This window comes from Tamandua tetradactyla, chromosome Y (assembly GCF_023851605.1).
Source record: "Tamandua tetradactyla isolate mTamTet1 chromosome Y, mTamTet1.pri, whole genome shotgun sequence".
NCBI lineage: Eukaryota > Metazoa > Chordata > Mammalia > Pilosa > Myrmecophagidae > Tamandua > Tamandua tetradactyla.
In genome coordinates, this window is record NC_135354.1 from 11,518,647 (window position 1) to 11,579,594 (window position 60,948).

At 36.9% G+C, this 60,948-nt stretch overlaps 1 pseudogene; it reads right to left on the reverse strand.

The window, feature by feature from the left end:
• Window positions 1-32,960: 32,960 nt before the first annotated feature.
• On the reverse strand, window positions 32,961-60,648 carry LOC143672517 (lysine-specific demethylase 5C-like; annotated as a pseudogene).
• Window positions 60,649-60,948: the final 300 nt, after the last annotated feature.

A 60,948-nucleotide genomic window follows, 5' to 3' on the forward strand; every position in this document is an offset into this window, starting at 1 on the left:
TTTTTTCATAGTCTTGCCTTAATTTGAACATTTTCCTGGCCTTAGAACTGTAAGCATGCAATTTAATAAATTCCCTTTTATAGAAGCCATTTTGTTTCTGGTATATTGCATTCCAGCAGCTTTCAAGCTAGAACACCATAATTTCATGGACCTTGAATAGGGAGTAAGATCTTATTGGTTTGTACAAGTTAATGTGATGCCCCAATACATCCCAGATTAATCTGAGCAGAAGATTAAGAGGTATTTTCAATGTCCACTTGATGGGCTGGGGAAGGGTGGAAATATTAAACTTCACCACCTGGAGAATACCTGGGACAGTCAATTTCATAGACCAGGCTTTCAATCTTGGGCCTACCCTTGTGAAATTTATTCCTGCAAAGGAGAAGCTAAGCCTATTTATGATTATGTCTAAGAGTCACCTCCAGAGAACATCTTTTTTGGTCAAATGTGGCTTCTTCCTCCAAGCCTGCTCTGCAGGTGAACACACTGCCTTCTTCCTACTTGGAAACATGATTCCAAGGGATGTAAATCTCCCTGGCAACATGGGACATGATCCCAGGGATGAGCCCAGCCCTGGTGTGATGGGATTGAGAAAGATTTCTTGACCAATAGAGGTAAGAGTAATGAAACAAAAGGAAGTTTTAGTGGCTGAGAGATTTCAAATAGAGCCAAACAGCCATTCTAGAGATTATTTTTATGTAGTATGTAACCCTTTCAGTTTTGTGTATATTGAAATAATTGGAGAAAAATACCTGAAAATTTTGAACTGATTCCAATATCCTTGATTCTTGAAGATGATTGAATAACTATAAAGCTTTTAATGTGTGACCACGAGACTGTTAAAAACCTTTGACTGACACTCCCTTTACCCAGTGTATGAACAAATGAGTAAGAGAAAACAAATAAATAATAGGAGGCAGGGAGAATTAGGGTTTTGGGTATTCTTTTTACTTTTATTCATATTTTCATTTTTGCTTTTTTGAGTAATGAAAATATTTAAAAAACAATTGTGATGAACTCACAACTATATGATGATACTGTGAACTACTGATTATACAATTTGAATGACTCTATGTATGTGAATATATAATATACTTCAATAAAATTGCATTAGAAATAAAAATAAAATAAAATAAAAAATAATAATACTGATGCAAGAAAAATCTCATTACACCTAGAAAGCTGCAAAACTGGTATACTGCATAATTGTGGAAAATGAAAGAATGCATATTCATTGGTTTCTGTGTACTGATCTTGTCTCAACTATATCATAACAGATAAATCACAAATTTCTCCAAGGATTCTGCTTGTCTTGTATATTTTAAAATTACACAATGGAAAGATATGCATAGTAGAAGGAATTCTATGCACCTATCTTGAATTGTTAATACTATTGAAGCACTAGTCACCCATACAAAGCTGTGAACCTGATATTTGGTGTAGTTTCAAATTGTGCAACAAGCATGGATGGATAACTGATCTGTATTCACTTATCTTGTCTCAATAATACCATTAAAGCACTGGAGTTCCTAGAAATCTGCAAAACTGGTTTATGTCTTCTTTCAGAAATTGAGTGTTATTCATGATTCTCTGACTTTTATGCACTTATCAACATCAGAAATACATTTAAAACAGCTTTCACATAAAAGCTTCTAGCTTTCCTTCTGGTGATGTACTTGACCCATTCAATCAAATTCACTTATGTGTCATATACCTGATTCATATTGGCCTCTATACACTTATCTTGACTCACTAATACTTTAAAACACAATATTCACACAGAAACCTATGAAGATAACATATTTCTTAGGAAGTTGAGCAATATACAGTAATCACCAACTACTGTTTATCTTGACTCTGTGTTACACTCCAGAATAGTTACACATATCCAGAATAGTTATACATAGAATCTGTGAAACTGGTATATTCCATAGTTTAGGATATCACAGAAACACATGGTCCACTGATTTTGGTGCACTTATTTTAAGTCAGTAGTACAGTTAAAACACCAAATGTTTATTTTCATCTTCTGTCTTTTTGCTTTGTTACTCTAGCTGAGGGTTCACTGTTTTCATTGGTTTTCTCAAAGAAACAACTTTTCTAGCAAACTGTAAACTTGGTATATTACATTGTTTCAGAACCTGAATGATAAACATGATTCACTGACAGCTATGCACTTATGATGACTCAGTAATATGATTAAAATGCAAGATTCATCCAGAAATTTGTGAATATATCATATTGCCTAGTTTTAGGAACTGAGTGATAAAATAGTATGCACTTATATTGACTCAGTAATACACTCAAAACACAATAATGCCTAGAAATATGTGAAACTGGTATATTATATAGTATCAGAAATTGAGTGATACACATAGTTCCCTGATATTTTGCTCCTATCAATATTCTGTATTACACTTAAAACAGAAGATTCTCTTGGAAAATTAGCAAGCTAATACATTGCATGTTTTAAAATGTTATTTAAAATACTTCCATGCACTTATCCTGACTCAATAATACCATGAAAACACTAATTTAATTGAGAAAGTGTGATGCTTATATATTGCATCATTTAGGAAACTAAGTGAGATATAGGATTCTCTGTCTTATAAACACTGCTCTTTTTTGCATAGAATTGTTAATACACTTAGTTAAATATGGAATACACATAATAAAGACTAAGTGATTGAGCAGAACATCCTGAAAATGGTGCAAGAAAATGAATCAATTACAATTAAGGGAAACAACATAAGACTGAGTTTGGACTACTCAGTGAGTATTATCTAGGTGCCTATTATATATTTAAGACACTGGAAGAGAAAGATTTTCAGCCAAGAGCTTTGTAGCCAGCCAAATTGCCCTTCAGAAGTATGAGAGAGATTAAAATTTTCACTAACAAATTCTGAGATAATCTCAACAAAAGACCAAAGAAAAGTAATACTAAAAGTTCTGTCAGCTGAAAAGAAAATCTGGAGAAGGGCACATAATTGAAGTGTACCAGTAAGGGTAACTTGCAGGATGAAAAGGGAAAGTGAGAAAAGAATGTACAGATCTGACACATAAAATCCAAATGATAAAATGATGGATTCAAGAAATGCATTTACTGTGGTAACTTTGCATATTAACAGACTAAATTCATGAATTAAAAGATACAGATTGGAGAAGTGGATTAAGAAATATGAAATTTCTATGTGCTACTTACAAGCAATTCATATTAGACTCTGGATACAAATAGATTGAAAGTGAAAGGATGGAAAAGGATTTTTTTATGCAAGCTGTAACCAAAATGAGGTAGGAGTAGCTACACTATTATCAGACAAAATAGACTTTAAATGTAAAACATCATAAGAAACAAAGAAGAACACTACCTATTAATAAAAGGGATAATTCACCAAAAAGAAATAACAACTGTAAATATTTATACTCCCCACCAAGAAGCTCCAAATATATGAGGCAAACATATTTAAAACTGACAGAAGTTATGACATTTCAACAATACTAGGGGAGGACTTCAATACACCACCCTTCTCTAGACAGAACAACAAAACAGTGATCAAAAAATGAAATAGAGAACTTAAAGCAATGTGATAAATGAATAAGACCTAAAAAACATATATAGATCATTACACCCCAAACACCAGGATATACATTTTTCTCTAGTTCTCAAGAGTAGATCATATGATGGGGAAATAAAAGGCCTTTATAAATTTAAAAACATTGAAATTATTCAATGCACTTTCTCTGATTACAGTGAAATGAGGCTGGAAATCAATAACCACCAAAGAATGGGTGGTCACAGATATATGCATTCCTTAAAAATCAGTTGGTCATAGAAGAAATTGCAAGAGAAATCAGTAACTATCTGGAGATGAATGAGAATATAACATATCAGAACTTTTGGGATGTGGCAAAGGCACTGATGAGATGGGAGTTTATTGCCCTAAATACCTGTATTTAAAAGAAAAAACAAAAATCAAGGACTTAACTGCTTACCTGGAGGAATAAGAGAAAGAACAACAAACCAACCCCCCAAAAAATAGAAGAGAAACAGCCAAAATTAAAGATGATTTGAATGAATTGTAGAACAAAAGAACAATAAAAAGAAATAAAAATTATTTCTTTGAGAAAATCAATAAAATCAGTGGACCCCTAGCTAGACTATCAAAGAAAGAAGAGAGAAGATGGAAATAAATAAAATCAGAAATGAGAGGGTGTCATTACCATGGACACTAAATAAATTTTAAAAATCATAACAGGATATTATGAACAAATATGTGCCCACAAACTAGATAACTTTGATGAATGGACAATTTCTGAAAAATGGTTGAATAATCTACACTGACTCAAGAATAAATAGACAATTTCAATACCAATCAAAGTACAGAGATTTAATTAGACATCAAAAGAAAAAGGATACACTGACTGAGAAGTAGAATATCAAAATTTGGTGTATACATAAAATCAAATATTGTGCTGCTACAGAAAGGAATAAAGTCATGAGGCATACAATGATGTGAATGAACATGTGAGATATTATGTGATGCAAAATAAGCCAGGAACAAAAGAGAAAATAATGGGTGGTTTCTTTAGAAAATACTTACAATAAAATTGGAGCCTAGATTATTAACTCTTACAGCAAACATATTTAGATTGCAACTGTAGTTGTTACTGAATTTTCAGAGGCTGTGCTATTTCTCTTGAGCTTTCGGTACCTGTAAACCACCTAAGATTCAGAGATGGAGTTCTGCAGATTTTAAAGTCAACATTGCTGGATACCTCAACTGTTAAAGAAATTGAAATTGAAAAAGATGATAAGCCTTCAGGTAGAGAAGACAAAAGTAAATCAGATTTAAGGGGTGTTCTAATTTGCAAGCTGCTGGAATGTGATATACCAGAAACAGAATGCATTTCAAAAAGAGGAATTTATCATGGTATGTGTTTATGGTTCTGAGACCATGAAAATGTCCAATTGAATTAAGTCTATAAAAGTGTCAATCTAAGGCATCCAGGGAAAGACACCTAGGTTCAAGAAGATGGATAATATTCAGAGTTTCTTTCTCAGAGAAGATTTCCACTGTTCCAAGAGGAAAGGCACATGATAAACAATGCAACATCTGCTAGCTTTCTCTTCAGGCTTCTTGTTTCATGAAGCTCTCCCAAGGGCATTTTCCTTCTTCATCTCCAAACATCGCTGGATGCATAGGCTGTAAAGCTTTTTCTGAAGTGGTCCCTTCTTAAAGGGCTCCAGTAAGCAACCCCTCCTTGAATGGGTAGAAACATATCTCCATGAAAACCATCTAATCCAAAGTTACCACCCACAATTGAGTGGGTTATATCTCTATTGAAACAATTAGAATTGTCCCAACCAGTAGTATTGAATAAGGATAAAGCACATGACTTTTCTGGGGGTACACAAAACTCAAACCAGCACAAAGGTTAAGAAAGATATTGTAGTTTAGAACTTCACCTACTCTATGAGAGCTGAAGAGGAGAGGTTTATTTTTTCCAAAACCTAATTTTTTGTTATGTAACCTAACACAACCTGTCTGGATAGGGCATTTAAACAACCCTATACCAAGAAGCCGGAATGCTTGTAATTCTATATACCATGCCCAGATATAGACAAGAATTTGGTGAGCAAATGATTTTAAAGTATTGGCAATGTTCCTTGAGGGGTGGGAGGAAAAAATATGGAACTATTAAACTTTACCACTAGAAAACCCCTAATGCTGTTTCAAACATTAGAAACTCCCAAATAAATAGGCCAAACATTGATCTCAGGGCTTCCTCTTGAAGAGCTTGTTTATGTGGCAAAAAGCTACAGCTACCTATGGTTATATCTAAGAGATGCTTCATGAAAACTGCTTTTGTTGCTTGGAGGTGGCCTCTCTCTCTCTAAGTCCAAATCATTACCCTCCCCACTACATGACTTATGCCATCAGGGTGAAAGTCTCCCTGTCAACATGGGATATGGATATGATCTCAGGGAGGAGCTGGCTCTGAGACTGGCAAATCCAGAGCCTACTCAAAAGGCAGAAAACAATTTTAATAAGGTATCAGTGTCTGAGAGTTCAAATGGAGTTCAAGTTTCAGTCTCAAGTATTCTTGGAGCAGATCAAAGGAATAACCTAAATTTGTAGAACTTAACCCAAGCCAAACTCTGAAATCTGTCCTATAACTAATTGTTGCAGAGTGTTTTAAATTTACTGGTTTTCTGTGTATATGTTATTATTCACAATTTTTAAAAATCATACACAAGTTTCATCAAGATATTGCTATTTATCATGGTTTGTCAACCCCCAGCCAAAATATTCTTGCCAACCCTAAAGAATACCTAGGGCTTTATCTTAGATGCCAGAAATGTTCCATTTACTATAATTACTTTCCAGAAGCCAACACCCTAGATGGGCCAGCCCCTCCAGAACATCAATTATCCCATCTTACATTATTGAGAAGATTTTCCAAAATAAAAAAGTTCAAATGGGTGCAGCACAAATGGCCCTAAAAGTTGGGAGGAAGATCAAAGAAGAAGGTCTTGTTATAACAGAGGAGACAGGTTTTAACAAGCAAGTTTGACTGCTAAATTATTATATTGATATTTCTTTCAGTCTCCAGTATCTTGGAGCAGATTGAAGGAATAACCTAAAATTGTAGAACTGTAACCCAAGACAAACTCTTAAACATGCTCTATAACTAATTGTTGCAGTGTGTTTTGAAATTTACTGGTTTTCTGTATGTTATCACTCACAATTTTTAAAAATCAGCAAACTATGAGTGTTGGAGAGGATGTGGAGGAAAAAGAATATTTATTCATAGCTGGTTGGAAATGTAGAATGGTATAGCCATGGTGGAAGACATTTTTTTTGGTTCCTCAGGAAGATAAGTATAAAATTCTCATATGATCTTGCAATCCCACTACTAGTTATATATTAAAAAAGAACTGAAAGTGGGAACATAAACAGGCATTTGCAAAACAATGTTCATTGTAGCATTATTCACAATTTACAAAACATGGAAACAACCCAAGTGTTCATCACAGATGAGTAGATAAATGAACTGTGGTATTTACATCTGATGGAGTATGGTTCTGTTATAAGAAGAAATGCAGTCCTCAGAAACAGAAAAATGCAGCTTCCAAATTTTATCAAAATGCATTTTAGGTTTAATAGTAATAACCCAAATAGTGAAATCCAAAACAAATTGGAATTTGTTTCTGCAACTATCAGAATTCTGGTACGCCTCTGCATCTTCATAATTTTTATTTTAAAAATCACTTAATTTTTTTTGATCCAGCTTTCTTATTCTGTAAAATAAGAATGTTTCCTACTTCCCAGCTTAAGGAAACATGGTTTGCTTGAAGTTAGATTTTATAGTTTTATGTATTTTTCAAAGTTTTAGAGTTAATTTTTTTTGTTGTTCAGCTTCATAAATACTGATTTTGCAAATAAAATAATACAAAATTTAAGAAGTAGCTAAGTCCTGATGTGTCAACATATGCACTGAGGACAATATATTGAACTAAATATGTTCAACATAAAGGGTGAATTGAACATGAACTAATTTTAATAAGCAAGTTCATGGAGCTCATATCTGCAATATCAATTACCAAGAGATGGCATGCATGTAGAGAATGGGGAATGATGCTTCATTTGAAGAGGAACCAGGAACTATTACAAAGTGTTAATAAGAAGGTGGTGTATGGGAGTGTGGGAATACACCTAATGCAAACTATAGACTATGGTTTTTAATCTTTATATAATCTTTAATATCTCATCAATTATAACAAATTTATACACCAATGTTAAGTTTAGTCAATAATAGAAAGGTATAAAAATTATGGGCTTTTTTAAGAACAATGAAAATACTCTAAAATTGATTGTGCTGATGAATGTACAACTCTGTGATTATACTGACCACCACAAATTGTAAACTTTAGGTGGAATGAAAGGCATATTAATAAAACTACTTTTAAAAAAGTCACACTGAGAGAAGACAACAAAAACATGGCAGGATTTCCAAAAATTAAAACACAATTCAAAACCATCATTATATATATTCTGTATTCTTTTGCCAAATGGCAATTCCAATATCTCAGGTAGCCTCTTCACTCATTTATGAGATTGGAATCAATGAATAGAGATCTTCTATTCGGGGTGGGGCTTATTAAGTTTGTCAATCATTTTAACATAAGAAAATTTGACTTGAACCAGGCAACATGTAAACTGGTATTCAAATTCTGAATTCATCTCTGCCTGTGTGCATAAGGCCAAACATGAAATATGGCTAGCAAGTGAAATTCTTCAAAAAAGGAAATAAAATCCTCATCTCTCTGCATAAAGGTCTTCATCCAAAAATACAGCATGATTCTTTTTAAATCAATTTTGATTATCTCACTCACTTCCTAACATCAATTTGTGGTAAAAGGAAGCAACATTTCTACCATGTTTCCTATTGCTGATTTCAAAAAGATGCAAAAGAAATTGGAGTTATTTTGTTCTTCATATTCTATAGATTTCTAATTAACCTAGTCTTATATAAAACACTATTTTTCTCAATAGTAATAAAAAGATGAATACACATTGTTTTTAAATGAGCATAATTCATTCTCAAGGATAGATATGTTAGGTCACAAAATGTCTCAATAAATTTAAAACAAATTGAAATTATACAACGTATATTCTCTGACCATGAAATTTCATTCACAATAGCAATTAAAAATCAAATATATTAAGAATAAATATAATCAAGAAAGTAAATAACTTGAACTCAGAAAACTACAAAACATTACTAAAAGAAATCAAAGAAAGACTGAATAAGTGAAAGCACAGTCCACACTAATGAACTGGAAGACTAAATACTACTAGTATATCAATCCTACACAAAGCAATTTATAGATTCAAGGCAATCCCAATAAAATTCCAACACATTTTCAAAGAAATGGAAAATTCAACTGTCAAACTTATAAAGATGGTTAAGGGACCCAAAATAACGGAAACCATTTTGAAAAAGATGGAAGATGGAAGACTTATGCTTCCTTAATAGCTATTTCAAAGCCTCAGTAATCACAAAAGTATGTTAAAGGCACAAAGGCATACATCTAGATAATACATCTCAATTAGATGAATCAAATTGCCTCATCAGAAACAACCCTCACATTTATGGAGAACTGATTTTTAACAAGGCAGCAAAGACTATTTAATTAGGAGAGAATAGTTTTTTCAACAAATAGTGCTGGAAAAATGGATCTCCATTTTAAAAAGATAAAAGAAGCTCACCCCCACCCCCATTAGACAAGGGGTTGGTAAAGGACTCCACATGAGATGGTGAGTTAAAGATTAATAATTTATTGAGAAAGAGAGAAACTAATCAGAGCAGACAGGTGGGAGCCAGCAAAACTTGCTAGAAAAAGGAAAAGAAAAATGGCTCCAACTCTCTTTCTGACAGCTTGTGGTTTTAAACAGAAAATGACACCAAGAGGGGCAGGGGTGGCACGTGGCCACAGGCATCACCAGGAGATATCAGGTTGGTAAAGATCATGACTTCACACTCATAGTTATCTGGTCTGGCATCTGGCAGGTGGGGTGTTGGCACACTTGAGCTCACTGTCTTACTGTCACAGCAGGTCCTGTCAGAAGAGCTGTTGGGGGAGAGAAACTGAAGGGGCCCCCATGGCACCATTTTGTGTGTTGTTTTATTTTCTGATTCCTGACATTCCTGCCTTTTTATTTTCATAAAATTGACTGGACTTGGGATTAGATTGGGGGAGATGCCTTAATTTAACTCAAAGCAATTTTTGGAGGGAGCAGGGACATTATATTCTTTTTGGCCATTTCCTGCTGGGCTTGTATGAAGTTGGAGAAGGAAAAATTGCTTTGAGCAAGGCAGAAGCATCATTAATTGGACTTTGACAGTAGCAGGTTTCAAATTTTTGATGTAGCAGGAGTATGTCTTCAGAATTTGTTTGTTCATGGCTACTATTGATCTGTGAACAAACTAGATAGACATCATAAGAGGCAGGGGCTTAGGAGAAATATTAATCAGAGGATAATTAAAAAGGAGTGAGCTCTTAATAAGATTTGAGGGGCAAAGGGATGAATTGATGAAATTAGTTGTTAATTTTGGCGCCTTCAGCATCTTTCGTTTCAAATCTTCTTTGGCATTGGGACAAATTGGAAGTCTTAAGCTTCTGAAAATCAAACTTATTAAGTTTGATAGATACTTTTCAGTATTTCTAGGAATATTGTTGGTTGGGGTTTGCCATAATGTGGCAATTTGCAATATCTGGCTGAAGTAATCTCCAGAATAACTTCTTGACTTGATTTGGAATTTCTTAGCATTTGAAACTTTATTTCTTTTCCCCCTTTTGGTCAGTTCCTCCATGTCAGGACCAGATTTATCTTTGAAGCTTATGACTCACAATCCCAGGGTCAGCCATGTTCTGTGATGATAAAGTTAGTTGTACTTCACACTTTAGTTGCCAGGTTTTTATGCCTGGAGAAATCCCACATTAGGGAGAATTTCAGAGTTTGGCTTAGAGAGGGACCACATTTGAGCAACAGTAGATATCTTCTGGAGATGACTCTTAGGTACTAATTCTAAGTAAGCTTAGTTTAGTATTATAGAAACAAGCTTCATAAAGGCAAGCCTTAAAATTGAGGGTTTAGCTTCCTGGAGAATTCCTAATAGTTTTATTTTTTTTCAGTTCCTTAAGGGACTTTGTAGATTTGTGTTTTGCTTTTTGCCCCAAACATTCTGAAATGTAGAATATAAAACAGTAACTTGCACAAAACATCAAGATTTGTTTCTTATTTCAGGTTTTATATTGATTATATTTGAATTAGTTTGTTTAATTTACTAGATATTACATTAGATAGTGAAAATTTTGGATGAAATAAACATTTTTAAAAATCTTACACAAAAGTTAAAACTTTAAAATACAGATATTATTTTTTACCTTCTCTACTGATTTATCTTGGTTTTAACTATATCAGTGTTATTACATTTTTAATTGGAGTTTGAGGGTTATAAAGAATAAGTGAGGGCGGGCCGCGGTGGCTCAGCGGGCAAAGTGCTTGCCTGCCATGCCGGAGGACCTCGGTTCGATTCCCGGCCCCAGCCCATGTAAAAAACAAACAAACAAACAAAATACAATAAAACAAGAAAATGTTTAAAGATGTTTCCCTTTCTTCCTCCCTTCCTTCCTTCCATCCTTCCTTCCTTCTCTCTGTCTTTCCTTCCCTTCCTCCCTCTCTCTTAAAAAAAAAAAAAAAAGAATAAGTGACTTAGAATGTAATTATAATAATTAAATGTTTACAATTTGAGTTTTAATCTTTATAAGTATTTTAAATGAAGCTCTTTAAGAAATAAAAACATTAGTAGTTTTATATAAAGAAATAATTGCAGAAATGTTTTATTATATTTTCATAATACCAGAGGTATGTTATTTAACAGATAAAATATAATATATATATTTGCTTAATTTTTCTTTAAAGTTGAGCACATATATTTTTAGAGAAGTATTAGAGTAAGGTAGTGCAACTCACAATTGGCTGTTTCCATGATTTTTAACCTTTTAAAAAAATTATTAAAACTGTGATTAGTAGCATGACTTTACCATTCATAATATTATATAGATTAGTATTAGGATGTAACATTGACAATATTACTAAATTTTAGGAATTTAGGCAATGTTTAAATATATGAATATTTTATTTAAATTTAATTAGTAACAAAATAGAAAATTTTTAAACCATTGTAATATATTTTAAACACTTTTCATGTAATAGGTTAAGTTACTTTAGTACCTTAGCACCTAATTTATACAAGGTGAAAAAGCAAATTATTTGTAACAAGCATTTTTCCTAAGAGTGAGAGATTTGTTTTCTGAAATAAAGGATAATGCCAGTATAAATATTAATAAGGATATTATTTTGATGTAAAATATTTTAGACACAAAATTTCAATGATTAAGAAAAATTGTTTTTCAAAATGCTTTATATTATGAGCAAACAGTAATGATTCATGTTAATAGAACACAGAGAAAACTTTAGCTTTGTATGAATATTCATCATAACACAAAAACTTTCCTTTTTTGAAATATATGATAAACAATAAATTTGGGTTAGTATTGATTATAACAAATAGAATTTACTTTAATAAATTTCTTTATAACTTTTTAAAATCATTTCATGACAGAATTCATTTTTATAAACTTTTTAATAGCTATTTACATTTAGAACTTATAATTAAAAATGAGTATAACACAATTCATTCTTTTAACTTAATCTTTTGTTTTCATTTCACCTATAGTTCCTATTTAATTAAACTGCACATAATTAGAAATAAATTTGATAATACATTTATAAAGCTCTTGAATTTATATACTTCCTCTTAATATTAATATTAAAGAAAAAGTGCCAGAGGTAATAAAATGATGAAGGAAGGGAAGAAATTCATGTTTGGGGTTTAGAATATGGCCAGGCATTTATATACTTTATACTCAGAATATATAAGTGATTATTTCATAACATATTTAAAATTTTCTAGTCTAAGTTAGCAAAAGCTTAAATTTGTTAGCAATGTTTTTAACTGCTAATTAATGCCAGGAATGTGTTAATTTACAGAATTAAGTTACAATTTTTTTAAAAAACCAGTTTATAGTTCTATTTGTTTAAATGCTATTTTTTTATTTAAAATTTTTATACATGCTATTCTTATGACAGATTTTAAGGTCATTTTTTATTTTTTGCTTTTTAAATTCTTTTAAGCATTTTTATTCCATTGTTGTCACTGTTTGATATAAAGCCTTAATAATGCATAGTTTAACTGGAATATAAAACCTTAGAAGCTAAGATATATGTCTTTTATTAATGACAAACTGGTATTAATAATGTTATTATAACTAATTTTTAATACATATTGAGGTAACAAATGACTAAGAAAGAAAATTTAGATTTTTAAAACCAGTTAAAGTTATAAAATATCCGTTTATATTTTTATTAAACTTAATTGATTTATTGAATAAAATATATTTAAAGTATTAGCATATTTTTAATTTATTATATTTTATATGTGTCATTATTATTAGGTACTTTGCTCAGTTTATGCAACCTGTTAGGCTACTTTAACAGAAATTTTAAGAATGTATTTATAACATTAGTTTATTTATTAGTAAATTTATTTAAATTTAAGGAGAACTTAAGCAGAATAAAATCTCATTTGTTTAATTGAAAGATTTATTATGCAATTTCTTCTATTGTTTTTATAATATTTTAAAATTATGAAGAACTTTAAAAGTACTTTGACTGTTAAGTTTTGGGAAATATACTGAACTCATTGAACTTATCCCAAGTTTAAATTTAGGAAAACTTTTTAATTGGTTGTACAGATAGAAAGATACTATGCTTAAAGTTTGTTAAGAATTTTCTTATTAATTTTCTGTGACTATCCAGAGGTATGAGATTATACTTTAAAATGCATTCAGACATAAATAGGAAAATTATTATATGAAAAGAAAAACAAAAAAATGCAGAAATATTTTTGAGAAGGATAAATAAAGGATTGAATGTGCCATCTCATCCCATGTTCATTTTTTGTAAAAATGGTATGGAATAGCACATTAATTTCTTACTTGTAGTAGTATTTTCATTTTAAATTATAGTGAGGTCAGATTGTGTTATAAAATAAAACCTTTTTATAAACTTATAATCAAAATGCTTTTAATTTTTAATACAGCCTAAATGTTCTCTTTTTAAAAGAATATATATTATTAGTTACCAGTTATGAACATTTGACTAATATAAATGTAGGACCCTATCAACTAAAAGACTGAACACATCAGCTACAAAAAGGCATTAAATATTTAACATACCAAAAATATTACTTAATAATTAAAAAGACATGAAACACATGCAATAGAATAGCACAGAGAAATAAGGTTGTTAAGCTTGGGAGGAGGAAATTTCAGACCATTTGTTAATTGAGAGTACCACATTATGGGGCAACATTTTTGTTGTTTAAAGAGCATGTGGCCAAGCTGAATTGCAGAGAAAAATAAGGTTTTTGTTTTGTTTTGTTTTGCTTTTTAGTTGGAGTTTACTACCAAGATTATGAAGTAAATATCCAAGAGGGGTAGAATCAAGAGTTGTTAGGGTATTACTCATGATTATTTGTTAACTTTTAATTTGGGGGAGGAGGTTTGCTATATGCTAGGGATTTTGCTTGTGGAGGTTTATGGAGGTTTACTCATAGAGACTTATGTCTAACTGCTCCTTTTGAGGCTGACCTTTACCAGCTCCATTGAAAGCTTGCAGTCTCTCTAGGGACTTGCATCTGGGATGTGCTGACTGTTGCTGGGACCCTGCAGACAGGAGGTTCATAGAAGTTATCAGCTCCACTGGCAGCTTATGGGCCAGTGTAGCATTAAGTGAGGCTAACTTACCAGATTTAAGATCCAGTCACAATAACTAAGCAGCTATCCCTGGTTTGTTGTTGTGGATTAGGAAACTATGAGTTCTTTCACTTAGGGTGTCCAATAAGTTGTTTTTTTGTTTTTTGACCATTACAGAGGAAAATGTTCATAGAGCTGGAGAGTTTAGACTAAGCTTGGGCTTTAGGCCAGGTGCACTGAAGTGGGCCAAGATGTCACCAGGACACCAAACAAAATTCTCATGAAGAGATCTGGGCAGGAAGGCATCACTCACCTACGGCCAAATTGGTTGTAGTCAGTTGAATGCTGTGGATGTGAATTGACATCATGTTAGGACGATCTGAGCTGGAAACTCAAGCTGTCAATCACATGGACCTTACCAGTAGATGCAGTGACCTAAAGGCTGCAGTCCCAAAGGGCCAGAAGCTTAAGCCTCAGTCCCATCACCAAAAGGGGTTTACTGGAAGGCATTTCTATAGCTCCAAGGGGAGCTATAGAAAGCTGATCCTTTAGTCAGATCTCTATCCTAGGTTTTTAGTAAAATTTATTGTAGGAATGGGGTCGCTAAAGGATTCCACATGAGACAGCAAGTTAAAGCTTAATAGTTTATTGAGAAAGAGAGAAACAGATTGAGAGCAAAGGGAGAACAGGAAGGTGGGAACAGCAAAACCTGCTAGCAAAAGGAAAGGAAAAATGGCTCAAACTCTCTGACAGCTTGTGGTTCTAAAGGAAAAACACACCAAGAGGGGTGGTGGTGATGTGTGGCCACAGACATCACTGGGAGATATCAGGCTCATACAGATCACAACTTCACCCTCATAGTTATCTGGTCTGGCCTCTGGTGGGTGGGGTGTTGGCACATTTGTGTTCATTATCTTATTGTCACATCAGGTTCTGTCAGAAGAGATGCTGAGGGAGGGAAAATAAGGGGCCCCTAAGCCAAAGAATCCATTTTGTATTTTAAGATTTATTTACTGAGAACTGACACCCCCTACTTCACATGTTATGCAAAACTCAAAAGTGGATCAAACACCTGAATAGAGGAGCTAGAAATATCCAACTTCTAGATGAAAATATAGGGAAACATCTTCAAGACTTTTGTTAGGAAAAATCTTACATCCAAAGTGCAAGCAATGGTAGAAAAAATAGATAAATGGGGTCTCAGCAAAATCAAATCTTTTGTGCCTTCAAGGACTTTATCATGAAAGAAAAACAATAACCTACATAAGGGGATAAAATAATTGAAAACCACATTTCTGATAAATGTTTATATTCCAGAACACTAAAAGAAATCCTTCAACTTAACAAAGGACTAATAATCTAATTAAAAATGTGTAGAAAGCTTGATAGACCTCTTTCCAAATAAGAAATAGAAATAACCACAAAGGACTTTACAAGATGCTCAACATCATTAGCCATCATTGAAATGCAAATGAATACAATAATTTCATACCCTTTGGAATACCTGCTTTTTTTTTAATGGAAAATAAGTATTTGAGAGGATACAGAGAATAGGAACACTCATTCACTGCTGATCACAATGTAATATGGTGCAGCTACTATGGAAGACAATTTGGCAGTTCCTCAGAAAGCTCAGTATGGAATGTCTGCTTGACCCAGCAATCCCACTTCCAGGTAAATACCCAAAAGAATTGAAAGTAGGGATTTGAATAGGTATTTGCCAACTAATATTCATAGTGCCATTATTCACAATTGCTGAAAGATGGAAGCAAAACATACCCATCCACTGATAGATGCATAAATCAAATTTAGTATATACATACAGTGGAAAATTATTTAGTCACAGAAAATGAAAGATGGCAGACCAAAGTGGAGCGAGTTCACTCCTGCTCACTGAAACAAGATAGAAACAGGGAGAAAATGCCCAGAAACACAGGTACCAGTGGGTCTGGGAAAAGCTGGCTGCAGTTGTGGTCTCTTTCAGGCCCACAGGCACTGCAGATCGCCTGATCCTTCAGTACTGGTCAGCTCCCCAGTCACTCTGGAAAGACCCACTGGTCAGCTCTCCCTCACAGAGCAGTCCCCCTGCTGAGCAGTCCCCTGGGCAGAGCAGCCCCCTGCTGAGCAGTCCCTCCAACACAGCAACCCCCCTGCTGAACAGCCCCCCTGCCAGAGCAGCACCCCTGCTGAGCAGCCAACCTAGAGTTACCCCAGCCAGGAGAGCAAGGGCTGAGGGAGGAGGAGATTCCACCACCATCTATTGGCCAGATGAGTTAAATGCATGTTGGCTGCACCAGACAGGGAGGGGAGGGCTTGAGGGAGGAGGACCCTCACAGTTGCCACCTGCTGGGAAAAAGGGTTTAGCACAGAAAGCTAACTCTCTATCTCCCTAGGTCTTTATTTTTTTTCTTCCCAATATACTTTTTTTATTCTGCCCCTTTAAAACATATTATTTCTAAACATTTTTATAGCAATAAAATATATAGCAATATAGATCTTATATTATTATATTTTACTGATTTTCTACATTTTATTTCACATTTTTAATTATTCTATTTAATTTATTTTTAATATTATTATTACTATTTTTCTCTTAAATTTTCTCTACTTCTTGTGGGTGCCAGTCTGACTTCACTCCCAGTACTGGAGTGTCTCCTGTTGATTCTTGCACCTACTACTGTTGAAGTGTATTTTGTTTTAGTTCTTGTCTTTCTGTTTCATATTTTTATTATATTAATATTTTACTGTATTATTATCATCTATTTTTTTGTTTTCTCATTTATTGTTTTGTTTTCTTCTGCTTTGTGCATAGGTTAGGAGTTAACAAATCGAATCAGCTGTGGATGCAGCTGACATGATCATGATTCAATTCTATGAGATTTCCTCATTGCAACAGACAGTCCAGCACTTGCCCAACCAGACAAACAGGTACCACCACTTGGCCAAGTTGACACATGAACCTGACCATGACATATTCAACCCTCCTATCTATGACCCCTTGTCAACTTGGCAGCTATACATATCACCATAAACCATACTTAATTTCTAAATAAAAACAATAAAACACACATTTTTTTCTATCATCTAACAATACTCAACTGTCCTGTATATAAAAGGAAATATACTAAATCTCTCCAGAATAGAGTGCAAGTATTTGAGTAATATTCATTCTCAAACTTGGCATCTTACAACTCAAATGGTATAACATGAAAAACAGCATTACAGTCCTAGTTTCTGTAACTGATAACATGGTCGAAGTTCATATTTATCACTGCCTTCTTCCACTGATTGGATACTCCACAGTGGCTGTAGCCAAGTCAGCCTTGGTGAGTGGAAGTCCATGTTGCTGAGCCCATGCATAACCTCCATCCCTACCACCATGACCACTTTATTATGAGCCCAATGGGCAATGACAGGAGTTGCTGAGGAAAAAGTCTGACTGGTATCCACAGAAAGGGTCTTCTTATTCACTTGATTATTAAAACCTTCCTTTGCTGAAGTCACCCTCTAGTGTGCATTCATATGGGACACAAATATCTTCTTGTTTTTAGCCCACTAGGGTCTATCCACATGCTTCTTTCCCAGAATTTTTGTCATCAATTTTCCAATTATGGCCTTTCCAAGTCCCTGACTATCCAGCCAAACCATTAGCAACTGCCCATGAGTCAGTATACAAATGCACCTCTAGCCAGTTCTCCTTCCAAGCAAAATGAACAACCAGGTACACTACTCAATGTTCTGTCCACTGGGGGGATTTCAAGGACATGCCAGAAAGGGGCTTTTAGTGCTGCAGCTGTCCACTTTCAGGTGGTACCTGCATAGTGTGCTGAACCATCTGTAAACCAGGCCTGAGTTTTCTTTCTCTGTTAGTTCACTGTAAGAAACTCCCCAGAGGCCATAGCTCTGGTCTGGGAAACAGAAGGTAATGTGGCAAGAATGGAGACCATGGGCATTTGGACCACTTCTTCATGTAACTTACTTCTGTCTTCAGGACCTGCTTTGGCTCTATCTGGTATACACCATTTTCGTTTTACAATAGAGTGCTGCTATGTTTTTGTATTTCATGTTAGACTTCTGTTCACTTGACCTAAACTCTTTCATTTATACAGTTCAAATAAGAATTTAGTAGACTGCCCTTCTATTATGTTTCTAGGTACCCTATGATTTACAAGCCAATGCCACAAATTTCTGAGCCATATAATTTTGACTCCTGCTGTGAGTTTGCTGTCTATTATAATAGCCACGTCTATCTGCGTTCAGCGATTAAGTGCTGCCAATTGGCTTTTGCCAGCTCAGGATCCAGTCATCCCCATTGTGTTTAAGGATTCCAGCTAAGTGACAGCAGTTTCCACAGTAATATCTGACCTACAGAGAAGTGTAACTACAGAGCTCTTCAGGGATGATGGTGCTAGTCTCACAAGTGTATTTCTCATTGTTCTGGTAAAAGGTGGATCCTCTGGACATTCCTGGGGTATGAAAGCAGGTTTTTCATGATAAAGCCACTCCATTTATCATTCCAGTCTCTCTAAGCCTCTGGATCCCCTCATCTACATTATACAAGGGCAGTCTGGCACTTCAGCCTAAGGTAATCTTGGCCAATTTTTGATCCATGTTTCAGCCAACCATCCAAACAAACTGTTAATACATTTTCTAATCTCTCAAGCTATAACATTGAATGCAGGATCTCTGCTTAGTGGGCCCATATTAATAAATTCATCCTGATCCAGCCTTATATTTCTCCCACCATTATCCCACACACTTAAAATCCATTGCCACACATATTCCCCTGATTTTTGCTTATATAAATTGGAAAACACACACAGTTCTTTTGCAGTACAGCATACCTCCTCATGTGTGATACCTTGTACCTCACCTTTAGGGGTCTGTTGGAAAGGAAGGGTTGTGGGGTGGGTGATGAAGAGAATTAGAAGTCTCTTCCAAGCCATTTGCTTCAGGGCCTTTGTTTGCAGTTTCATCTGGTGAAACAGGATTAATCACTCTAGGGCTAATCCCTTCAGGAGAAGGTTGGGTGGATGACTCTCAAGGCAGACTGGAGGTGGGGCAGCTATATCCTCAGGGAAAACTATTACAGGGTTATCTAGAGAAGACTCAGCATGGCCTAGGGTTTCAACCTCACCTCCAACATCATTATCAATCTGTATGACACCATCCCATTCTTCAGGGTCCCACTCCTTTCCAATCAATGCCCTCACTTTAATGGTAGACACCATGCAAGATTGAGATTTCAGTTTATGTTGTAAAGTTGCTACTCTAAGATTCTGAGTTTTTCAGAGATTTCAAGTCTATGGGTACAGGAAATAAGAGTTTCCTTCAGGATACTCACAGAAACTTCCACATCTGTCAGACAGTGCTTAAACTTCTCTGAAGGTTTAAGCCCATCCTTTTCACTCCTTAAAGTATCCACTATATCTAACAACAACCAGCCAACATCTCTATACCTCTTAATTCCACAAAACTCCATACAGGTGTCAAAAACATTATCCCCCAGAGCCTGGCTTTGTACAACTGAAGTATTTGGAGAATCAAATGGTGATATTTTGACTATCTCTTTTGTCAACTTACTCCATGGATTGGAGTGTCATTCTGATTACAGGAATCAGAGTTCTTAGTGCCTTTGAGTCCAATTGGAATAGAAAACCATCCATAAAAAAACATTTTTAGGATTCCGTTTCTTAAGAACGACTCCCAGTACCAAGATGTATTAGTTAGGGTTCTCAAGAGAAATAGAATCAACAGGAAATGCTCACAAATATAAAATTTACATAAGTGTCTCACATAACCATGGGGATGCAGAGTCCAAAATCCGCAGGATAGACTGTGAAGCTGACGATTCTGATGGAGGGTCTGGACGAACTCCACAGGAGAGGCTTGCTGGCCGAAGCAGGAAGAGAGCTTGTCTCTTCTGAATCTGCTTAGTGGGCCCATATTAATAAAAGGTTTCCAGTGATTAGATTAAGCAGCCCTCCTTGCAGGAGACACTCCCCTTGGCTGATTACAAATGAAGACAGCTGTGGATGCAGCTGATGTGATCATGATCTAATTCTATGAAATGTGCTCATCACAACAGACAGGCCAGCACTTGTCCAATCAGACAAACAGGTACCACTACTTGGACAATTTGACACATGAACCTGACCATAACATTGGCTGTAAGAGAAATGCAAATTGAAATAGTAATGAGATATCACCTCACATCTATAAGAATGGCTATTATTAAGCAAACACAAACTATAAATATTGGAGAGAATGCGGAGAAATTGGGACACTCATTCACTGGCTGGTGGGAATGTGAAATGTTTCAGCTGCTGTGGAAATCAGTTTGGTAATTCCTCAGAAACAAAATATTGAGTTATGCTTTGATCCAGCAGTGCCAATATTCTATACGTATGCAGAAAAGTTGAGGGCAGTGATATGATCAGACATCTGCACACCAATGTTCATAGAAACACTGCTCACAATTGCCAAGAGATGGAAACAATCAGTTGACCATCAACGGATGAGTAGATAAACAAAATGTGGTAAATGCATATGATGGAATATTATGTAGCATTTAGATGCCCCAAAACAAATGACATCATGGATGAGCCTTGAGGATGTAAAGCTGAGTGAAATGTCAGACAAAAAAGGACAGATACTATATGATCCCATGTTATCACTCTGATACAGACTCCAGTGTTTTGGTACAGCTAGAAGGAAAAATCTGAGTTGAGGGCATGGTATTCCATGACAAACTCTGGAATGGTTCTGTAGCTGCTTGTTGAAGTGTGTTTTGAATAGTGTTATTTTGTTTTTCTTCAGTTTGCTTTTATGTTATGTTTTACAACAAAAAATCAGTTAAGAAAAAGCTATAGGCATTTATAACATTAGATAAACTAAATTCCTGAAATAAAAATTTTGAAAATATTTAGTAACAGCTCACTAACATAGCAAAATAGATATCTGTAATAACTTTTTACTTGATATTTTGAGAACTCACACAACTTTGGTAATTAAATGGCATTCAAGATTCTGTTTATTATTTAGAATTCAAGTAACTCTAATATCTGTATGTATAGATTTTTTCCTTCCTTGCTTTAGTATTTTTAGAATTTTAATATTTTATTGTATATGTTATAACACATAGGCAAAGCAAAAAATTTTTTAAAAAAAAGGAATAGTTTTCAAAGCACTCTTAAATAAGTTGTTACAAGACAGATCCCAGAGTTTGTCATGGACTACCATCCATCCCTTCAGAGTTCTTCTTCTAGCTGGAGGCTAGAAGGCATAAATATTTTTTTTTATCATCACAATCAGCTTTTCTTTTTTGTGAAAAATACATATATACAAAAAAGTAATAAATTTCAAAGCACAGCACCACAATTTTTTGAAGAACATATTTCAGAATTTGACATGTGTTACAGTTCCACAACTTTAGGTTTTTCTTCTAGGTGCTCTAAGACACTGGAGTCTAAAAGAGATATCAATTTTATGATTCAACAATCTCATGATTGCTGAATTTCTTAAACCCTACCTTTTCTGTATAATTCCACCATCACTTTTGATATTTCTATCCTTTTGCTTAGGAATATTTGGGCTATGGGCATTCTAAAATTTTGATATTGGAAGAGTCTGTCACTACTAAGGGGTAGGGAGATGGACCTATCTGATGTTCTGCAGAGGCTGGCCTAGGTTTTAGGACTTATTGGGACCAAGGACCCATCTGAGGTTGTAGGTTTCTGGAAAGTTGCTCTAGTGAATGGAACCCTTATGAAATCTTATATATTGCCCTAAATTTTCTTTAGGATTGGCTGGAAAGGTCCTGGTTGGGGGGTGAGCAGGTTATGATAGATAGCAAGGTCTAACTGAAGCTTGCATAGGAGTAACCACCAGAGTAACCTTTCAATTCTATTGGAATTCTCTGTGCCACTGAAAATTTATTACCCTTCTTTTTTCCCTTTTGGTCAGGATGAAGTTGTTGATCCCATGATGCCAGGTCTGAATTCATACTCGGGTATCATTTCTCACATCACCAGGAAGACTTTCATCCCTGGATGTCTTGTCACACATAGGGAGAAGGGCAATGATTTCACTTGCAGAGTTAGGCTTAGAGAACTTGAAGCCATATCTGAGCAACAAAAGATCCTCCAGAAGTAACTCTTAGGCATGCCTATAGGTAGTTTAAATTTCTCCACTATCTAGATAAACTTCACAGGAGTAAGCCTCAAGATCGAGGGCATGACCTATTGATGTGGGTGTCCCTAAAGTTTGACACAGTATCAGAGATCCCTGATGATAAGATTTAATAGTTCCATATTCTTTCTCCCCTCCATCAGGGGACTTACCAATACTATTTGATTATCTGCTTAATGCAATCTAGGATGTTTCCAGGCAATACAATAATCTATACAGGATTAAAGGACCTCTTTCTTATTCTGTATTCCCTGTATTTCAATTGTTCAAATGAGCTATACAGATAGGTTCAACTAGATCATGCACTTCAGAAAAATTTCAGTTCCAGATCAAATAAATCTTTCTTCCATTGGTCTCAAAGAGTACGCATGGTTCTAAACTATAGACACTGTCTTCCTTATCCCTATGTCCTGAATTACTTTAACCCTAACTGTTTGACTTTGTTCTTATCTCTATGTATCAGGTTATATATATAACAGCCTCTCAAAATCCAGAAATAATAACAATCACTCCAGATTTAATGTGCCTGCTCTAAAAGTTTACCCTTGTTTTCTTGTAAGCATTTTCTAAAGGTGACCATACCATTGTTCTTCTTTTGTCTTATTTTGTCTCACCAAATGCCCCACATGTTCATTCACATTGTTGCATGACTCATGACTTTGTTTCTCTTGGCAGCAGCACAACATTTATTCATAAGTATACACCATTGTTGACCAATCTATTTCTTCATCAGTGCATTCTTCAGCCACCTGCATTCATCAGGCATTATATAGAAGGACCAAAGTCCACAGTCCATCAACATTCTTTATGCTGGTCACAAAATTGTATGATACACTATCTATCCTCTCGTGGCTTGCTAATTTTGCTCAGCATTATGTCCTCAAGGCTCATCCATCTTATTGTTTGCTTTAGGATGTCTTTTTGTCTTACTGCTGCATAATAGTCCCTCTTATGTGTATTAGTTAGGGTTCTCTAGAGAAATGGAGTCAACAGGAAATATTCACAAATATAAAATTTATAAAAAGTCTCATATAACTGTGCGAATATAGAGTCCATAATCCATAGGGCAAGCTGTGAAGCTGATGATTCTTGTAGAGAGCCGCTTTCCGGGTTTGGCCTAGTGGACACGCTGCAGCCTGCTCTAGAGTTCCCCCCGCCCATCGAGTGAGCCAAGATGGCGCTCACATCCTGCTTCCGCAAATGACGCACACGCCCACCAACCCTATCTTCCAATCACCTCTGTATACGTGGCACTAACCTATTGGGTTTGGGCACAGTATATAAGAGGTTACCCGGACGGGGTGGGTGGAGACGACCCACAGGGAGCCGTGCCTGACGGCCGCATAGAGGTTGTTCCCCCGCGGGATATTTCGCCTGCGCGGAACCTGTAACAGAGAATGCAAGCTTAACTCCAGTAAAGGTCTGTGCTTACAACTGCTACATGTCTTGGATCTGTGTTTCTCACCAGCGCGGATTTGTCTGCGTCTCTCTGTCTCTCCTCATTGTCTCACCCACCGGCCGGGGGCTTGACGCTGAGCGAGAAGTCGCGGACAGATTCTGATGGAGCATCTGAATGAAATCCACAGGAGATGCTCACAAACCAGAAGAAGAAGAGAACCTGTTTATTTTGAATCTTCCTTAAAAGACTTCCCATGATTAAGCATTACTCATTGCAGAAGACAATCCCCTTAGCTGATTACAAATGGAATCAGCTGTGGATGCAGCCACTGTGATCATCATTTAATTCTATGAAATGTCCTCATAGCATAGACTGACCAGCACTTGGCCAACCAGACAAACAGGTGCCACCACTTGGCCAAGTTGATACATGAACCTGACCATGACAGTCCACCCCTTGTCAACTTGGCAGCTATACACATCACCTGAAACCATATGTATTTTTTAAATAGAAAGCAATAAAAGATTTTTTCCCTCACCCAACAATATTCAGCTGTCTTGCATATAACCAGAAGCACATTAAATCTCACCAGAATAAGGAGCAAGGCCTCAAGTAATATTCATTCTTAAACTTGATATCTTACAACTTAAATAGTATAACATGAAAAAAACACCATTACAGTCCTTGTTTCTGTAACTGATCACGTGGTCATAGTTCATATTTATCACTACCTTCTTCTATTACCCTTTCCATGTTCCCTTTACCTTCAGTAAGCACTTCAGCTGGCCATGGTTCTTTGGCTACCTTCATTCCTGAAGTTTCAGAGTCATTGTCTGGATTGGATTGTTGCAGTTTTCCATTGATTTATATCACAGGGCATGGTAATACTAAAAGACATCCTAGGGGATCTCCTATATTCCAAGAAAACTCTTCTGGACCTCCACTGTGTAGTTGCAGTGCTATTTCCCCCTGATAGTCAGGGCCAATCATCCCATCAGTGAAGTAATACCCTTTTTGTCTTATTGATCCATAGGCATGAGTATCCCAAAGTGACTAGGTGGCAGTCTTGGCTTCCAGTTCAGTGGAACCATTGGTTTTTCTCCTGGTGAAAGCTCTCCTTCTTTTGGAACTAAAACCTGTAAACCAGCAGAGCTCAAGGCCGCAGGGACAGTAAGCAAACTTTTTCCTAGTGGATCACTAGTGGTGCCACTCCCATTTCCACCCCTTGGTTCCTGGACCCACGGATCCTGGTCATAGGAGAAACAGCACCTTACAGTGGAGGCTGATTCAGAGCATATACAGCTTCCTAGAGAACTTTTTCTCCAGGAAGCTTTTGGTTTTATTGATTCTTTCTATTGCTCTTTTGTTCTCTTATTCATTTAACTCTAATTTAATCTTCGATATTTCTCTTTTCCTATTTGCTTTGGATTACTTTGCTGTTCTTTCTTGAGTTCCTGGAGGTGTACTGTTAAGTCTTCATTTTTGGTTCTCTTGTTTTTTAACATAGGCACTTAGGAAATAAATCTCCCTCTCAGCACAGCCTTTGCCACATCCCATAAGTTCTGATAAGTTGTTTTCTTATTTTCCTTTCTCTCCAGACAGCTACTGATTTCTCCAGCAATTTCTTCTTTGAACCACCTGTTGTTTAAGAGTATGTTATTTAATCTCCATGTATCTGTGAATGTCATCATTCTTTAATGGTTATTGAGATCCAGCTTCATCCCACTGTAATCAGAGAAAACACTTTGAATAATTTCAATGTTTTTAAATATATAAAGACCTGTTTTATACCCCCAGCATATGATCTATCCTGGAGAATGTTCCATGAATACTAGAAAAGAATGTATAAACTTGTGCTTTAGGGTGCAATCACTTATATATATCATTTAGATCTGATCCACTTATCAAGTTATTTAACTTCTCTATGATCTTCTGTCTGGTTGTTCTATCTATAGAGAAGAGTGGTGCACTGAAGTCTCCTACTATTATTGTTGAAAAATCCATCACTCCCTTCAGTTTTCCAAATGTCTGTCTCAATGTACTTTGGAGCTCCTTGATTGGGAACATAAACATTTATCATTGTGATATTTTCTTGGTGAACTGACACTTTAATTAGTATGTAGTGTCCTTCTTTGTCTCTTATGATGTCTTTACATTTAAAGTCTATTTTGTCCGATATTAGTATAGCAACTCCTGCTTTCTTTTCATTACAACTTGCATGGAAAAACTCTTCTCATCCTTCCACTTTCAATCTATTAGTATCCTTGTTTTTAAAATGAGTCCCTTGTAAGCACTATATATCTGGGTTGTGTTCCTTAATTCATTTTGCCAATCTGTATCTTTTACTGGTATTTTTAGTCCATTAACATTAAAAGTTATTACTGAAAATGCATTTCATGATTCCACCATATTATCTTTTTATTTTATTTGTCAGATCTATGCATTCTTTTCCCTCTTTCACTTTGTATTCTTTACATTGCCCTTAGTGGTGCTCTTAAATTCTGTGCCCTCCTCCAGACGTTCCTCTCTTGTCTGTTTTCTTTTTCAGGCCGCAGAACTTTTAGTATTTCTTGTAGGGCTGGTCTCTTACTGGCAAATTCTTTCAGGACTCCTTTGTCTGTGAAAACTTTAATTCCTCCCTCAGTTTTGAAGGACAGTTTGGCTGGGTACAGAATTCTTGGCTGAATGTCTCTTTTTTTCCAGGATCTTGAATATGTCATACCATTGTCTTCTCTCCTCAAGGGTGTTAGATGAGCAGTCTGAACTCAGACTTTTTTTATTTCTGCTATATGTAGTAGATTGTTTTTCTCTTGCTGCTTTCAAGATTTTCTGCTTCCCTTCAACATTTGACAGACTGAGTAGTATGTGTTGTGCAAAAGGCTTATCTGGATTTATTCTCTTTGAAGTTCAATGGGTTTCTTTGACTTTATGAGGGTTGGGAAGTTTTCTTCATTATATCCTCAACTACTATCCCTAGCCATTTACTCCTCTCTTCTCCTTATGGGACATAAATGATTCTTATATTTGTGCACCTTGTTTTGTTTATCATTTTCCTGAGTTCCCATTTAATTTTTTCCATCCCTTCTGCAATTTGCTGTTTTGAGTCTTTGAAGTCAATTATCCTGTCTTCTATATCACTTATTCTTTCTTCTACCTCTTCACATCTGCTATTGTCTGCCTCTAGTATGTTATTTATTTGATCAACAGTGTCTTTAATCTCTGTGATATCTGCTATTTTTCTATTAATTCTCTCAAATTTCTCCTTATGCTCTTCTGTCTTCTTGACCTACTTTATGTCATTTGCTATCCCATTTATTTTATTAAGTAGAGTTGTATGAACATCTTTGGTTAGTTGTTAATGTCTGTGTCTCTTCTGTCTGCATTATGATATGTTTAGTGATCTTCTGCTGTATTTTTCACATGTAAATATCTTGATTTACTTTCAGAGTTGATTTCTTTCAGTACTCTAAGGCATTGTGTTTGCAAGAGGGCATGGAGTGGGGCACTTAGTGTGATAATTTGTTTCAGGGCAGGTATAGGTCCAGGTTGGGGATGTTACACTGATACTTGTGAATGTGGCTGCCCAGCAGCCAAGGAGGAAGTAGCTGGGTGGGTGCGCTGGTCTGAGGCATGGGGCACTTTGTGCTCATGCATATAGCTGTGGCAGCAGGTCAGAGTTATGCTTCATGGATTGGGGCAGATGTGACCCAGTTACACAGGTCAACAAGGCTGGAAGTGTGGCTAAGGACCATGTGCATGCATGGTTCTAGGACTGCTGTAAAGTGCAGTTCCCAGAGCTGAATTACATGAATGGGAGCTGTGTGAATGTTGGGTATGGGGATGTCATAAACAGAAGTGCAAAGATCAAATGGGTTGGAGTGAGGCTGTGGCTAGCTTGTGGGCTATTCTAGGTATGAAGTGCCCACAGCCTTTATGTGCTGGCAACAGCCTGCAGAGAACAGGGAGATGGAGGTAGTGTTTGGGAGGGGTATAAGACAGGTGGTTTGGGTTGTACTTAGGGTTGGGGTAGGGAGCAGGTATGTGTGCTGGGGGCTAGTGGGGTGGGGGCATGTGGAGCAAGGGGAATGGGAACAGGTGATGGGGTTCAGGGCATGAGGTGTGGGTTGAGTCACTGGTCACAGGGCCATAATGGTGGGGGCAGCAAGCCCAAGGAATGTGGCCTAGCTTATTTCCTTGTCCCAGTCTCCCATCCATGCACTCCCATGGGCTCCACATCTCAATATCAGGTTTCAGCTTTCTGCCTCTCAGTTTCTCAGCCTCCACAATCAGGACTGCATGTTGGTGCAGAAGGCTCTCCCAGGTCATTCAGACTTCCGAATCACCCCATCGTTCATCCTCATGTTCCTTCTCTAACTTTTCTGTGGAGCAGGGCTGATCTCAAACTACTGTATTAGGCCTGGCAGTCTCTCCTCCTTGCTTTAATTTTAAATTGGTTTGTGAAACATACTGTACAAAGACACTTTATAATGATTATGTAATTTTTTTAAATTTGCCTATGTATAAGCTAAATAAGATGCCCATTTACATGGTTATGATTTCTGTATGTTAATTGTTGAAATATTTGTGTCTTCATATTTTCCTGAAATCAGGAAAATATTTAGGTCATTACATAGGTCATTGCTATAGCAATGCAGATATTTGTAAGAACCTTCTACTTGATATTTTGAGAACATTCACAGTTTGACAGTTGATTAAATGGTATCTAAGTTAGTGTTTAATACTTAGAATTTAAGAATTTTTCTATCTGAATATGTAGACTTTTCCCTTGTTGCCTCAATTTTAAAATGGTTTTTGAAACTTACTGCATAAATGCAGGCTTTACAATGATTATATGATACTTTATTTAAATATCTCTATGGTTAATGTACAATACCCATTTTTGGTGGCTCTAAGTGTTTTGTTTGTTTTTACAAAAATTAACCAAAAAAACAGAATCAAGTCCCGATACACACAATGGCATGTATGAACCTTATGGACATCATGTCCATTGAAATAAACTAAACAGAAAAGGACAATATTGAATGATTTCACTGATTTGAAAAAAATTAGAATAAGCAAATTCATAGGGTCTGAATATAGAATGTAGCTTACCAGGTGTTCTAGCTTGCATAGTGCTGGAATGCAATATATCAGAAATGGAAACAGTTTTTCAAAGGGCAAATTTAGTAAGTTGCAAGTTTACATACTTTAGGATATGCAAATGTCAAAATTAAGGCAAGCCTAGTAAAATGCCCAAATTAAGGCATGGCTAGAGGTTACCTTCATTCATGAAAGGTCAATGAAGTTCAGGGTTTCTCTCTCAACTGGAAAGTCACATAGTGAACATGGTGATGCCTGTTAGCCTTCTGTGCAGTTTTCTTGTTTCATGAAACTCCCTGGTGGCATTTTCCTTCTTCATCTCTAAAAGTCTCTGGCCGCATGAGCTTTCATGATTCTCATGACTCTGTCACTCTCTCCAAAATATTTCCTCTTTTAAAGGATTCTAGTAAAATAATTAAGACCTATGAGGAATGTGTTGAGTCATGTCTCATTCTAATAAAAGGTTAATATCCACAAGTGGGTGTGTCACATCTCCAGAGAGATAATCTAATCATTTCTAATTTACAATGCTGTAAAGAAATGGCTGACTGCACAAGATGTTTCAGGATTTAAACATGGTTTTTCTAGTGTACATAATCCTTTCAAAGTGGCACACCAGGAGTTGGATGGGTAGAAGGAATGCTAAATTCAGTCTTAAAATGTATAATTCTCCTTTTTGGATTATTTGAAATGCTTTGGTTATTGATGGTGGAAATAGTAACACGACACTGTGAATGTAATTAATAGCACTGAAAACATATCTGAATGTGATTAAGAAGGGAAATGTTAGATTTGTACATATAGTAACAATTTTTTATATAAAATCAATGGAACCACCAAGCAGTGAACTTTACGTTAAATCATGGACTATAACTAATAATAAAATTATAAAAATGTTCTTAATAAACACTACAGAAAATCTTTCCTCTCTAGGGAAAAAAGGTCAATTCTGAATATTTGAGGCTTCTCGTGGAAGATATAGATTGGAGAAAGGCCCTACCAATGCTGAATTGAAGAAAGAGAAAGCATATCACATAGAAAAACTGCCAGTATTTTCCCCCACCCCCTCACTCAGTCTCACACTCAGCACAGAATGGTAGTGAAATAGCAGATGGCATCTCTCCCACAAGGCACACAGAATATATACTCTCTGAAAGAAATAAGACAGACTGCCCCCAACCCAGTTTAAGACCTAGGAAACAGGGGAGGACCTTTCAAAGCCCTAGTTAGTGAGGGTCAAAGAGTCGAGAAAGGGTGGGTCATGGTGACTCAGCAGGCAGAGTGCTTGCCTACCAGCCAGAGGGCCTGGGTTCAATTCCCGGTGCCTGCCCATGTAAAAAAGAGAGAGAGAGAGAGAGAGAGAGAGTCAAGAAAATGTGGACAGAGACCAAATTTCCAGCCCTGAGTCTGAAAGCCATTCTCACACCACTGAGGGAAAAGGTAGCAAGCAGCCCAATCCCTGACTGGAGTTTAGGAAAAGTTCGGATGACTGGGAGAATCCCCTACATGGATAAAGTGGGGGATACAGTCATACACTGTGACAGATTTTGGCCTGCAAAATTGCTTCCTGAGCTATAAAGCAGCTTTTGAAGATAATTAAATTACCTAACACCATCATCTTCTGGGCAGAACAGAAAGTGCAAAGGAATAAAGGACTTTGTAGAGTTTCCAGGACATATCCTGGGCTCACAGAGGCTGGTTTAGACCCCCTTCATGGAACACACAACTATTTTGGCTAAGAAATATGGGCAGCCCAATTGTTACACCTTAAAGTGTGTCTTAAAGAAATCAGGCCTTGTGCATGGCAAAATACATGCACAACTGGGCTACAGCAGATGTGTTTAATATGTTGTAGTTAGGTTCTGATGCCACCTCTGCCAGATGATGGTGCCTAGTTCTACTGCTGTGGAATTATATCACTCAGCATATGAATTTCAGCTATGGCTGATTACATCTGCAGTCAGCCAAAGGCAGTGCCTTATGCCGTGAGTGAAGCTTAAAAGTTGAAGCAGAAGAAAGAGAAATAGCTCAGTGGTACTCAGCACAGCCCAGCACAACTCAGCTCAGAGCTCAAAGCTGACACAAACCCAGACATTTAGAGACATGAAAAGAAATGCCTGCAGGAAAGCCATTTTGAACCCAGAAGCCAAGATAGAAGGCCATCAGAAATGGCCATTTGCCTTTCCACATTGGTAAATTTGTAATTAAATAAATCATCTCTATAAAAGCCAAACCATCTATGGTGTATTCAATTTCTGGCATATTGCATTCTGGCAGCTAGAAAACTCAAACACCTTGAACAAAGACCTTGCTGTGGTGCACAGGGCCAATCTCAATCTCTGAGGCAGTTTACTGTGGGTGCCTTTTTTAGGGTTGTTCTAGTTTGCTAACTGCCAGAATGCAATATGTAGAAATAGAATGGCTTCTAAAAAGAAAAGTTAACAAGTTACTAGTTTACAGTTCTAAGGTCTAGAATGTATCTCAATGAAAAAGCAAGTCCATAAAATGTCCAAATCAAAGCACCCAGGGAAAGATAGCTTGGTTCAAGGACACATGGTGAAGTCCACTAGCTTCCTCTTCTTGTCTCTTGACAAGAAGCTACCCTAGGGGCATTCTCCTTCATTCCAAAAGACACAGGTCAGTGGACTGTGCTTCATGGCTCTTGTAATTTTGCCATCCTTCTCTGCTCTCTCAAAATATCCAAAGATCACTGGCTGGTTGACTCTGTGGTTCTCTTAGGGTCATGGCTTTTCTCAGCTCTGCTGTGGCTTTCTCCTCTTCTAAAAAGGCATCTCCCCCCCTAAAAAAAGTCTTCTCTTTCATAGGATCCCAAACTAATTAAGGCACATGAAGAATGTGAAGACTTGTCTCCATCTAATCAAGGTTAATACTCACAATTGAATGAGTCACATCTCCATGATAATAACCTAATCAAATTTCCAACATAGTGCTGAGGGGGATTAGAAGAAACCATTTCTCCCACAAGATTGATTAGGATAAAACATGGCTTTTCTAGGGTACATAAATTCTTTCAAGCCAGCACAGTGGGGAATGGGGGAGCAATACCAATATGAAAAATGGCTAGCAAAAGAGATGAACACATGAGTAACAGAGCCAACCAATAGGAAAACCATAGACAGAAGAGAGAAAAGGACCTCCAGAATAAACTAATAAAATAAAACCAGATACCTCACACCAGAAAAAAAAAACATGACTCACATCAGGAAGAGTGAAGATATGACAGAATCAAAGAAACAAATGACACATCAACTGTGATACAGGTATCAAAATTTTTAAGTTTCACATTTCAGATTGGGAACAAAGTCTAGGACTGTCATAAGTACTGTTCCAGAGGCATGGAAACTCTAAAATAATTTTTTGCTACTCTCACAATTCTTGATATGCCTGGAAGAAGTGTAGCAAAGAGGTTAAAGAAGGAAAAGAGACTGTGGGCTCCGTATTCTTCCATTGTAATCTGCTTTGGTTCCTTTTCATGATGGAGCTATGATCTGTACAGGATGTGAAGAATATTTTTGTCTGGCCTCCTTCCTCTTGGCCTTCCTCAGGTTTAATGCCTGAGCTACAGATTCTTTTTAACTCCAGCTCTTCTCAGATTTGAGTCTCACCCTTCCTATCCAGAATCATTTTTCATCACCACTGACACCACTCTAGAGCCCGGCTCTTTGTCCAATTCCCTTGGTGACCCAGGTGTCTTCAGCTACAACCATACACAAACAGTCAGAAGAGAGTTGGGGGCCAGATCAGGCTGGGTTCCCTTCCTACTTGGCTTGCCCTCCTGGCCCTGCCCATGATTCCTCTAGTCACCTTCAGAAGTGTATGGATGAGCTCCAGGTCTGGAGGCTGCCCTGCTCACAGCAGCTGTCAGATGCTGTGATTCTCATCTAGAGTCACCTCAAGTAGGTCCCCCTCTATCATGAGCTCCTCCATGGGGGCCAGGGTTGCTTCAGGGACATGGGGTCAGTAAACTGTGGCAAAAGTGCAGGCAGTAGCTCCAGGTCTAAGGATTTGTGGGAATAGGCTGGGTTAGAAGATGTTCCTGTTGTACCCCTCAAGGCAGGGAGGAAAGGATAAAGACCACATCGGTGAGTCTCTTGATCCAGGCAAAAGCCTACCAGCACCTAGATCTATCTCTTACATGAGACCTCTCCTGCGACTATCTTCTTAGGAACAATCACACGGTGTCCATTCTCTAGTAACCCCTGATCCTGTCATGAGGAGTAAGCAAGGGTAGGTGAAACTGAATTGAAGAAGTAAGCTCTACTTTTCTTCCAAAATCTCAAACTTGGTACCTCCACCTCACGCAGAAGGAGAGACTTGGGTACCATACCAAGGAGCATCATCTAAGGATCTGAAAGGATATAGAATGGGCAAGTAGTTACATCAAGGGGCCTGAAAATTGGAGACTAGTGAAAGGGTTGATGTCTAAACAGGGTAACAGGAATGAAAATAGGAATTTGAGCACCAGTAAGAGGGCTGGCAGCTTACCTGATGCATATCCTTACCATTACCTTCTCTGAGACGGTGAGACGCAGGGGCTGAAGTGTAAGTAGGGGACTCCTCAAGTCTTAGTTCAACTTGTAGATGCTGGTGAATCTTGGCCAGCTGTCTCAACAGAATGGTCACATCCTCAGAGCCCAGAGTCTGTCTTGCATGGCCTAACCAGCTTATGGCCCTCTCTGTGAGGTACTGGAGGGCCTCACCCTCAGGCAGATGCACTGACAGTCTTTGCAGGGTCACAAGTAGTGCCAGGATGGTCTCCAGGTGTGGGCGGCATACCCACTCCCACCAGGCTAACAGTGGGAATGAGGTGGCACTCACAGAGATGAGGAGATGTGACACTGACATACACTGTCCATGGAACCAATCCTGACATGGGTCACACCAAAGAGCTCCCATCTCAGTTAGCACTTGCCTACACACACAGATGGGGGTACAAAGGAGGCTGTAGCTGATGATGCCAGTGGACTGGGCTTGGCTGAGTTCATGTGACACAACTGCAAGATACCTTCTGTCTCTTTCTTTTCCCCCTCATGGAAGGCCAAGATCTGCCATGAACAGGATAGAATAGGTTAGCACTTCACCTCTTCTATCTTAATGAGCCACTTACAATCCAGGAAAACTGAGGTTCAGGAGGCAAGTGGTCTGCTTCTTGTTCTTATTCATGGCTATCCAACTCAGATAGTTTCATCATCAGATTGTCCTCATAATAGGGAGACACCCCAAACCCAACATCTCTCCATCAGTAGCTCAGCTCCTTACCACAGAGTCTGGGTCCCTGAGGTCCTCAGCTGACAGCCCAAGTAGCTCTGTTTCAGATCTATGTAACTCCAGCTTCTTCTCTATCAAACGGTTGTGCTTACTTCTGTCTGAACCAGATGCACTTGGGCAGAACACCTGAAGCAGGAAGACAGAGAGATAATGACTGAGCCTCCTTCCAGGACCCACACTCTCCTTTCTCCACTGTCCCTCAAAGGACCCTTATTCTCAAATAAGCTTCTTCCAAGTCAGTGTTCCATGCCTCACCTCCAGCAATTTGTAGCAAGAATTCTTAAGAAAGGTTTTGGAGGCCCTCTCCCTCCATGCGTGGGCTGTCACTACCTGCAGCTCCAACTGCCTCAGCATATCCAGCCTAACAGATAGATCCAGGCCCTCCAGGTCATCCAAACAGGGGTTGTGGTCACCATTCTGGGGCCAAGAGCAAGAGAAAGCTTAAATTCAGGGAATTCCTTCAATGTGCAGACTTGTGCTGAATACTGGCTACACAGACAGTAAAAGAGAAAAAACATAGATTATTCTGTCAAGAGAAATAAGAGAGCAACTATTCTCCAAGAACATCCATTTTCACTGGTTCAGAACCAAATACATCTATATAACAGGACTACCAGATCAGTTACTCTGTTCTGGTTTGATCTCTCTGTCCCTTCATATCTATAGTCCCTGTCCAGTTCCAGGTCCATACACGTATGTATTCTGTTGTCCTCAACTTCCTCACCACCCTCCAATGTCCTTCCCCAGCCTTAGAGACCAACTCAATTTACAAGAGTCTAAGGTACATGTATCTCCCTTCTAGAAAGAAGCACACAGTAGGAGTGGGAAAAAAAATGTCCTCACTTTGATCTCATTCACATCAGCAATCCAAGTCTGTGCCTTAGTCAGAACTTCTTTGAGAGCCTGGACATTAGGGAGGTGAACAGGGATATTTTCTGCCTCATGAATTATGGCTTCCAACATTGCTTGTGGGTGTTTCTGCCTAAACATGTTTGGGAAAAGAGGAATCCACCCTCAATGGGTATAGATATAAACACACATATATACCCATTATGGGTATATATATATATATATATATATATATATATATATATATTTGTCCTATTTTCTAGTCAAAAATATAAATAAAATGTTTGAAAGACCACAGGAGTCAATAGTGTTCCATGTCTGAGGAACTTTATAAACAATGGAATGGGGTACATACCCCTTATAAGTCAGACTAAGTATCTAGCATTTGAGAATAAATTCAGCCCAGGAAGATTTCCTAAATTATTGCCCTTAAAAGAGTACAGTGTGACATATCATGCAAATATTTTTGAGTTTAGCAGATAGACAACTGGGAATCTGGTGCCCAAGGTCACCCATGGAGGCCATACTTATGATCACTCTCAAACTCTTAAGGACTGAAAACATGGTACAGATGGAGGAAGGTTCGGCCATACCTGGCCCTCAAGAAGAAATAAGCCTATTCCTCCCAATGCTCAGCAACTCCTGAAGCTCAGTTCAGGCCTTGTTCACAGAAGGGCTGGAGGCTACCTTGGCTCCTATTAGCTGCAGTTCCTGCATGATGATCAGAGAGTCCCTTTGAGCTGATCTGCCAATGCTTGCCTCACTTCATCTAACCAGCATGTCTGCTCCACCTGTTGCTGGAATTAATGGGTTTCAGGTACTTCCACACCCAGATGCGGCCCTCTTTCCAACAAGGACTGCAATAGCTCTGGACTAGAGGGCAGTGAAGCCAAAGCTTTCCAGTCTTCAGACTGGTAAGCCTTCACCTGTTTTAAGATACCCTACAAGGATATAGGATAAAGAACAAATTCCTTACCCATCTTGATGCCTTGACTTTAACCCACTCACTACCTTCTCTCACAAGAATATGTTACTAATTTATTCTTATCCCCAATCATCTTGTTAATATCAATAAGGTACTTTGTTTCTGTTAGAGCCTCTGTTTCTCCTTTAATTTCCTAACATTTACTATCTCAGGGCTCTTGAACACTATCTTAGCCCTCCAGGATCACTCCTGAAATTTCAAACATCCTCTCTTCTTCAAATTCTGCAATTCTAAAAGTCAGATTTATATGAGTCAATATTTAATACTTTTTAAATTATTTTTGTTTGGAAGGATATACCATTATATTTTAAGCCTCACAAAGATAGACAACATCTCCATAGCTTTGAGAAAAAATCCTGTAAATCATAATATGGCTCTCGAGTTTCCCTGATATCTCAGACTTTCCTAATATTGCTTACCATGGATCCCTCTCTTGTCCATCCTCACGTTGACATCCCCAATCTGATGCATGGCACAGGGCAGGATTCCCATTTGCTCAAGAAGGATGAGTTCAGCCACTCTCAGCTGTGGGGTTCCCAACCTGTGGAAGCCAGGGAAAGACTTGCTCAGTGAATCTGCTAAGACCACATTACAGGCATTGGGAGAATACTAACATCCATATTTTTCCTTCAAGATCTATGAAAAAACTCTATCAATACCTTAAAATGACCTTTTCTAATTTCAGAGACTTGGATACAGTAAGTTAGAAGGAAAAAAATCACAATGGCATTTTACAGCTGTAAAAGTCTGAAGATTAAGTGGGAAAATCCAGATTTCTGAAAAACTATAACAGTATCTGCAGTGAATACAACTATATGAAGAATTATGAAAACACAACAAAGGTTTATTTCTAAGAGAACAAAAATGTGAAGTGGTAACTGAGATAGGTTTTATAGGTTAAAACTGGAACAGTTCCAAATGATTAGTTCTCTTATGTATAAGTGTACAACAAGATAAAAAATAAAGATTTGAAGATGTCAAGACATTAGAAATGGATATGAGAACTACAGACAGATCATTTAAAAAAAACCAAGGCCCATTTGATATAAGCATCATGGAGTTATGGTAGTAAAGGTATTTCATTTTTGAAAGGATACAAAAAGAAGATGTTCAGGAAAATGGTACTCCAGAATTTCAAGTTTTCATTTTCATCAGCAATGAGAAGACATGTTGGGGAAGAAAAGTCAAAGTATTTAAAGATTATCTGAAATTACATGTTTTAAAATGTTTGCAAAGGTAAGAACAAAGACAAAACAAAGCTAAATTCAAGGTATTGAAATCCCAGGTGGTATAAAAGGGTAAAAGAGCAATCAATCTATCTTCATACTCAATTACAACTCAAGTTAGTTATTTCCTGATGGGACTACATTACTAGCCTTCTTGTTTTCTTAATTTTAAATCAGATCCTATCCAATCCTGATGGATCTATAAATTAAGACCTTGCTATTACTAATTTTACTAGGTATTTGTCCAGTTTAAAATCCTTCACTACTTCCTTAGTCTAGCCCTCAAATTCTTCAAATTCTCAGAGAAAGTGATTTAGAATAATACTTCTGCTTCACATTTTGATGGCCATTCTGACACTAAATTAAGTGACATTTCCCTATTAAATGTTAACTTAATTACTACTATCACATACCTAGTTTTTTAAAAAAGGGCTCTTTGAAATGTTTTTCAACAAATAAAAGGTTTTACTGTGACTAATAGCTGTTATTTCTACCTTTATCTAAAATTTACAAAGTACTTATACATGTGTACCCACTTGATTTTTCAATTTGAAAATTACATGTTTCTATTATCATATATATTTGGTAATGAATCAATAAATGAGTTTATTTTTAATTTTGTAATTTTATTTACCTGCTAACATAGTCAAGAATTACTTTCCTCAGAATTGATGGATAAATACTTTTATAATCTTTAGTGACAGGTAGGTCAGCCTTGCAATTTTTCTATACCATCTTTATTCCCATTGGCATTTATGGTGAGAATTTGAATTGTATCACATTAGTCTGAAATTCTCCAATTTGAATGTTTCTAATCCATGTATACAGTTTTCATTCATGTCTTACTGAACGATTTTCACTATAACTGATCAGGTATTGAGTCTAAGCTTCTTTATCCAAGTTTATCTCCAATCTGGCCATTTAAAAATGTTATTTTTTGTGAAGCGAATTCTTTACTTATGATGTATCTAATTTTGCTCATCCAGTTGTATATATTGCCACCATTTTTGCCCTATGTTCTAACATACCTGGCCTCCTGGCTGCTGAACAGCAAACAGAACTTGGGAAGCACAAGCCTCTACTTTTTTCATGCAGTTCTTAAGTCATTGCAGCACCTCACTGTTAGGAAACCTTCTCTCATGGGACTCAGACACCAGTGCCCTAAGCTCCTCAAAGCTGGTGAAGGGAATAAAAACTGCAAGAAACAGGCAGTATTATGGAAGAGCAGTGCATGGAGGCTGATGAATGTCAAAGAAAAAGAAATAAGGTTTGTCTCTGAGGACCTTCCATCATCCCCCTCACTCACTGCATTTCCTTCCATCCTTCACTTCCAGGGCCACTTGCACTTTGTTAGCCCATGTGTCAAAGCACCCAATCTGAACCTTTAGCTTATGCAGCATGGCAGGGAGTTAATCCAAAATATATCAATAGCTGGAGGAAGACAGGAGGAAAGAGGAAATTTTCCAAGCTCTGAATCCTTCTCCTTGTCCCCTTTCCCCAGGGGTTTTTGCTCACCATAGGTACTGCTGGCTACTGGAGCACTTACAGAGGTCATTGATATGGGACATCTGGACAATCATAGCAGGCCAGGGCTGATAGGAAGATGCAGTCTTGCACTTGCTGCGCTGGCATTCATCATCTGGAAGCAGCTCAAAAGCCTCTCACTCAGTCTCTGTGATATCCTGGGAGTGTTCAACCCATATACACTGTAAAGACTAGGAGGAGGGTTGTGGACACACCACCTCAGCCAACACTGAGCCCTGCTGTGGGTTCAACCTTGTAAGGACTGTTGAAGAAAAATTAGAAGAAAGAAATATAAACATACAGTATCTACCTACATTTCAAAATGCATGATTTAAGAGTTAAGGGCCAGAGTACTTAATGTTAATCTGATTATTCCTACCACAGTCTACAAGACCGAATCCTTAAGCTCTGCTCTCAAACACCCACATTCTGCAGCAGGGCCTTTCGTAGACATCGCTCCTTCTGCACCATAATGAACATCTCCTGGTGCACAGCCACTGCAAGATTAAGGTCTAGCTTCTCTGAGAAGGCAACCATCTTGCAGATGAGCTCCTCATGGGAGGAGACACAGTATCACTGGAGTCAGCAATAGTGTTCAATATACTGGTGTCCAATGGGCAGCTGCGGGTAGGTTCAAGGTTGTGTATCTGGAGACCACAATGCTTTAGCTTCTCTACAATGGCCTTTACCCATGATCTTTTTGCCTTTCTACCTGCCAGCCCATTGCACTCCAGACTCACCCAGTCAACAATGCAAAAGTTGACAGCATCAGCAAAGTTGTAACCTTGATTGAAGCCACTATGGTAAGCATGGGGGAAAGTAATAACAAATTCTCTTGCACACTGATGTGTATGGACAACCTGAAGAGGAAAAGACAGAAAGATTGTGGATCAGAAGTAATGATGGGCTATGAACATTATAATATCTCTAATAATGTTCTGTTCTTAGGGAATCAGTGGAGACAGAGAGGTCTATCTTCATTGTGTGCTGAAAGAAGAATGGGAAGTTTAAAAATAACATTCAGAAAGCAGCACCAAAAAATAAAAGTGTACTTCAAAAAGAAACGCATGGAAGGGACTTTATTTCTTCAATAAATAAAAATATAAATTCAAAAAATTAGGGAATAACATGAGAAAATGAAAGAGCAAGGAACTTCAAAACTCTCCCCTTCTATTAAAACTATAAAGCTAGCAAAAAATGTCAAAATATTTTTGAAATATTGTAATCTAATCAAAGTTTACAACTCCTAGGGCTAAAACACTGCTGAATTTTTGCTGAGAGAACTATGGCTTTTACCCACCTACAATTACTTGCTCTCTAGCTAGGCAGTGGCTATGAAGGCAGGATCATACAATCTAATGTGGTTTCCTGGTGTGACAAGGGACACATGAAACTTATTCTTAAAGAATTGTGGTTTTGTGTTTTGACATGTCTGGTGGGTTCCCTGAAGGATAGACTAAAAGATCTGCTTTTCTTTTGTATAGCTTGGAGCTCCTTCAGGTCTGAGGTAGCTTCCCAGGCAGAATTTGACAACAAGTATTGTAAGAAAATACAGCCATATAAACCACAGCAGCTAAGAAGAGAAAATAGATAAGGCGTACAACAGGAAGACCTAAAAGCCTCAAGAGGAAGAATTTGGAGGAAGAAGTCACTGGGGCAAATGAGGGCTCTGAAAAATTCCTGGTTTTTCCTGAGCATCTAGAAGGACATGTTTATGACCACCATTGGACATACTGCTCAAAAAAGGTCTCTGTGTCCTCACCTCTGCAAGAACTTCAGGCTTCAGTCAGGAAGAACCTGAAGGGTAAGTCAGAATTGCAAACAGCCAAACTAAAGCACTGGAGGAATACCCAAAACAAAGCCCATCTGCAAGGACTCTGCTTTCTGGGGGGAATTTTCTGTCTCTTTCTTTTATTTTCTCCCCTTCAGACAGTTAAAAAAAATCTGTTGAGTTACTAGCTGTTCATCAAGATAATAGAGAATGAAAGAATGCAGACTTTACTGGTTCAGACACATAAAACAGATGCTCAAAATCATTAGTTAGGAAACTGAACATCATAAACAGAATGGGGATACCATTTCATCCCCAATATGATGGTGGTAACAAATAATAATAATAACAATAACGTGTTGGGTGGGACTGTGCAGAAAATGGATGCCACCTACCTTGCTAGAGAGAACAAAAAAACAAGAAAACAGGTTGGCAATTCTACAACATAGTTACAAGAGAATTACAATTTGATCCAGCAATTCCACTCTGAAGTATAGTGCAGAAGAAGAGAATATAGGTGTCCAAACAAAAATCTGTCACACAAATGTCCACAACAATCCTATATATCCTATATGCAATGGTCAAAAGATGAACTACTCTTAAATGTTCTGAAAGAGAAAGATTTTAAAATGTGACAACATGCTGATAGTTGGTCAATCTTAGAATTCAGGTAGGGGGTATGTTGGAGATATATGTATTGTATTTGTTTTCTATTTATAACTTTCCTGTAGGTGTGAAGTTATTTCAAAGTAAAACATTTAAAAAATTGATTGGACAAATAAAATCTGTACACATATGATTGTTCAGCCATAAAAAGATATAAAGTATCTGATAAAATGCTACCACATGAAAATATTAAGCTAAGTAAGTGTTAGGAGTAGAAGTCAAAATCAAAGCCCTCATATTGTGTGATTCCATTTAAAAGAACAAGAAAAACAAATCCAAAGAGTTACAAAGCACATTAGTGGATGCCAGGAGTTGTGGAGAGGAGATGGAATAAGGAGTAAACTATGAAATGAATACAGGATTTTCTTTTAGAACGTTCAAATATTCTGGAACTAGAATAATGGTGATAGCTGCATAAAACTGTCAATACATTAAAAGATGAGGACTTAAATACTGAAGATAATCAAGCCATAAAATTTAATTAACTATGTGAATTTCATCTCCATTTAAAATTAAGTTAAAATATTTATGAGAATCACTAAAGAAAAACCACAACATGTAAAACAACATATGTAATATATATTAGATACATTATGGATAAGCCAGGGAAATCCACAAAGTAACTTCAGTACCTATTTATTGTAGAAGTTTTTGCTTTGTTAATAAAGAGGGAAAAAATAATCTGAATTAAAAAATTTTAAATAATAAAAACATATGATTTTGAAAAATGCAAAAGTGATGAGGGGTGGTGTGACAGTGGTCAGTGGCAGTATTCTCACCTGCCATGCCAGTGTAAAACTTGAAAACATTATTAAAGATAGAAACAATGCTGTAATGATACTAAGATAGGAATGCAAAATGTACATTTTAAGAAACAATTTAACATAAAAATATGAATAAAGCCAGTAATAATAAATGAACTAGAGAACATTTTTTCACCCAAATTCTATTATCATATCTAACAAAATAAACAATTCTTTAACATAATTCTAATACCCAATCCACTTGGTTTGGCTGAATCAGGATGCAAATGCAACATATTGCACATGGCTGAAATAGATGAAGTTTCTTTAAATTTCTAAGTTTCTTCATAAGAAGTCTTGAAATCTAATGAATTTTATAATTACAACATATCACAATATAGAATAGCCATGTCTTGTAGGCTCAATAGCCATAAATGGCTTGTGGCTACCATGTCAGACAACAGTTTTAAGTTAAAACAAAGTATAAAAGAACATATAGTACTCTGCCTTGTGTGAAAAAAGGGGCATTTAATGAAAATGTCTTTTTCATATTCATTAAAAGAGACAAAAAAGATAAAGGCTACTTAACTTTTTTGCATGGTTTTGACATTGGAACCAAGAAAAAATTAAAACAATATCTAAGAGATATCTTCCCTTTCTTTATTCAAATTTTTGCCACATCTTCTTTAAATTGAACTGTTAAGTTAAAGGACCTCTTTGTATATCTAACTCATAACTATGTGTTCAATTATTTGTTAAATGAATTGACATTAGAAAAAAGATAGTTAACAATGAGGAAAAAAGTAACTTTTCCTAAATAGTGCTGCATGAGTAGAAAAAAACAAAATTAATGAATATAATGGAAGTATAATGTAAAATATTACTGAATGCAATGAACATTACATGAATAAGGGAAGACAAATGGTGTATCTAGATAGCTGTACAATTTCAGTGCCATCAATATTTAGCTCTCTTTCAGTCAAATTTATTTTTCACCAATGAGACAATAACATTAGGAAAAAAAGAAAAAAGTCCAAGTTACAATGCACACAATGTCCAAAATCGCCCAAAGCCTTGGAGATGCCAAGTCCACTTAGTTCAGATGGAAATAATGAGGGAGATAGACAAAAATTATTTAAAAATTACAGAAGTTAACCCAGAGGACATGAGTAGAGTTAGCAGAGAAAGAGTGTCCTATTATGGCTTCTACAAATGCTAACTTACTCTCTTTAGCAAACTGACTGATACAAATCAATCCTGGAAGTTCCCGGTAATGTTATGAGAAAAAAACTGTACCCTAAAATATCAATCCATATTTTGATTTTTATGCTCTTCCTCTTAAGGACGTTCAAAGGATTGCATATGATTTCTACTTGATGGCAATATGGAAAAGGAAAGAGAAGATGCACTAAACCTAGTCTCTATATCAAAATGCATATGATTTCATGTACTCACTGGTACACCATGGGACATGAAGGTGTTGGGATTCATGAGGGTGACAAGTTGGTGCAAGAGGTCAGGCTGGCTATCAAACAGCTCAGGTGTCAGCCTCTTCATCACCTCCTCCAAATGTTCTGCTGCCAGTGAAGCCACCCCATACAAGGTCTTTGGCTCACCCCTAATTGTGCGGAGAAAAGAAGATACAAAGTCTGGTCATATCATTGCATACATGGGAGCTGTGACAATCCCTTGTGACCTCACTCACCAGTGGAGATAATTAATGGAGTAACTCTAGTGATCCTCTCAATATGTCAACAAAATGCTGAGAAAATCATGCCCACATAGAACCAGGGCCCCTTCATGCCTGAGATATCTGCATTGATGTGGCAGAGGAAAGGCTGTTCCAGCACCAGCATCACATTCAAGTTCCAACCACTAGTTGCATACTCCTATCAGGTCAGAGATTTTCCACAATGGATAGCAAGTAGGACTGGGTGATGACTACTGTGTTCTTGGGTCAACCTAGTTTCTTTAGCTTGCAAATAAAGACCTGGTATTGAGGGTTCCTAAGGAAGTCCATGTATACTTTCTGAATACAATCATACTTTCTTAGGAGACAGAGGGCTTCAAAGTAAAAGATTAAATATTCCATTATCAGATTAATATGCATCCATTCTTTTTAACTAATAGGTTCTCCACAAATGTTCTTTACAGTTACGTTATCCAACTAATCAACTATTTGCTATGATCCAAAAACTGGAGACCTCTAATTAAACTCTATAGATTCCTTAATGCTATTCCTTAAGTCATTTAATCATCTCAATAGCATAACCGTATTCTTCTTTTAAAATTCCTGCTGTAATACAAAGATATTATGCATCTATGTCTTGTCAAAATCTTAGTATTATCCTAGATACTTTCCTTTGGATATTTCAGATTCTCCCTGCTACCAATCTACTGAATTTTTAACCATACCATGTACCGCTAGTTTTTCTTTGCTGTATTTTGAAATGTAATTTATTAGTGCATTTTGGGAGGGTATCTATAAACTATTGTCTAAGGAGGAATAAGAGTGAAAATGGTGGGGTAAAGAAATTCAAGGATCCTTTCCTCCACAGAAAAATTTTAAAAAATAACAAAAACTGTCAGAATCAATTTAATCAAACTCTGATAAAATTTTTAATGGCAATCAAGGAAATGCATAATCAGGAAGGAGATGAGAGAAACATAAAATAACTTGTGGTGTATTAATTAACCTTGATCATCCTTCTAAACCCCTACTTGAGCAGCAGTCTTGATTATGTCAGTCTGTTTTCTCTATGTAGATTTCTGATTCTGAAGGAAATGGAGTGGATCTTATGATCAAAGAATGGTGTTTCTTTTGATGTGTTTAGGAGCACTGTAAAGGACTAACACAAATGCCCTGCATTTATTTCACCTAACAGGGGAATCTCCCACTGCTAATAAAGTATATTCCATAAACTGAAATGCAAAGAATATCAGTTGGGCAAAAATGAACACCCCAAAAGCCTGGAAGGAGAAGGCAAGTCATTTTGGTAAGTAAGGGCTTTGAAAAATTCCCACATACTCTTTTTAAATATATTCAGAGATACAAAGGAAACCATGAATAAAGAAGTAAAGGGAAAAGACATCATGGCAGAAAGAAAGTCTCACTAAAGAGACAGAAACTGTAAAAAAAAAAAATCAAACTTTGAGCTTAAAAACACAAAAACTAAATTGAAAAGGGATTCATTTTACAACCAGAGGGGTAGACACAGGTGGAAAGAGGATGGACTATGATATTCCATGCAAATATAAACTGAAATAAGCTGAAGTACTAAACTAAAATCAAACAAAATGTGCTTTAAGAAAAAAAAAGTTGTTCCAAAATACAAGGTGGGAAATCATATATTGAAAATCAGTCTATCCAGATGATAAATGAAAGACAAAAGAAAGACACAGAATCAAGAAATCCAGAATTGATTATTTGAAAAGATTAATACTATTGACAAAATTTTATAGAAATAACAAAGATTATAACCAAACACTATGAACAGCTGTTTATTAACAATTTAGGTAACACATAAAATGGACAAAGCAAGAAACACACAAACTATCAAAATAAACTCAAAGAGTAAACAAACCCCAAAGTAGACACTGAATCAGTAAACAAAAACGTCCAACAAAGGTAAATCCAGGACCATTGACTTCACTGGTGAATTCCACCAAAATTTAAAGAATATTCAATGCCAATTTCTCTCAAACATTTCCAAAAACAGAGAAAAAAATGAGGAACAGGTACATCCTGTCTGCCTTTTATTAAACCAACACTACAAAGTCTCAAACGCCAGAAAAAGACATCACAACAAAAATAATTACAGACCCATATACCTTATGAAAAAGAAAAATCTCAAAATAATAGCAAACTAAATCCAGTAACATACTGAAAGGAATATACACCAGAAAGAAGTGGAATTATCCCAAATGAAAGGATAGTTCAACATACAAAATTCAATTAATGAATGCAGAAGCTCAGAGCTCACAGAAGTACACAAACAGGGAGATGGGGAGTAGGAAGTAAGACAAGCTGTGTTCCTCAAACACACTACCCTCCCCTGAGCAATCCCACAACCTGAGACTCATCCTACACCCCATGCATCTAAACCCTGACCCCACCCCCTCCCCAAGCTTCAAGTGCCCCCGCCACCAATCATTCATGTATGTACCTGCTCCCACACCCTAATTCCAAGTACAGCCCAAACCAGCTCTCCTGCACCCCTCCCGAGCATTACCTCCATCCCCAGGCTTACCCCTGTCCCCCTGCCCATAGTGTTGCAGATCCATACCCTGCTTCCCCCTGAGCTCTGCACACCAGTTTACAGCACTCCTAGGCCCATGCATGCACACGGGCCCTCAATCATGTCACTGAGCTCTGGGAACCTCATTTGATGGTAGTCCTATGACCATGAACATGTACAACCCACAGTCACATACCCCCAGCTGTGGGAAAGCACTGACTTGTGCAGTTGAGGTCACATCCATCTCCAGTCCAGGAAGATGTAACACCGACCTGATGCCATAGCAGTGTGCATGTGTACAAAGGCCCCATGCTCTAGAACAGTGCATACCAGGATTATGCCCCCCAGACCAGTGACCCCACACAGCTACATCCTCCCTAGGTGCTGGGTGCCCACATTCACAAGCACCACTGTAACATCCCAAACTTGAACCTCTATATGCCCTGAAACAGATCACCACACTGTTATGCCCCACCCCATACCTTGTATCTTACTACACAACCACATCAGGAACACAAAATTTTAGACTACTGAAAAAAATTAAGTCCCAAAGTAAATTAATCAAGACATTTACAAGAAAAATGCATTAAAAATGTGATGAAAACAAAAGAAGATCAGTAAGCATATCACAATGTGGACAGATACAGCCTAGCAGATACAGCCTACCATAATACCAAATTAAAACACTAGAGGAGACACAGACTTTGGGAGAACTAATCAAAGATGTTCATATAACCACTAAATAAAATAAATGGTATGGTTAATGGCATAGAAGATGTCAAAAGAGTAGAAGAGCATGAACAGGAATCTGAAAGAATAAAAGAAGAATAACAGGTATCACAAAGATTAAAGATTCCACTGACTAAATAAAAAACACTAGAGGCACTCAACAGGAGATCTGAAGAGGTAGTAGAAAGAATAAGGGAACTAGAGGACAGGATGATTAATACTCAAAACAGCAAATGGCAAATAAGATGGAAAATTTTGAACTGGATCACAGGGAATTAATAAACAAAACAAAGTGCACAAACACAAGAATCACTGGTGTTCCAGAAGGAGAACAGAAGAGGAAAGGACTAGGAAGAGTAATATAGGATATAATGGGAGGAAACTTCCCAACCCTTATAAAGAACAAAATATACAAGACAAAGAAGCCCAAAAAACCATAAACAGTATAAATCCACTAATAAGTCTGTTAAATTTTGAAGAGAAGGAGAATATCCGGAAAGCAGCAAGAGGAAAGCAGTCAACAACATAGAAGAGAAAACACATAAGAATGAGTTCAGAGTACTCAGCTGGCAGTATAGAGGTGAATTGTCCTTCAAAACTGAGAGAAAGATGAAATTTTAAGACAAACAAATCCTGAAAGAATCTGTCAACAAGAAACCAGCCCTACAAGAAATACCAAAGGAATTCTGCCAGGTGAAAAAAAAAGACAGGAGCGGGAGACAGGAGGAGGCACAGAATGGAAGAGAACCACTAAGGGTAACTTAAAGAATAAAAAAGAGAAAGAGGAAAATAATATATAGCCCTGGCAAATAAAATAAAAAAGATAAGATGGTGGATTCAAGAAAAACCTTTTCAGTAATAACTTTGAATGTTAATGAACTAAAGTTACTAATTAAAAGATACAGATTGGCAGAATAGATTAAGAAATATAATTCAGTCATACACTGCTTAACAGAGATTCATCTTAGACACAAAGATACAAATAGATTGAAAGTGAAAGAATGGGGAAAGATTTTTCCTGCAAGTTGTAATGAAAAGAAAGCAGGAGTCACTATACTAATATCAGACAAAATAGACTTTACATATATAAACATGTAGGAACAAGGGTTAATAGAAAACCTGCAGAATTTATTGGGAGTGATTGACTTCAAAGTGGCATCAGCAGTAAACTGTGGAGACTGTTATCTGCTTACTTGGAGGACAGCCCTGGGAGAGAGAGGATGTTTGCTTTTCTTAAACCCCAAGGTCTTGTTAGCTATCTCTTATATGTAGGGAGTAATGTACTGAAAAGTAGGTGCTCTGTTTTACCATGAAATGTATGCATGCTTTTAGTCACTTAAACCCTGCAGTATATAAGCAGGAACTAGTTAAGAATAAAGTTGTCTGTTGTCTTTACCGCTAAAGCTTCAGACCCCTGATCCCTTTCATTCTTTCATTTTTACTTTAACACTCCTTAGGAACATAACAGTGGCTAACATAAACACATCATAAGAGACAAAGAAGGGCACTATATACTAATTAAAGGGACAGGTCACCAAGAAGATATAATAATCATAAATACATATGTTCCCAATCAAGGAGCTCCAAAGCACACTAGACAGACATTGGCAAAACTGAAGGGAGTGACAGGTGTTTCAACAGTAATAACGGATGACCTCACTGCACCATTCTCCTCTATAGATAGAACAATCAGACAGAAGATCAACTAGGAAACAGAGAAGTTAAATAACTTGACAAATGAATTAGACCTAATAGACATACACACACATACATATATATACATATATGTCATGCACTTATATAGGTCAATGCACTCCAAAATACAAGGATATACGTTCTTCTCCAGGATAGATCATATTCTGGGGCACAAAACAGCTCTTTATAATTTAAAAACACTGAAATTATTCAAAGCATTTTCTCTGATCACAATGGAATGAAGCTGGATCTCAATAACCACCAAAGAATGAGAACATTCACAAACATATGGAGATTAAATAACATACTTTCAAACAACAGTTGGTCAAAGAAGAAACTGCTAGAGAAATCAGTAGCTATCTGGAGATGAATGAAAATGAGAATACAATTTACCAGAACTTATGGGATGTGACAAAGGCTATGCTGAGAGGGAAATTTATTGCCCTAAATTCCAAATTAAAAAAACAAGAAAGAGCAAAAATTGAGGACTTAACTGCTCACCTGGAGGAACTTGAAAAAGATGAGCAACTAACTCCAAAGCAAAAACAAGAAGAGAAATAATACAGATTAAAGCAGAGTTAAATGAATAGGAGAACAAAAGAAAGAAAAGAAGAAATAGAAATAAAAGTTGGACCTTTGAGAAAATCAATAAAATTGATGGGGCCACTAGCAAGACTGACAAAGAAAAAAAGGAGAGAGGATGCAAATAAACAAAATCAGAAATGAGAAGGGTGTGTTAACACTACCCTTAAGAAATAAAAGAAATAATATATGACAAACATGAACAAAATTATGCTAACAACCTAGACAGTCTAGGAGAAATGGACAAATTCCTGAAAACAAACAGTTATACTGACTCAGGAAGAAATAAAAGCTCTCAAGAAACCAATCACTACTACAGAGATACAATCAGTCATCAAAAATCTTCCTATAAAGAAAGCCCAGGGTTAGATGGCTTCACAGGGCAATTTTAACAAACATTCCATAAAGAACTAATGCCAATCCTGCTCAAACTTTTCAAAAACATTGATCTAAAAAAGGAACTCTACCTATCTAATTTAATGAAGGTAATCTTTCATACCCAAACAGGGTAAAGATGCTTTAAGAAAGGAAAACTACAAGCCAATCTCCTTAATGAATAGTGATGCAAAAAAATTCTCAACAAAATACTAGCAAATCAAATGCAAAAGCACATTAAAAGAATTATACACCATGACCAAGTGGGGTTTATACCAGGAATGCAAGGATGTTTCAACCCATGAAAATCAATGACTGTAATACAGCACAGTAACAAATCGAATGGGAAAAATCACATGATTATCTTAACTGATGCTGAAAAAAGTTCAACAAGATTCAACATCCTTTTCTGATAAAAACACTCTAAAAGACAGGAATCAAAGGCTACTATCACAATATGATAAAGGGAATATATGAAAAAATCAATGGAGAGAGACTGAAAGATTTACCCCTAAGATCAGGTACATGACAAGGATGCCCATTATCATCACTAGTATTCAATATTATGCTAGATGTTCTAGCTAGAGAAGTCACGTAGGACTAAGAAATAAAAGGCATCCAAGTTGGAAAGGAAGAAGTAAAACTTTCATTATTAGCAGATGGCACAAAATGATACTTGGAAGGTCCTGCGAAATCTACAGCAAAGATACTTGAGCTAATAAATTCAGGAAGGTGGTGGATATTAAGTGCAAAAATCAGTAAATTTCTATATATAAGCAATGACCTGAAGAGTCAGTTCAAGGAAAAATTCCATTCAAAATAACAAGTTAAAGAATTAAGTACTTAGGAATGAATTTAACGAGGGATCTAAAGGACTTGTACACAGAAAACAATATGATATTGCTAAAAACAAATCAAAGATCTAAATAGGTGGAAAGACATTCTATGCTCGATGGATAGGAAGGCTAAAAAGTTAAGATATCAATTCTCCCCAAAGTAGTCCATGGATTCAACACAGTAACAATCAAAATTCTGACAACATACTTTAGATTTGGAGAAACTTACTACCAAATTCATATAGAAGGGAAAGAAACCCCAAATAGCTAAAAGCATTCTAAAAAAGAAGAACAAAGTGGGAGGATTAACACTCTCTGACTTTAAAACCTATTATAAAACCACAGTGGTCAAAACACCTGTTACTGGACAAGGATAGAAGTATTGACCAATGGAATCAAATTGAGAGTGCAGAAATAGACCACCAAATCTATGGTCAACTGATTGGCCCCCATATCCTCTGAGGTACGACAACAGTTTTTTTCAATAATTGGGCATGGGAGAATTGGATATCAATACACAAAAGAATGAAAGAGGACACATATTTTACACTACAAAAAATTGATACAAAGTGGATCAAACAACTAAATATAAGAACTATCACCATAAAGCTTCTAGAAGGGAAACATCTTCAAGACCTAGTAACAGAAGGCAGCTTCCTAAACTTTACACACAAAGCACAAGCAACAAAAGAAAAAATAGATAAGCAACAAAATCAAATGTTTCTGCACCTCAAAAGAGTCCATTAAAAAGGTGAAGAGGAAGCCAACTATATGGGAGAAAATATCTCACAATCACATATCAGACAAAGATTTGATACATTGTATACACAAAGAAATCATATAAGTTACCAACAAAAGAACAAACAACACAATTATAAAATGGGCTAAAGATATGAACAGGCATTTTTCTGAAGAGCAAATACAGACAGCTCAAAAACAAATGAAAAGGTGTTCATTTTCACTGGATATAAAGGAAATGCAGATCAAGACTACAATGAGATACTACCTCATACCTATAATAATGGCTGTTATTGAATAAACAGGAAACTACAAATGTTGGAGATGATGTGGAGAAACTGGGACACTTAAGCACTGCTGGTGGGAGTGTACAATGGTGGAGCCAGTGTGGAAGACAGTTTGGTGGTTTGTTAGGAAACTAAATATCAATTTGCCCTATGACACAGCAATAGCACTACTTGGCATATACCTAGAGGAGCTGAAAGCAATGACACAGACATTTGCACACCAATGTTCACAGCAGGATTATTTACAATTGCCAAAAGATGGAAACAAACAAAATGCCCACCAACAGAGGAGTAGATCAATAAAATGTGGTATATACATATGATTGAATATACACAGAAGTAAGACAAAATGATATCTTGAAGCACATGACAAGATGGATGAACCTTGAGGACATAATACTGAGTGAAATAAGACAGAGACAAAAGGATACTACATGATTCCACTTTTATGACCATGGTAAAGGTACATCAGAGGCTTATAACACAGAATACAGGGACTTAAAGATACATAGAAGTTAGATATGGGTAAATGGTTAGCTAATGAGGTTGAACTCCAAACTAAGGGAATAGACAGAAAGTAAAGACAGTTCTCTAGTGGATCTATAAGCCATTATTACCATACAGAAGACAAACAAGATTGAAAGGGGTTGTAGAGAAAAATATGTTCCACTGATTAACACTAGAAATATAAATTAGTTCTTGGGAGAACAAGTTTAAAGGTATGATTCATGTACAAAGAGTGATTAAGTCCAAGGTACAGAGGAAGAACTGCTTTGCATGCTATGGGCTCAGACCACAGAGGCAGGCAGAATACTTGCCTGCCAGGATGGAGACATGGGTTTAATTCCTGGTGCCTGCTCAAGCAAAAAAAAAAAAAAAAAAAAAAAAAAGGAAAACCGCACTACCACAGTAAAGCACAAGTAAATAATGGGGGGAGGGACAAGAGTTAGGAGGTTCAGATTTACTATTTGTTGAAGGGGTTGTTTTATATGTATATAAATATAGCTCATTAGAACAAATGAAACACAGGTAGCACAGAATAAGAAAGAGGCCCTTTAATCAGTATAGCTTAATGTAATGCCTGGATACATCCTATGGTATATTAAGCAGATAATCAAAAAGTTTTGGCAAAGTCCCTTGAGGCATAGGAGAAAAAATATTGAACTATCAAACTTTATCATCAGGGAATGCCCTGATACATGTCAAATTTTAGAGATACCCAATCAGGCCAAGGCCTTGATCTTGAGCCTTACTCTTTGGAAGCTGACGTAGATAGTGGAGAAGCTTAGACTACCTATAAGCATGCCTAAGAGTTACCTCTGGGGGACATCTTTTGTTGCTCAGATGTGACTTCACTCTCTCTAAGCCCAACACTGAAAGTGAAATGATTGCCCTACCCCTACGAGGGCATGACATCCAGGGTGAAAGTCTCCCTGGAGGCATGGGAAAAAATTCCAGGGATAAGTGTGTCTCCAGTACTGTGGGATTGAGGATTCCATCCTGACTAAAACAGGGGGAGAAGAAGTATATCTAATATAGCATTAATGGCAGGGAGAATTCAAATAGAGTCAAAAGGCTACTCTGGAGGTTGCTCTTACACAAGTCAAACCCTAACTGAGACCATTCCAGCCAATTCTGAAGAACACCTAGGGCAACATATTAGATTTCACAAGGGTTCCATGCACTAGATTGACTTTCCAGAAACCCACAACTTCCAGATGGGTCCCTGGACCAGTTAAACCTTGAAACCTAGAGGATCCAGGACCCAGTCTCTCCAGAACATCAGATAGCTCCATCTTCCTACCCCATATTAGTAGGAAGACACATCCAACATGAAAAAGTTAGAATGGCCATAGTCCTAAAGAGAGGAATAGAAAGATCAATGGTGATGGTGGAGTTACACAGAGAAGATAAGATTTAACAAATAAGAATGAATATTGAATCATTGAATTGATATGTTTTACTCTCTAGTATCTTAGAGAAGCTAGAAGTAAAAACCTAAAAACCTAAAATGTGGAATTGTAACCAGTGCCAAACTCTGAAATTTATGTTCTACAACTAATTGTGGTGCTGTGCTTTGAAATTTCTTGCTTTTTTATAAATTTTATTTTTCACAATTCTGGAGCAGCTAGAAGGAAAACTCTGAGAGGATTGTATGACAGCCATTGATAAACTCTGAGATCTGTCCTGTAAACTATCTGAAGAATGTTTTGAAAAATATTACTTCTTTCTTTCTTTGCTTTATGTATATGTTATATTATACAATAAAAAGTTAAAAAGAATCAATCAGTGTAATAAGCCACACTAACAGCATTTAAATAATCATCTTCATTAACACAGAATAGGTGATCTACAACTCACTGCAATCCCTATCAAATTTCCAAATGTATTTTTAGTTGTAATAGAGAAACTGGTACTTAATATGGAATTAATAGGAACCCTGAATAGTCAAAACAATCCTGTTTATAAAGAACAAAGTTGGAGAACTCACACTTTTGAAATTCAAAAGTTACTACAAAGGCATATAAATCCAAATAGTTCATACTTCTATAAGGATCTGAAAAAATATCCAGAACTCAGAAAATGACTTGTACATCTCTATTCAAAGACTTTCAAAAACTGACAAGTACATAAAATGGAAAATAAAAGAGTCTCTTCAACAACACTTCAAGGACAACTGTGTGAAGTTGTACCCCCACTTCACACAACATACAAATTAATGCACATGGATCAAAGACCTAAATGTAAGAAATCCCTTAATGGAAAAGTTAAAAGTAAACCTCTTAGAAGAAAACATAGTTATAAATCTGTATGATCCTGGATTTGGCAAGAGATTGGAGGATATGACAAACCTCAAACAACAAAGGAAAAAATACATAAGTGGACCACGCTATACTTAAGTTAAAAATTTCTGTAATCCAAAGACACCATCAAGAAAATACTGCCACAAAATGGGAAGACACATTTGCAAATTATACCTTTGATAAGAATCTATTTCCCAAAAATTTAAAGTACTCCCACAACTCAACAGCAAAATGATATACTAAGACCAACAAGCATATGGAAAAGTTGCTTTTCCCCTACCCACTGTAAGAAGTAGGAATGTTCTCACTGACTGTACCTTAAGGATGGATGGTATCGTGTATGGAAAAAAAACTGTTTAAAAACAAAGTATAATGTCTGGGTTTGCCTCGAAATAAACTTATGCAGTCAAAAATGGGATAATAACAATAGCATACTTTGCAGAATAGACAAGCCATCTATCAAATTCATTTGGAAGGGTAAGAACTGATAAATAACCATCAATGTCTTGGAAAAGATGGATGAGGTTGAAGTATTCACTCTTCCTTACTGTAAAGCATATTACAAAGTTACAGCTGTCAATATAGCATTGTACTAGCAGCAAGACAGATATACTGACCAATGGAATTAAATTCAGAGTTGAGAAATTGATCCTTCGATCTATTACTTACTGATATTTATCAAGACTGCCATTTCCACTCAAGGTGGGACAGCATGGTCTCCTCACCAAATCCAAGAGGACCTCCTTTACACCTTAGATAAAAATTAACTCAAGATGGATCAAAACCCTAAATATAAAAATCAGGAACATAAATTTCCTGGGAGAAACTATAGAAGACATCGTGAAGATCTTGTGGTTAGGAAATGGATTTCATACAGAAAGCGCACAAGCAACAAAAGAAATAGCTAAATCAACCTCCTCAAAATTAAAATCCTCTGTGTTTCAAAGCACTCTGTCAAGAAACTGAAAAGGCAGAGTACTGAATATGCAAAAATATTTGGAAACCACATACTAGCAGTTGTTTAAAAAGCTGAAAAAAATTATAACCAACAAGGTATGAGAGAAGCTGTTCTGGATAGGACTAACATAAATCAATACACAGAGTAAAGGATGATATAATCTATATTTCAAAACCTCAACTTCTGTATGAGACCAAAGGGAGAGTTATTTCGTATGAAATTTAAATTCTGGGTAGTTCACTAAATTAATTTAATTTGTATGATCAGTTTATTTGAACACCATAATTTTAGGGAATCTTCAATAGGAGATGAAATCATTTTGGTTTAAACAGGTTAGTGTGAGCCCTGTCATTTCTCTCTTTACCTATAACTTACATAATTATCTGTTTTCAAAGTCTGGAGGTCAATGACTTGCTTTATTTTTAAAAAGACAATACCAGATAGAATTCTAGGCCAGAGTGAAATAGTATGATATTAATACCCCAATTTGGAAGAAAATTTTTTCCAGTAAAAGGTGATATAAATTATATGGAGAAGTATAACATTAAAGGACAGTCAGAAGTAGCCCTTGTTAGAAGCATTTAAGGACAGTTAGGAGGAGCTAGTGATCTGATAAGCTTCAAGGAGTTGTATCCACTTCAAAATAAAAAACAATTTTCTAGGAATGAATGATTGATAGCACAATAAAGAATAACCAGTACTCAATTTTACATGGAATGATTCACATTAGTTTATTCTATAGAGTTTATTTTCTTTCCTAATAAATAATGATTTTGCCTCTTACTGTAAAATACAGATCTGTCATTTATAATGTGCCTGGGTTATCTGAACTAATGGCTTCCTGGTGAAATGTAGATTCTGGTTAAAAAAAATAAAACCCCTGGTGAAATGTTCTTACTGAGCAGTAAGTCATTGGCAATGAGATAAGGTAGAGGCACACCTATGGCTGCTGGTTGAAAGGTTAGTCTTTGATGGCCATGGTCCAGAGAAACAACTGGTCAATTTCCACAGTCACTACCCCAGATCCATCAGAATGCATTAGAAGTATTGACCAGTATTCCAAAACCAAGCACATGATTTGTGAATTTTCACTTTCAGGCCTGTTGTGGTGACGTGAATGTGGGGCTGTCCAACAGGTATAAAACCACACCAATCACCTTCCACTTCAATGTTTACAAGCAACTTGTGCTTTCCTCTTTGAAGCAAGTAGATGAGACATTTTTCTTGAATTATTATAATCAGAAAAGGAGTGGTATTAGTCACTTGAAATAGGATCTCACAGATACCATAATCTAGTCAAAGCTTTCCTTCTCTCCTTAGTGATGTCATATGAGCAGTTGGCACCTTTTTCAGAACAGGCTTTGAAAAGCACTTTGATTTGTGGATGATGAAAACATTTATCCACAGCTGGTTCAGAACCAAGACAGTACTTTGAATTCCCAGTGGGAAGCAGGGGTTCCAGTGGAGAAAAGATTTTCTATGTATTGGGATACTTGCCTACAATGGAGGATGCAGTCACCAGCAAAAGGAGCACAAGCTGTAAGAGCAATTTGATCAGTAACTCAGCACATGCCTGGGGGGAATCTGAACTAAAAATTCTTTCAAATTATTATCCCACAAGTTTGAGATATATCCTGGCTTTACACCAATCTGTAGAGAATTATGAGACCTCATTCCTGTTCTTGACTCCTGGAGTTTGGATATCTAAATGAGCTCTCCAGAGCAGCTAGTTCAGACTGAGTTATAGAAAATTCATGTTGTACATATAGTAAACCTCTCTGCCTTTGATCTCTTACAGGAGCCAACAGTCTGGAATATGTTCATTATCATCTTTTACCCTGCATTCTAATTTACCTTAGGCCCATCCAGATTGGCTTAATTTCAAACTATGAGTCTGATCTTTTTCTTGGTTATTTCATCTGTTATTATATATAGCTATGGTAACCTTCAGATCTGCAGTACTCCAGTTCTGGGAGGCAGGTATCACAGAGCTACTCAAAGTTCCATGGAAATATCAGCTGATACACATATAGCTCAGCATCTCAGAATCCAGAAATATATCCACAACTTTATATAAATGTGGCTTCTATAAGGGCTCACAATTCAAGCTTTCCTTTTTTATAAGTATTTTCTGAAAGAGACTTTGCATATTTGTTCATTTGTTTCTGGACCATTCTGCACAGCCCTTTGTCAACAAGGTTTCTACAGGCTCTATTGCAGCTGCCCCAGAACATGATCCTGACTTGCTCCCTCTTTGGACATTGCAGAGACCCCATCTCCACATCATGTAGAACCAAGGAAGGTCAGGTGACTTTTGGGATTTGATGGGAAGCTTCCCCCCATGTCAAGCAGGAGTCCAAGAGAAGTCAAATCAAATGCCCCTGTGTCTCTTTCACCTCTCTCTCTATCTATTCCTTCTTTCTTTATCTCTTTGCTGTTTCTGAGAGACCCCCCCCCCTGCTATGTCTGTCCCTCATTTCACCATCTCCACAGACATCCCCTCCCTTGCCTCCAGAAATTATTCTTTTGCTTCTTCTGGCTTCTTATGCCAGATAAGATGTTCCATTGTTGTAACATGGATTACTGGGCTGAAAATTCTTGTACTAAAGTAGATGTTGTCTTTGAAATTCTAGGGAATCACCTCTGGTTTAGACCCATGGAGTGTATCCTGAAAGGCAGAAGTGTCATTTTCACGGTAAGCAAAAGCCCCAGATATCTTCTCCTTGCGTCTTTCTCTTTGTCTGCTACTCTGTCTTAAGCCCCAGACTGTTCTGTTATTAGTTCTCTTGAAGGTGTCACCCAGTGAAGGAGAAAACCATTGACTAGGTAGAATAGACTGATAATATGTGTTCACTTTCACTTTCTAACATCACTTTCCAAGATATAAGGTCCTTTTGCCTGAAAAGGACACAAAGCCATATTCTTAAAAGGAATATGATTTCCTTGACACATGTTCTTTCCCTTTCACTCAATCATGGCAACACCCAGGTCTGGCACTAGGGAAATCTCTCCCGTTCTATTGCTAAGCTGCTGGAATGTAATATACTGGAAGTGAAATGGCTTTTAAAATAAGGAATTTACTAAATTGCGATTTCACAGTTCTAAGGCTATGAAAATGTCCAAATTAAAGCAGGGCTATGAAATGTCCAATGTAAGGCATACAGGGAAAGATACCTTGTTTTAAGAAGGCCAGTGACACTTAGGGTTTCTCTTTCAGCTGGAAAGGCATGTAAAAGATCTGCTAGCTTTCTCTTTAATGGCTTCCCCAGTGCTGTATCCATTCTGTTGGCTCTGTCAGTTCTGGTGGCTCTTGTGGCTCTGAGCTTTTTCCAAAATGACTTCCTCTTAAGGGGCTCTAATAAGCAGCCCACTTTGACACATCCCCATGGAAACCATCTAATCAAATTACCACCCACAATTGGGTGCTCCACATCTCCATGGGAACGATCAGAAAAGTGCTACCAGTCAATATTGAGTGAGGATTAAAAACATGGCTTTTCTGGGGTATGCAGTAGATTTAAAGTGGCACACTTTCTTAGTATTCATGAATTTGTATTTGTTTTTGTATCCTTTCTAGTTTCTTAGCCACAGTCTAAGCAGTAAGTGGACACCCAGAAAGAAGAATGAGTTGGCTCAGTAGCTTAGCTGTCTGTCTCCTGATCCTTTGAGGATTCCAGGAATGGCATGGGATAGGCAGCCTGATACAGTAGGCCCAAGGGATCAGTGTTCAGAGTAGCAGGTCACTGACCTGGGATGCCAGACACCAGTAGTTCAATAGAAAATTCTTTCTTTATGTAACTCTTCCTAAAAATATATGGTGACCCCAGTATTTTCTATAGCATACTGGCTGGCCACAATATCACCTGGAGGATAGCCAATATTGGCTGCAAAACAGAACAAAAATAACCTTTTCTTCCAATTAAATGTCTTTCATAGGAAGGAAGGAAAATGGCAAGAAATTCCTTATATATATTTTTTTGCATGGGCAGGCTCTTGGAAATGAATATATATGGCTTTAGTAGCCTTATATCAGGACAAACCCACAAAGGTCCCTTGAAAATTATATTATGTTAAGAAAACTGTCAAAAGTGCTTCCTCATGTTTCTTCTCTGTAGAAGGAGGCAAATATTTTAAATAATCCTCTTAAATAGCTCCCCATCCAGAACCTTTGTTCAATTTTTATTGAAAACCCATTGTAACCAAATATGGAACTTTTCCTTTAAACTATGCTCTACTTTCTTAGCCCTCAAGAATAAACTTAGAGGACAAGTAGTCTCTTCTGTCTTTTCCAGAGAAAATGGTAAATGCCAACAGTCACTAAAAACCACAAAAAGATGGGAAGGCATATCTAATGGGACTCTCAGTTACCATATCATCCTCCAGGCTTCTGATAGGGAAGGTAGTCAAAACTTCCTTATGCCAAAATATTTATAGTTTTCTACCAACAAAAAGATCTAAAAAGAATTTAACATTCGTATTATACCCATGTCTCAATTCCCATTAAAGGAAAAGTACTTGTTTAAAAAGCATGAGGAAATAATCAACCAAGCTGGTTAATTGTAATGAGCTAAGAGAAATCACTCTGGAGAGAGAGAAGACCCAGTCTTTTTCCAGGGAAGGCTAACAGAAGTCCTAAAATGTATTAATATAAGCTCGGATTCCCAAGGAGGTCAAATTTTGCTTGGCACCCATTTCATCAACCAGTCTACCCCTGACATTTGGAGATAGCTGCAAAGCCTCTTTGTAGGACCTTAAACTCTCATAATGACTTATTAGAAGCTGCCTTTACTCTAAATGATTGAAACAAAGCCAAGAAGGAAGAGAAAGGCAAAAAGAGGTAAGTAAAAGACCAAAGAATAGGATCAGTTTATTGTGGTTGCTGTTAACAGTGTCTTGTCCTCTCAAGGTCACCCAAATCATGGCTCCAAGTCTTATAAGTCTTTGCTTCAACTGTGGATCAGTGGGCCTCTGGTAAAAAGGAAGCCAAAAATCTTAAGACAACCCTCAATCTTGGGACCCACCAGGCCTTGCCCCAAGTGTAACCAACATTAGCATTTGGTGCAGGGACTATACTGAGTGGGACAACAGTCACCTATCCAAAAGAAAATCTCTGAAGACAAAGAGGTTAAATTAGAGACAGCCTTTATTTTATTTCTTTCTCATGAGAAAAGGCTCCCACCAGACAAGTGGAAGCAAGCAAGTGCACCAGCTCTGCACAGTCAGAAAGATTATCTTGGTCCCCTGATGCAATTGCCTGCTCCTCTTGCTCACCCATCTCCACTTGGCTGGAAGTTGTGCACTTACATTCTTGAGCAAGAAGTCTAATTCAATTAAGAAGAGATTATGACCCTTTAGCATAAAAGGTAGTCTAATTAACAAGAGACATGGACCTCCCTTAGGAAGGTCTGAGGTTACAGTTACAGCCCCTTTGTTGATGTGGATTGGGAAAAAGGACCAGCCTAGAGGAATGTGAAGCTCAACTTATGCTTTTTGGGACTTAAAACAGGGTGTGGAAGGTTTTGCAAACAGGATTGCAGGGAGGCTGGGCAAGCAGACATGAAACATTTTGTTCCCT